This window comes from Salmo salar, chromosome 02, assembly GCF_965601325.2.
Source record: "Salmo salar chromosome 02, fSalSal1, whole genome shotgun sequence".
Lineage (NCBI taxonomy): Eukaryota > Metazoa > Chordata > Actinopteri > Salmoniformes > Salmonidae > Salmo > Salmo salar.
Window position 1 is genome coordinate 28596751 of NC_138292.1, and position 72089 is coordinate 28668839.

The window sequence follows — 72089 nt, forward strand, 5'->3', positions numbered from 1 at the left end:
AATAAACCTACCATTAAAATTATAGATTGATCATTTCTTTGTCAGTGGGCAAACGTACAAAATCAGCAGGGGATCAAATACTTTTTCCCTCACTGTACCTACAAGATCCATATCCCTGGTGCATTGTACAGTTATATGGTACTGTTGTCCTGTGGTCCAATTAGCTGTAGCAGAGTGTGTGTGTGTGTGTGTGTGTGTGTGTGTGTGTGTGTGTGTGTGTGTGTGTGTGTGTGTGTGTGTGTGTGTGTGTGTGTGTGTGTGTGTGTGTGTGTGTGTGTGTGTGTGTGTGTGTGTTGTGTCGTGTCGTGTCGTGTCCCCTGAGCTCTGGTTAATAAGAGCTAAACACTGGCCTGCAGGTCTGGAAGGATGACTCAATAGAATAGCACACCTGACCTGCCATTCACACAGCAGATCACACAGGGTTACACACATACATAATAGCCAGTATAGCCATGTTAGGCAGATATAGTCAATAATCTGCCGGCATATTTTAACTGTAAAAGGGGACCAGAGCATTTACTAATTGTATCTTTCATATTGCCTACAGTAACTGTGTTTTTTTATATGTAGCTGCTTTGATAAATGTCTCCTTATTATCTTTGAGAAGTTGCTTATGTAGGCTGTTGATAATTTCAGACATAGGGATTTCTCTTTAGTCTTGACCTGCTAGGTGAGGGGAGGCATGGACAAGTTGACCCAGGGTTAAGAATGTGTACTATAATGATTCACCCAAGGCCATTATAGTTCAGCATTCAAAATGAAAATTGCTATCTTACTGTAACTGCAATGTGAGTTCATCCAGTGTAAACATATTTTCTTCTAGATTGATCTTTTTCAAATTGTCATTTTTTGATAGGCCTACACCAATGTTAAAGTGATTGTTTCATTTTCAGCTCAAAACATTCAGCTTAATATCTCCAAAAGCCCTTGCTTGTATTGTGCATTTGTGCAATTTAGTTCGTCTTCACTGCCTGGGGAATATTTAATCCCTAAATAAGACAATGATGAACAAATAGTGATGAATTAAATGTCTCTTCTGAAATCATCCCTTTTCAAACATCCACTGATTAATTAACTGCTGAACCTTTGATGGATAATAGCCTGGATTTTGCTGCTTTAATTTCACTCTGTGGCTTCGTGAAAATAAAATAGCGTATGGTTGACCTTTGAACATGATGGATTATTGACAGTATTCCAAAACATAGATCCAGAACATCTTTAAAGCCACATTTGCCTTTGCATAAATATTTTCTTTGATGGATAGTGATAAGATCTCTCCTCATCGCAGTCCCTTTCTTCTAAAAAAAAGTGTAGGCTACATATCCTACCTACCGCTCTCCATTTCCCCGTCCTCCAACTCATTATTGCTCTGCGCATCCAAGCCAAGCGCACGAGTCCGAAAGCAATTCAAGATGATGTCAATGGAGAGGCGCACCCTCGTTCCGAATCCAGAGAGAGAGAGAGAGAGAGAGAGCGCTCGCCGTGTAAGCACATAGCTGCGTGTGGTGAAGTTTAGTATACCTCATATAATAACAGTGTTATTGAACGGAGAGTCAATTCCAGAAATCCTCGCCTACTTCGCTAGATTTATTTTATTTTCTTGGTGTTGGGGAATAAAACTGTCTCTCAACGTTCGCCTTTTTTGTTTTTCTTTAGTCCGCCTGCGCTCTTGGATCTATTTGTCTGAGAGATGTCTGAGTTTAACCACTCAAATCTATCAGGCGGAAACGCTGCGGATCCGGACTACAAGTGGACATATGAGTATTACGACGATGATGAGCCTGTTTCGTTCGAGGGACTCAAAGCGCACCGATGTAAGTACGGGATCTCAATTTACAGTCCTGAACCCCCCCCCCGCCCCCCCTTCACCCATCTTCTCAGCGTTACGCATGCATTACTTTATTGTAGAAGTAAACTGTGATTAAATCATGTGTGCATGTATTTATGCATGATAATTGCCATGGCTCATTGCATTACATTCATATTTGTGGCTAGAAGTTAAAGTTAAGTACAGCAGATATTCTTCATGATGACAAATAGGTAGAGGGTGTGTGTGGTTTATGAGAGCTATTGAGAGAGGGGGGGGGGACCGCCTTAGAGTGTAAACCCTGCAGAGAAATATAAGCATGTCAATGCTGAGTGTCTTAGTAAGGGAGTTCCTTGTTTAGGCCTGTATGTGTCAGCCTCTTAACATTAGACACATACACAATCATTACATTTATTTTTCCTCTAGAATAACATGCACCAATCAATGTCACCCCAGTCTAGACATAATACATTTTCATAGCCCTCCTCTCTCTCTCCCCCTCCTCTCCATCTCATTGTGCTTAAAATACTGTTGTTTTTGTCATGCTGTAGATATGAGATATAATGACCTACTATACATTGGAACTAAAACATGTATTTGAGCTGTCAATCAAGTGTTGTTGTGTTGCAGACTCCATCGTGATAGGCTTCTGGGTGGGCCTGGCTGTCTTTGTCATCTTCATGTTCTTTGTCCTGACGCTTCTCACCAAGACAGGAGCTCCACATCCCGAGTGAGTCTCCTTATCAACCAGCCATCACATGTCAATCAAGTGAATTACTTAGCAATCCACCAACTTCCAGTGCCTCTTAACATGTGCACAATTATTTTCCACGGTAGGTAAATGGCAGACAGTGTGACTGGTCCATGTTCCAAGTTTCATGGTGCTTTTAGGACCATGGATAGCACCATGCTTATTAGTGGTGGTTCAGCAGCTCGGACAGTTTCTTAGCATGCACAATTAGTTATCACACCAGGTAAATAACATTTTCAGTGTGGCTGTTCATATTCAAAGTTTTATGGTACTTTCTTTCCAGCACCATGGACAGCACCAGGCGTGTTAGTGGCAGAGCCTTACACAGGCTGTGGTTAGTTCTGCTTCAGCACCACAGAGAGCGCCTGGTTCAGAGTGTCTCTTGGTTTTCCTCTCTGTAAATGAGACAATTCTCCCTCCCAGTCTCAGTGCACTTTGATGTCTGATGCCATCTTAGTAAAGGATTGTAATTATCAGCAGCCCTCTTCCCTTGTATCCATGGTTGTAGCATATGTCTCATTTGCACACTGTGCTTGCTCTCTCTCACGTGGGCGCGCTCTCTGTCAGCTCCCTCTTTTTTTCTTACTATACGCTCTGCTTTGATCCTTCTTTCTTTCTCCTTTTCAGAGATCTCTCCCTTGGTGGTCCCTCCCTCTCTTCCCCCTCCCTCAATGCCCTGTTTCTCTCCCACTCCGCTCATCTCTCTCTCTAGCCTCGTGCAAACAAACTGCGTTAAACTGTATGCGTTCCGGTGGAAGTCCATTCATTTCAATGGTAGAAGAGCCGCATCGCTGCAGCTCATCTGCCGAACTAGAGCTTTCAACTATGTGTTTATGGGACAGCATCAAGACATTTTTTGACAGGTCAATACATTTATTTGAAAAACTACAAGATCAAAGTTTATACATTTATGCAATTATGTGGTAACGCTTCACTTAACACCCAGTGTTATTACACGGTCATAATCATGTCATGATGTCATAAGAGCTGACATAACTTGTCATAACCTGTAATAATATGGTCATAACACTGTCATGACCCATATATTTACACCTGTTGTGAAATATATTGTGTTTTTTTTATGGCTGGTTATGACACCTACATAAGAGTGTGAAAACCTACATTTATTCAAATTAGTTTTTTTTCCTGCCAAAAAGTTTCCTTTCATTTGAAAGTTTGTCTCTTATATCCTTTGTTTTTATTGTAATGAATTCTTTACAGTCATGTTTTTTTCATCATATTTTAAATACCTTGTAGAAAATACACTTTATGACACTGTCATGAAGCATTATGACCATCCTGTGTCACTTTACATGGACTAAGACAATACACTTTATGACAAAGTCAAGAAGCATTATGACCATCATAATCATATAAGCCAGATAAGACTATCACTTACATGCCCTCATATCAGTCATCAGTCAAAAAGAGAGTATCTGCTCCTGCATTCATCCCTGTCAACAACAGAGCATTGGGGTAGGTGCATGTATGACATCAAGGTGTGTGCAATTACAATAATAATTTAACAACTTTAATAAATAAATATATATACAGTACCAGTCAAACGTTTGGACACACCTACTCATTCAAGAGTTTTCCTTGATTTTTACAATTTTCTTCATTGTAGAATAATAGTGAAGATATCAAAACTATGAAATAACACATATGGAATCATGTAGTAACCAAAAAAGTGTTAACTTCTCTAGGGCCGGCGGGACAAAATCGTCCCACCTACGTAACAGCCAGTGGAATTCTGTGGCGCGTTATTCAAATACCTTAGAAATGCTATTACTTCAATTTCTCAAACATATGACTATTTTACACCATTTTAAAGACAAGACTCTCCTTTATCTAACCACACTGTCCGATTTCAAAAAGGCTTTACAACGAAAGCAAAACATTAGATTATGTCAGCAGAGTACCCAGCCAGAAATAATCAGACACCCATTTTTCAAGCTAGCATATAATGTCACAAAAACCCAGAAGACAGCTAAATGCAGCACTAACCTTTGATGATCTTCATCAGATGACAATCCTAGGACATTATGTTATACAATACATGCATGTTTTGTTCAATCAAGTTCATATTTATATCAAAAACCAGCTTTTTACATTAGCATGTGACGTTCAGAACTAGCATACCCCCCGCAAACTTCCGGTGAATTTACAAAAAATGTACTAAATTACTCACGATAAACGTTCACAAAAAGCATAACAATTATTTTAAGAATTATAGATACAGAACTCCTCTATGCACTCGATATGTCCGATTTTAAAATAGCTTTTCGGTGAAAGCACATTTTGCAATATTCTCAGTAGATAGCCCGGCATCACAGGGCTAGCTATTTAGACACCCAGCAAGTTTAGCACTCACCAAAGTCAGATTTACTATAAGAAAAATGTTATTACCTTTGGTGTTCTTCGTCAGAATGCACTCCCAGGACTTCTACTTCAATAACAAATGTTGGTTTGGTCCCAAATAATCCATAGTTATATCCAAACAGCGGCGTTTTGTTCGTGCGTTCAAGACACTTTCCGAAAGGGTAATTAAGGGTGACGAGCATGGCGCATTTCGTGACAAAAAAATTCTAAATATTCCATTACCGTACTTCGAAGCATGTCAACCGCTGTTTAAAATCAATTTTTATGCCATTTTTCTCGTAAAAAAGCGATAATATTCCGACCGGGAAAGCGTGTATACGTACAAAGAGAGAGAAAATAAAAACATCTCGTGCCCTCGTGCACGAGCCTGAGTCTCAGAGTACTCTGACCAGCCACTATCCAAACGCGATAATGTGTTTCAGCCTGGGGCTGCCTCGATATCATTCAGCTTTTTCCCAGGCTCTGAGAGCCTATGGGAGCCGTAGGAAGTGTCACGTTACAGCAAAGATCCTCAGTCTTCAATAAAAAGAGCCAAGATGAACAACAACTTGTCAGACAGGCCACTTCCTGTTCAGAATCTTCTCAGGTTTTTGCCTGCCATATGAGTTCTGTTATACTCACAGACACCATTCAAACAGTTTTAGAAACTTTAGGGTGTTTTCTATCCAAAGCCAATAATTATATGCATATTCTAGTTACTGGGCAGGAGTAGTAACCAGATTAAATCGGGTACGTTTTTTATCCGGCCGTGTCAATACTGCCCCCTAGCCCTAACAGGTTAAACAAATCCAAATATATTTTATATTTGAGATTCTTCAAAGTAGCCACCCTATGCCTTGATGACAGCTTTGCACACTCTTGGCATTCTCTCAACCAGCTTAATGAGGTAGTCACTTGGAATGCATTTCAATTAACAGGTGTGCCTTGTTAAAAGTTAATTTGTGGAATTTCTTTCCTTCTTAATGCGTTTGAGCCAGTTGTGTTGTGACAAGGTAGGGGTGGTATACAGAAGATAGTCCTATTTGGTAAAAGACCAAGTCCATAATATTATGGCAAGAACAGCTCAAATAAGCAAAGACAAACGACAATCCGGAATATTTCAAGAACTTTGAAAGTTTCTTCAAGTGCAGTCGCAAAAACCATCAAGCGCTATGATGAAACTGGCTATAATGAGCATCGCCAGAGGAAAGGAAGACCCAGAGTTACATCTGCTGCAGAGGATAAGTTCATTAGAGTTAACTGCACCCCAGATTGCAGCCCAAATAAATGCGTCACAGAGTTCAAGTAACAGACACATCTCAATGTCAACTGTTCAGAGGAGACTGCGTGAATAAGGCCTTCATGGTCGAATTGCTGCAAAGAAACCACTACTAAAGGACACCAATAAGAAGAAGAGAAATTGCTTGGGCCAAGAAATACGAGCAATGGACATTAGACCGGTGGAAATCTGTCCTTTGGTCTGATGAGTCCAAATGTGCGATTTTTGGTCTTTGTGAGATGCAGAGTTGGTGGACTGATGATCTTCGCATGTGTGGTTCCCATCGTGAAGCATGGATGAGGAGGTGTGATGGTGTGGGGGTGCTTTGCTGGTGACACTGTCAGTGATTTCTTTAGAATTCAAGGCTAACTTAACCAGCATGGCTACCACAGCATTCTGCAGCAATACGCCATCCCATCTGGTTTGCACTTAGTGGGTCTAGAATTTTGTTTTTCAGCAGGACAATGACCCAACACACCTCCAGGTGTAAGGGCTATTTGATGAAGAAGGAGAGTCATGGAGGGCTGCATCAGATGACCTGGCCTCCACAATCACCCAACCTCAACCCAATTGAGATGGTTTGGGATGAGTTGGACCACAGAGTGAAGGAAAGGCAGCCAACAAGTGCTCAGCATATGTGGGAACTCATTCAAGACTCTTTGAAAAGCATTCCAGGTGAAGCTGGTTGAGAGAATGCCAAGAGTGTGCAAAGCTGTCATCAAGGCAAAGGGTGGCTACTTTGAAGAATCTCAAATATAAATATGTTTAGATTTGTTTAACACTTTTTTTGGTTACTACATGATTCCATATGTGTTATTTCATAGTTTTGACGTCTTCACTATTATTCTACAATGTAAAAATAAAGAAAAACCCTTGAATGAGTGCGTGTGTCCAAACTTTTGACTGGTACTGTACTGTATATATAACATAAAAACACTGTTGACAAGTAGCATATGGTATAATAGAATGTTTTGCCTTGTGTGGTAGGTTTTGTGGGTTTTGACACTCTTGTGTAGGTGTCATAACCAGCCATAAAATAACTACTGTGGTATGTCTTGTGGGTTTTCACACTCTTATGTAGGTGTCATAACCAGCCATAAAATAACACAATATACGTCACAACAGGTTTATATATATTTTATCATGACAGTGTTATGATCATATTATACCAGGTTATGTCAGCTGTTATTACATATTATGACATGGTTATGACCGTGTCTTAACCTGTTATGACGCTGGGTGTCAAATAAAGTGTTACCTATCATGTTTTATGTATTATATTGCTATTGGTGATTTTTATTTATAATAAAGTTGTGGGATGTAGCCTGTTACACACACCTGGCATGTGGCTGGAAGATAATTCATAAAACGTCCATGTGTGATTCTGATTGTGGTGATGCCGTGCATAGATTGCAACAATTGCATAGAAATGATCGTACGGCAATGTGATGATGCAGTCTGTTTGCATGCAGTCTGAGTTCTCTTTCTCTTGGAGCTTCATCCCCTCACACTCTCCCTTTCTCAACTGTCTGTAAACTGACTCTTTCTTTAAGCTCAGTTGTCCCCTGTGAACGTTTTATGCTGCTCTCTGAACCACCCTTATCCCTGTGACTGTGTGTGTGGCAGCTGTCACGGCTCTCTCATTAGCTGTCAGAGAGCTGTGCCCCTGAGTCTGTGTGTATCTGTTCTTCTGGAGTGGATCTCTGCCAGGCTCGGCTGAGGCTCAGCTCTGGGATCCCTTACAGACAGACCTCACTGCCTTCCAGACAGACCTCACTGCCTTCCAGACAGACCTCACTGCCTTCCAGACAGACCTCACTGCCTTCCAGACAGACCTCACTGGCTTGCTGATGAAAACAAACAGCATGCAGGGATCAGTGACTGATCAGCATGCTGCTCTACCTTGATACTTCCTAGGCTCTATCTATTGCAGGACTACAGCACAGCAAGCAGGATGGCAGTTAATGCATTTAATGTGACCAACTAGTTAAGGCTGGAAGTCTGTCTCTGTGTGTGTGACTATAACAACAAATGAAAAAGTAAATGATACCCATCAGTCTCCCTGAATCTTGCATTTCCAATTGTAGCCCAGTGTGTGTGTGTGCGTGCGCATGCATGGGTGTGTTGACACATCAGGCTTCTCTTCTTTATGGCTACGTTTAGACAGGCATCCCAATTCTGATCTTATTTTCACTAATTGGTAGTTGTATCATATAGATCAGCTCTGAATAAGATCTGATGTGGAAAGATCTGAAATGATTGGTCAAAAGGCCAACCTGGGCAAAAAAATTGAATTGGGCTGCCTGTCTAAACACAGCCTATTAGGCCCTAAGTGAATGTGAGAGCTGATGAGTGTTGGCTGCTGAGTAGAGGAGCTAATTGTCTTGCTGTATTCAGTAATGGAGGTCAGGGGGCCTCAAGGGGCCCCACCAGGGCCAAGCCTGTTAACCTCCCAGGTCTGCTGATCACAGCGCTCCACTGCTCTAGTCCAACGCCATGACATCCATTTACTCAGCTTTCTCTCTTCCTTCCTCCCTCTCTCTCTTTCTGCCTGCTTCAATGCAGCTATATACTGAGCTGAGCTGAGCTAAAGCCAAAAAACAAAGACACCCGCTAAGAGGATAGAAATATGGTGTTGAGCCAATATACACAGGAGTGCCAACATACACAGAATTAGCCAACGGACACGCAACACACAGCTCTTTCCAAACATGCATTGATTATTCAATCTAGACTTGTTTGAGCATGAAGGAAGAGTCATACGCCCCAAAAGGGAATACATGATACCCTCTCTTACCTACCATCCATGTCTCTTTCTTCCCTCTCCCTGTTCTCTCTTACCTAACATCCATGTTTCTTCCCTCTCCCTGTCCTCTCTTACCTACCATCCATGTCTCTTTCTTCCCTCTCCCTGTCCTCTCTTACCTAACATCCATGTCTTTCTTCCCTCTCCCTGTCCTCTCTCTTACCTACCATCCATGTCTCTTTCTTCCCTCTCCCTGTTCTCTCTTACCTAACATCCATATCTTTCTTCCTTCTTCCTGTCCTCTCTTACCTACCATCCATGTCTCTTTCTTCCCTCTCCCTGTCCTCTCTTACCTAACATCCATGTCTCTTTCTTCCCTCTCCCTGTCCTCTCTTACCTAACATCCATGTCTCTTTCTTCCCTCTCCCTATCCTCCTTGATTCTGATTAAGGCAACTTATGTTTTTCACTTTTAATTGTGAGGTAGTCACACCTATTTCTCTTCTAATACACTCCTGGTCCTCAATTGTCCCCCATCTAGAGGAGCTGAGCCCTGTAAGAAGCGTGTTCATCTGACCAGCTGTGTGGAGGACCTCCGCCCCCCTGCAGACCCTGACAACCGGCCCTGCCTCCAACTGGACTCCTCTCTCAGCCGCTCTCTCTTCCACATCAATGAGGAACAGGCCCAGGGGGGGTCCAGACCTAGAGCTGGGGCAGGAGTTGTGGGAGCATCCAGAGGAGGGCTGGTCCAGGGGCCGGGGCGAGGCAGGTCAGGCAGCCCAGAGGAGAGGGTGGTGGTGGGGATGGAAGTAGGTGTCAGCCGTGCCCTGCAAGGGGCTGCCATGTTGGGGGGGGACCGGACTGACCACAGAGAGGCAATGTCCCTGTCCCTCTTCAACATCCCTAACGTTGTGAACTCCGAGCACAGCTCCGCTCTGGAGGCGGACGATCTGCTTCTGGGGGAGCCACCAATCATCATGGAGGGGGAGTATCATTCCCATGGGGTCCATCACACAATTGACTGGGGGAACCACCAATCATCTTAGAGGGGGAGTGTCATCGACCACGTAGCGCCCTTCAGAAGATGGACTGTCCTGCCCATCACACAATAGACTATGGTCCTGCTTACTTCTCACACCCACCTCCGTTAGGACATTATAGATAATTATGAGGACATCACAGGACTCACCAGCCTTATATAGAGTTGTGTGAACCGAATTCATGGAGGTTCAAATAAGTCCTAATCTAACATTCTGTGTTGTGCCAGTCATGTACAGTGCAAGGTCTCCTAATTAGGCTGTGGTTCCAGCTTCTCACACCACCTCCATTGTGAGGACATTCTGGATTATTCTGGATCCTCCTACAGTAACTGTACCTCCTGACATTTTCATTCTGTTCAGATTTGGTTCAGGCTGAAATACTGTACAGTCAAAATATATAAACATTTAATGTTAATTAACAATACAGAGTTAAATATAGATATGTGATATGCGCTACTTTTCTAATCTTTATGTCAACAAGGTTGCCCACGCAGAGCCAGAACTTGTGACGTCACATCTCAACACTAAACTGGAAGTTCAGCTTCATCAAGTTGCTTTAGAATGTTTTTGTGTTTTTTTTTATTTAACTAGGAAGTGAGTTAAGATTTTTTTTAAATTTACAATGACAGCCTACCCCGGCCAAATCCTCCCCTATCCCAATTGTGCGCCGCACTATGGGACCCCCAATGACGGCCTGTTCTGAAACATCTGGTATTGAACCCGGAACTGTAGTGACGCCTCTAGCACTGCAATGCTGCGCCACTCGGCCCCCCCGTATATTGGCGGAAGCCTTGCAGGAATCAAATAAAGGGATGACGACAACAGAAGAGGTAAGGAGAATTTGATGCAACAACCAAAATGCACCAGAAAGGCAAGACTCTTCTCTTGGGTTTCCAATTCAACAGCAGTCTGAATGTTGTTCTTGTTCAGTACTAATCGTAGCACACCTGTTCCTCACTATAAACTGTTATAGACAACTTTTTATATACCATGTGTTGCTCCTGTCAATGCTTTACCTACATGTCATATCAGTCTCGTCTGCCAAGTCTATAGAAGGTTGTGACTAAATAAAACTAAACTTAGCAAAGATAATTTGTAAAAATCCAAATAACTTCACAGATATTCATTGTAAACACTGTTTCCCATGCTTGTTCAATGAACCATAAACAATTAATGAACATGCACCTGTGGAACGGTCATGAAGACAATAACAGCTTACAGACGGTAGGCAATTAAGGTCACAGTTATGAAAACTTAGGACACTAAAGAGGCCTTTCTACTGACTCTGAAAACACCAAAAGAAAGATGCCCAGGGTCCCTGCTCATCTGCGTGAACATGCCTTAGGCATGATGATTGCAGATGTGGCCAGGTCAATAAATTGCAATGTCCGTACTGTGAGACGCCTAAAACAGCGCTACAGGGAGACAGGATGGACAGCTGATCGTCCTCACAGTGGCAGACCACGTGTAACACCACCTGTGCAGGATCGGTACAGTCGTGGCCAAAAGTTTTGAGAATGACACAAATATTAATTTCCACAAAGTTTGCTGCTTCAGTGTCTTTAGATATTTTTGTCAGATGGAATACTGAAGTATAAATACAAGCATTTCATAAGTGTCAGAGGATTTTATTGACAATTACATGAAGTTGATGCAAAGAGTCAATATTTGCAGTGTTCACCATTCTTTTTCAAGACCTCTGAAATCCACCCTGGCATGCTGTCAATTAACTTCTGGGCCACATCCTGACTGATGGCAGCCCATTCTTGTATAATCAATGCTTGGAGTTTTGTTTGTCCACCCTCCTCCCCAGACCTTAATGGGATTAAGGTCTGGGGAGTTTCCTGGCCATGGACCCAAAATATTGATGTTTTGTTCCCCGAGCCACTTAGTTATCACTTTTGCCTTATGGCAAGGTGCTCCATCATGCTGGAAAAGGCATTGTTCGTCACCAAACTGGGAGAAGTTGCTCTCGGAGGATGTGTTTGTACCATTCTTTATTCATGGCTGTGTTCTTAAGCAAAATTGTGAGTGAGCTCACTCCCTTGGCTGAGAAGCAACCCCACACATGAATGGTCTCAGGATGCTTTACTGTTGGCACGACACAGGACTGATGGTAGCGCTCACCTTGTCTTCTCCGGACAAGCTTTTTTCCGGATGCCCCAATCGGAAAGGGGATTCATCAGAGAAAAGGCCTTTACCCCAGTCCTCAGCAGTCCAATCCCTGTACCTTTTGCAGAATATCAGTCTGTCCCTGATGTTTTTCCTGGAGAGAAGTGGCTTCTTTGCTGCCCTTCTTGACACCAGGCCATCCTCCAAAAAGTCTTCGTCTCACTGTGTGTGCAGATGCACTCACACCTGCCTGATGCCATTCCTGAGCAAGCTCTGTACTGGTGGTGCCCCGATCCCGCAGCTGAATCAACTTTAGGAGATGGTCCTGGCGCTTGCTGGACTTTCTTGGGCACCACCAAAGTGTGATTTTGAATAATTTGTTAGTCACCTTTGAGATGTTTCATCTTGTTACAAATTCAAACACACACAGGAAAAAAATATATACAAAAGGTCCTTTATTTTTCTAACACACATTGAATAACTTAAAATAAATTCCAAATGATCAAGTATAAAAATACAAATCTACAAAAATAAATAACCTGATTGTTCAGCACAATGATGGGTTCCTCCTAAAGGGTGTGTGAGTTGGCTCTCAATTGCTTACAAATCCACCCTCTCCTCCCCTTTATCAGCACTGAACAAAAAAAAAAAATGCTTAAATAGTGGAAGCTCATCATTAGGCTGGCTTTCGCCTGGTCAATTCTTTCAGATCAGACAAGGTGAGGACAGATTTGTAAGTAATTAGAATGAGCCCATGTCCCATGTTTCAGGTCCTCCAGCTGAAGCCCGGTCCGGAGCAGGGATAACCACTCCCTGTCTCTGAAGTTCTCTCAAGACGTCCAGGATAGAGTCCAGTTCCAGACGGAAGACCTCCAGCTCCCGGGTCTTCTCCTGAGCCAGCCTCCTCCAACGCTCCACCTCAGACTGCTGCTCAGCCTCCACCACCAGCCGAGTTTGACCTATCACCTGCAGGATGGCACCGTGGGCATGTGTTAATGTTCAGTGTTTGGTCATTGTGTGTTATTCAGTGTTCTTTCTGTGGGTGGATTTACCTGCAGCTGCTCTTTCTTCGTGTGTGTGTGTGTGTGTGTGTTCACCTGCTGGAGCTCTTTCTCCCTCTGAGTGTGTCGTAGCTCCATGCTGTGGATCTTTCTCTCCAGGCTAGTGAAGTGTCGGAGCTCTGGGCTGTGGCACTCCTTGGCCTGCTTCAGCTCCTCCAACAGCCTTGTCAGCTAAAGAGATGAAACAAGCATTAATGTTGTGCTTTTCCCGGGAAACAGTCACCTTGTGTTGTTTCCTTGCTATGACACTTCAAGTACTGTGATAATGAGTATTGTGACAACACTAGTGTGTTGATGACGTTGAGGACGATAAATGTGATCTGAATCCCAAGTACCTGGTTCTGTAGGGTGTCCTCCCTCAGCTTGGACACAGCCAGAGCATCTTTGGTCCCCTGCAGTTCCTTCACCTGGTCTCGCAAATGCTGCACCATGATCTGAAGGTTCATAAAAACAAACCCATTTATCCAGTTGATACGTTATACCTGGAACACTAATAACTCAATACCAATAACTTTCAGTTGACATGTGATTGGTCCATTGTGAGCCTTTACCTCCTGCGCAGTCACCTGATTGGTCAGTTCGGCCACTTTAGAGGAGGAGTGGGCAAGGGCGTGGCCGGTAAGCAGGCGCTCCAGCTCCCTCTGATGGTCAGCCCTGAGAGAGGACACCTGCTCTGCTGAATGCTGCTGTACCCTGCAGGACAGGTAGATACACCACCATAAATCATATAGCATCCTCTAACCCAGCGCTCCAGAGGGGTAGCTACGATGTTAGCTAGATTTACTCAATGTTTTCTAAAGCTAGCCAATCTTCAGTTAGTTTCACATTCCAGCTCAGGCTTCATCCGTATGACGGATATTGCTCGTCCGCCTGCCACCAACTCTAGCAGGCTTGTAACTGTGTGCATGTTGCACGTGGCTAGCCAAACGCTGAACTCTTCATTGAGACAATGCTGAAATATCAATCCATGGGCGAGTCAGTGCCACATTTTTCATTTACGCCGAGATCAAAATGAAACAAAATTAATCAGGATATGGTGTAAAACAGGCTTTTAGAATGGTGCTACTAATTACCACAAACATGCAGTCAGACCAAACCACAAACAGGTACCCAAAACAACCACAAACAGGTACCCAAAACAACCACAAACAGGTACCCAAAACAACCACAAACAGGTACCCAAAACAACCACAAACAGGTACCCAAAACAACCACAAACAGGTACCCAAAACAACAAAAACCACCCAAATGATCAGTTCAGGTTCACGTTTCGATGTCAATAATGGCTTGGTCGACTGTGTATTTTAGTGACGCTGATTATCATTCATATGGTGAGGTCATGAAACAGTCAGGCCAAGCTGCTACTAAACCTCTGCTGCCTTCCCCATTTAACACAACGGGTTTTGTATTTTCACTACGACCTACAAACACGCACACACTTTCCCGTTGAACTCATCTTTTTTTTATCAAATCCACAGGACATCAAACAATAGAGGTAAGACCGGTATAGATTGAGACATGACATGTAGTATTTTCATGTCTTAGTAAAGGCTTTTCATATTCAAATTCGAAAATCCTGTTCAGATTTCTCACAAAATCAAGCTTCTCTCTAAAATGTCAACAGAGCACAGTGTATACCAAGCTTTTCATTTTAAAATCATTTTACATTTAATTCAGCTTGTGTAATGCTAATTTTGCGGCCCGCGGAAGCAATTATCCTCCTTTATTGAGATTACCTGTGATTAGTATGTAAATCGGTTTGTCCTGTCTGTTGACGCATACAGATGTTGGTACAAGGTGCTGCCAACACCAGATGGCCAGGGACGCTGTCTGCGTTCCGAATGGCAACCTATTCCCTTTAATGTGCGCTGCTTTTGACCAGAGCGGTTTTAGGTACTTTTGGGGTGATTAGAAGTGCCGTCTTTATTTGATTACTTATCATTAATGCTGTCTTTGGTGTGCTTATCAATGCATGAGCACCTTTCCCCCCCACTCCTATTGATAAAATCATTGTATTTACCAACATTTTACTGTGCATGAAGTTTCAAATGCATTCTGTCATTACTAAATGTGTAATGTGAAGCATTTTAAAACACAAAAAAACATTGATTAAATATTTTATTAATCAGTCGTCTTCCTCAAACGTAGGGGATGACGTAATGTTTGCGAGAGGTTGGGAATCTGAATGAATTGATCCTCAACTCATGGCTCAGACATTTAATTCAGGATAAATGGAGTCAGCCATGAGTTAGCATGCGTTGGAGCAGGTTAGTTAGAAATGTACCTGGCTAAAAGGGGAGCCACTTTCATAGTACAGGTTATCCTGAGTCACCTCACTAACTCCTCAAACCAAGTATGTAGTATAGGGCTCTGGACCCTGCAGGATCGGTAGAAACATGTTACACCATCACATATCATCTAACCCTAATCCTCTGGTGGTCAGCACACCAGTGGCCTTATTTACAACATTACCTACGTACAAAATAAACCACAAAACATGCATTCCGACAAAAGTTGTCATTTACAAAATAAAAGTTGACGTGAGAACGTGCTTACCTACTCGTAAACTTCAGACCATGCGTACACACAATTTCTAGTGGTTGAAGTAATGCATTGCAAGGAGGCAAGTAGTATTTTATGCAAATAAGGGATGACACTCTTATTCATGAAAAAAAAAAACAGCAAAGTATAATAAGATGCAAAAACATTTGATCACATTTGCCATTTCTATTAGAAACCGCTTTGGGCTAATTCCAACAGTTCCAAATGAACTGGAACAATAAGGGTGTTATTGTCACCATAATAGGTGAATGATTGGCAGTTTCCAGGCGGAGTTTTAATGCTTGTTCACGACGCGTTCAGTTTTAGGATTGGTCTGATTTCTATTGGGAAGCATGTGTGTATGTATGGTGTATGCCAAGATCATGAATCTCAATATTTGTATATGTACGCATTCTTTTCAGAAATGGCTTACGCAAATATTTAGTGCGAAATTAACGCAATGTTTATACATGAGGCCCCTGGACCCCGGTGGTCGTAAACATGTCGCATATTACAACCAGTGGAGGCTGGTGTGACTTTAAAAATCGGAGGACTATTTCAATGTAATGGCTGGATGAATGGGATGGCATCAAAAGCATGTATCAAATGCGTGCCTAGGATGTAGGGATTTTGGGTCTATTTGGGATTGAGAATAATGTTGACATCTCTCTGAGTGCATGAGTGTGTTGCAATTATATATTTAGGGTTCAGTTATAAATTACCACGAGCCTCGGATCAGAGAGCCATTTTTGGGAGTTTATTTTTGGTGGTCTCGGACAATTGCATTAGTGTGGGCTGCAGTTTGCAGCAGGGCTGCCAGAGAAAAACAGCTAATTAGGTGCAGGGCTTGACATGAACTTTTTTAGCCATTTGTCCTTTGGACAAGTGGGACAGATTTTTTTACTTGTCTCCCCAATTTTCTTCCTTAACACCCTTTGACTTAACATAAAATGCATTACTATCTTTTTTTACCATAGAGTATCAGACAGAAATGTAAGCTACACTTATTCTTTGCATCTTAAAGCCTGTCTCAAAATACAACACTGCCCCTTTAAATGCTCTCCTGGAGGATGATTGGCCACTCTTGGTAGTTTATAAAATATCACAACATTACAATTACAACCAAATTCTTTCTATGCCTTTATAAAATAATTCCCTCCAGGGCTTGAAATTAAGGGCATCCCATCCTCCCTAAAAAAATGTCTTCAAAACAGACTCTGGGTCAATAAAAAAATGTTTTCAAAACAGACTCTGGGACGATAGATACAAAATAAATACAACCGCTGCACATACAATTTAAAAAGCAATAAGGCTGATGAAACAGATCAGACCGTTTAGCTTAAAATGTTTTATTTCTTCATATTACAAGCTCAACGAGCACAGGAATATTCCAGTATGCGCAGGAATATTCCAGTATGTCTGTATGGAGGAAACTGTTTGTACACAAAGCCTTATAGAAGCTCCATCAATGAACAACATTCTACCAATGAGTCAGGCACCTGTACAACCACTGAACTACTGGAGTCCTTTGTACTGAAAGTTTTTATTGTGGGTCTAAATAAAGCATTCAAAATGAGTATGTGTGTGTGTGCGTGTCTACATACCTGCGAAGCTCGGCCTGGGCCTGGGCGGCTGCAGCCTGCAGTACCACCCTCTCCTTGTCCCTCTGCAGCTCCAGCTGCTCCAAACGCAGCCTTAACCCCTCGCTCACCTGCAGCACCTCTGAGATGTGGCTCCCAGAGAACGCTGTGGGCTGGTAGTCCTTCTCATCCTGAGTGGGAGGGAACGTTGCGATCTCTCCCACCGTGCCTCCGCTCTCCCCTGGGGTAGCCACCACCATGGGTCCTTTGGATCCAGCCGCCTGCCGCCTGGCCTCCCCAGGCCCAACACGGCCCTCTGATCTGGAGCCAGGGCCACACAGCATGGTCTTCCTCTCCCTCTGGAGTCTCTCTACGGTGCGGCTCAGCTCCTGGACGCTGCGGGTCTTGGCTGACAGCTCCTGGTTGAGTCTCTCTATCCGGACCCCCAGGGCCGTCTCTGCTTGGCGCTGGTGACGAGACGGGCTGCGTTGGGGGGCTCTCTCTGGCTCGGTGGTAGACTGATGGATTGAATTTATTTAAATAAAATACACCTGCTCCAGGTAACATTACATACAGTCGTGGTCAAAAGTTTTGAGAATGACACAAATATAAATTTTCACAAAGTCTGCTGCCTCAGTTTGTATGATGGCAATTTGCATATACTCCAGAATGTTATGAAGAGTGATCAGATGAATTGCAATTAATTGCAAAGTCCCTCTTTGCCATACAAATTAACTGAATCTTCAAAAAACATTTCCACTGCATTTCAGCCCTGCCACAAAAGGACCAGCTGCCATCATGTCAGTGATTCTCTCGTTAACACAGGTGTGAGTGTTGATGAGGACAAGGTTGGAGATAATTCTGTCATGCTGATTTAGTTCGAATAACAGACTGGAAGCTTCAAAAGGAGGGTGGTGCTTGGAATCATTGTTCTTCCTCTGTCAACCATGGTTACCTGCTAGGAAACACGTGCCGTCATCATTGCTTTGCACAAAAAGGGCTTCACAGGCAAGGATATTGCTGCCAGTAACATTGCACCTAAATCAACCATTTATCGGATCATCAAGAAATTCAAGGAGAGCGGTTCAATTGTTGTGAAGAAGGCTTCAGAGCGCCCAAGAAAGTCCAGCAAGCGCCAGGACCATCTCCTAAAGTTGATTCAGCTGCGGGATCGGGGCACCACCAGTACAGAGCTTGCTCAGGAATGGCAGCAGGCAGGTGTGAGTGCATCTGCACACACAATGAGGCGAAGACTTTTGGAGGATGGCCTGGTGTCAAGAAGGGCAGCAAAGAAGCCACTTCTCTCCAGGAAAAACATCAAGGACAGACTGATATTCTGCAAAAGGTACAGGGATTTGACTGCTGAGGACTGGGGTAAGGTCATTTTCTCTGATGAATCTCCTTTCCGATTGTTTGGGGCATCCGGAAAAAAGCTTGTCCTGAGAAGACAAGGTGAGCGCTACCATCAGTCCTGTGTCATGCCAACAGTAAAGCATCCTGAGACCATTCATGTGTGGGGTTGCTTCTCAGCCAAGGGAGTGGGGCTCACTCACAATTTTGCCTAAGAACACAGCCATGAGTAAAGAATGGTAACAACACATCCTCCGAGAGCAACTTCTCCCAACCATCCAGGAACAGTTTGGTGACGAACAATGCCTTTTCCAGCATGATGGAGCACCTTGCCATAAGGTAAAAGTGATAACTAAGTGGCTCGGGGAACAAAACATCGATATTTTGGGTCCATGGCCAGGAAACTCCCCAGACCTTAATCCCATTGAGAACTTGTGGTCAATCCTCAAGAGGCGGGTGGACAAACAAAACCCCACAAATTCTCCAAGCATTGACTATGCAAGAATGGGCTGCCATCAGTCAGGATGTGGCCCAGAAGTTAATTGACAGCATGCCAGGGCGGATTGCCAGGGCAGATTGCAGAGGTCTTGAAAAAGAATGGTCAACACTGCAAATATTGACACTTTGCATCAACTTCATGTAATTGTCAATAAAAGCCTTTGACACTTATGAAATGCTTATAATTATACTTCAGTATTCCATAGTAACATCTGACAAAAATATCTAAAGACACTGAAGCAGCAAACTTTGTGGAAATTAATATTTGTGTCATTCAAAACTTTTGGCCATGACTGTACATGTAAAACATTTATCCAGGATTAATTATTAAGACTTACTTCCTCTTAGGTGGGCTAAGTAGACAAGAGAGAGGCAGGCCTACCTGTGCCTGTTGTGTGAGCTGCTCCTGTAGGGAGTGGACCTCAGCCTGTAGGCTTCTCTCTCGACTCTGATGGTTCTCCTTCAGGAGCTCCAGTTCCTGCTGCAGGGAGCAGACCTGGGCCTGCCAGACCCCAGGAGACCCGGTCTGGACCGGGTGTTTCTGGCTTAACCGCTGCTCCAGATCACTGATCTGCTGCTCATACTGGAGCTACAGACACACAGTAAAATTAGTCTACTTTTATATTTAGGGGATTTATTTCCATTGATACAATTTATTGGTCTTAACACATTTCCTGAGAAAAAGCCTTTTCCCCCCCAGGGCAGTGTTGGTCTAATGAAACATTACATTAAGACTAATGACATACATTTGGAAAGGATAACAAATATTGTACAGAGGAGGAATCACTGACATCCTCAACGTCTCCACCGTGAGCTTCAAACAGAACTGTCTATTCAAGTGTTGTGTTGTACAAGGCTGTTGGAACTTGCCCTCTGACCCCTCTCTAAAAAGACATGAAGAGAACAGGGTGAACAGCGAGGACCCCTCACCCTGTTCTTATCTTTCCTTTGTGTGAGAGAGGACATTGAGTGTTTTGTGTTGAGGATGAACATTTCAGGTAGTTCTAAGACCCAGTTTGAAGCTGTTGTGTTTACAGCAAGGCCATGTATGTCAGAGTAAGTCGCTGTAAGTATGTGTAGTGCTAATTGGTACAGGACTGTGAGGCCTAGTGACAGGGAATGGTAACATGAGTACAGCACTCAGTGCCACTCAGCTGAGAGTATGAACAGACCTTAATCCGCTGGTACTGCTGTTCCATGGCTCGGAGGCTGCGTTTGGCCTCGTCGTCACGGCTCTCTAGCTCCGCCTCCAGCCTCTGGATGCGCCGCTCCAATAGGGCCCTGGTCTGAGTGGGCGGGGAGCTCTTGCCCCCTCCATCCTCATCCACTGCAGGTGCGTTGGCTGCAGCGTAGATGAGCGCTGGGAGGGAGTTAGGGTTCCTCTGTCTGAGAATCTTCTCCATCTCCTTCACCTGGGAGAGAGGGGGAACAGAAATATGGCATGAGTCATGAGAGGTATGCCACTATCAGGGATACATGCACACACACAGTAAATATTTCTCAACTGACTCACCTGTCGTTCTAGGTCCTGTATCCTCTTAGCGTCTCCAGCTCTCTCTTTAGTCTTACTCTGATTGGCTCTCTTCCCCACCTCCATCTTCAGCTTTTCCACCTGATTGGAGGAACAAACGTTTCCTTCAAAATACTGACCTACAGGAAATGACAGTAATACAATACACACTCTCAAATAAGGTCGAGTTGGGTCCTACCTGCTCTGTGAGTTTGTGTGTGTCTGCGGTGGCAGCCCTCAGTCTGGCAGAGTCTCTGTCCAGCAGTTCCTGGTTCTCAGCATACCACTGGAGCCTCTTCTTCAGAACACACACCTCCTCCTTATGCCTGTCCTCTGCCACCTGCAGCTCAAAGCTCTTATCCCCTGGCAGAGACAAGGACAATAGACCACAGCATGTCACAGAGCTCCACTTGACTGTCAACCACAACAATGGGATGTTTTAACGGAGGTTTAAACCACACATCTGTAAAAGTCACTGGATTTGAAACAGGGAACATTGTCCTTTGGGAGTAGAAACAAGAGGTTTGATTCCACAGTCAAGCCTCCAGGTCTCTCACACACTAACCTGAGGTGTAGACGACCTGCGCTTTGGCCAGGTCTCTCACACACCAACCTGAGGTGTTGACGACCTGCGCTTTGGCCAGGTCTCTCACACACTAACCTGAGGTGTAGACGACCTGCGCTTTGGCCAGGTCTCTCACACACTAACCTGAGGTGTAGACGACCTGCGCTTTGGCCAGGTCTCTCACACACTAACCTGAGGTGTAGACGACCTGCACTTTGGCCAGGTCTCTCTCACACTAACCTGAGGTGTTGACGACCTGCGCTTTGGCCAGGTGTCTCTCACACTAACCTGAGGTGTTGACGACCTGCGCTTTGGCCAGGTCTCTCACACACTAACCTGAGGTGTAGACGACCTGCGCTTTGGCCAGGTCTCTCTCACACTAACCTGAGGTGTTGACGACCTGCGCTTTGGCCAGGTCTCTCTCACACTAACCTGAGGTGTAGACGACCTGCGCTTTGGCCAGGTCTCTCACACACTAACCTGAGGTGTAGACGACCTGCGCTTTGGCCAGGTCTCTCACACACTAACCTGAGGTGTAGACGACCTGCGCTTTGGCCAGGTCTCTCACACACTAACCTGAGGTGTAGACGACCTGCGCTTTGGCCAGGTCTCTCACACACTAACCTGAGGTGTAGACGACCTGCGCTTTGGCCAGGTCTCTCACACACTAACCTGAGGTGTTGACGACCTGCGCTTTGGCCAGGTCTCTCTCACACTAACCTGAGGTGTTGACGACCTGCGCTTTGGCCAGGTCTCTCACACACTAACCTGAGGTGTAGACGACCTGCGCTTTGGCCAGGTCTCTCACACACTAACCTGAGGTGTTGACGACCTGCGCTTTGGCCAGGTCTCTCACACACTAACCTGAGGTGTAGACGACCTGCGCTTTGGCCAGGTCTCTCACACACTAACCTGAGGTGTAGACGACCTGCGCTTTGGCCAGGTCTCTCTCTTTCCTCATCATTTGAAGGTCCACCTCCAGGGCCTGTTTCTCCTGCTTCAGCCTGTGGGTCTCCTCCACCAGTCTCTCTTCAGTCCTCTGCACACACACACGGTCAAAGGTGAGACTGGTCCTTCCCCTTTAAGATGAGTTGATTGTTTCATCTCCAAAGTAACATCTAGGCCTTCCTTTTAGAGGTGATTGTGTGACGTGACTGAACACTCACCTGTGCTGCCTGCATCTGGTCCTGCAGCTGTGTGATGCGCTGAATATGGGCCACACAGACTACATTACCCACAGTCCTCGGCGAGTTGCTCATCCGCTCCCTGGGCATAAATAAGCGTCAGTGTTAACATTCAATGACGTGGATAGGTACGTGTCTGTGCATATGTATGTGTCAACTCACTTGGTAAGGGCCAGTTCGTTTAGCAGCCTCTGGTTCTCTGTGAACATGGCCTCTTCATTGAGTTTACCCTGAGCCTGAAGAGCCTTCATCTGCAGGTACAACTTCTCATTCTCCTGTTACACCCCCCCACACACACACACACACACAGCAAGCGACAGAGAGAATCACATTAAGTGTCTCAACTATAGACCCATCTGGGTAAATTAGTTTGATCAGAAATACCTGTTCTATGCATTTAACCTACATCAAATCAAACGACTAGAAGCTGTGAGATGAGGGAATACATTCAGCATGCCTAATGAAGAACTGCTACAGTTCCATCATGGTGGTGTGTGTGTGTGTACTGTAGCCACTGAGTTTAGGAGCTCGGCTGTAGGCACTGTGATTATGAGAGGTTATCAGACAGTGTTATTGTCACATCTCTAAGCTGGTCACAATCTGGAGGAAAAAAGGCTAACTGTGCTGCCTGCTACAAACCCACACCCCCTCCTGGAATTAAGTCCGTGAACTGAGGAATTCCATTACCCTGATCAGTGGCCTGTATATATAACCTCTGCAGTCACAGAGACTCTGGGTAATTGGGATGGATTCAAAGCCAATGAGTCACCGCCAGCCTGGCGCTGAACAAATGCAGTACAATTAAGTCTTGTTTCCTTAAAACGCAGACTGGAAGAGAAAAGACCAAGAGAGATGGCCAAACAATCACAGAGTAGACAGAGACAAACAGACGTGTGTACGGACCTGCTGGTATCCCTGGATGATGGTCTCCTGTTCCTTCACCTCTTTCTCTATCAGTCTGAGTTTGCCCTCAGTGAGGGGGTCCAAGGGCCCGTCCAGACCACGACCCAACCGGCCCTTCTTCCTGCTGTTGGCCTCCTCCGTACTGTGCAGCTGAAACACAGGGGACAAGACTCACAAGTACACATCACAAATAACACACGAGTGATGTCTGCATCTACTACAGTTTGAGCTAATTTAACTGGTCTTCAGTGAATGGCAGAGATATCTTAGATAACATGCTATTGTTTAATGGAATATTTTATTTTGCTCCTGTATCAGCTGGGTCCTTCACAACTGCTTTATTCAATAGCTTGAATAACAGTATTACAAAACTGAGACACACAAAGCAGCTAAATAAAATGAGCAGTGCTGGTGCCATAGCAACAGGAGTGCTGACGTAGGGGTTTTAAACTGTTCCGACAGTCAACGAGAACATGTTATTTCCTGTTACAATAGAAGGATGCAGGAAGTCGGTGGTCAAACAGATGGAACTATGCTCTTTAGAGACATGACGGTCCATGTGAATGTAAGTGTGTGTGTCTCCCTCTACCTTGCTCTGCAGGAGGTAGTTCTCCTGTCTCAGTGAGCTGAGCTCTGTGTCGTGCTGCAGCAGTAGCTCTTCCTCTCTGGTGTGGAGCTCTCTCTCCCTCTGGGCTAGCTGCAGTCTCAGCCTGGACACTAGGGGGCTCTCCTCCACCTCCACAGACCTGCCCTCCTCCCTGGGCTCACTCTGACAGAGGGGTAACCGCATGGTTAGAGTCTTTTATAATGGATAGTTGCTAGCACTTGAATGTATATTGAAGGCCATAATGTTGCGAAATTCAGCACCAAGAAGGCAACAATAATTGACTGCTATATTCATCCAGGTATGAACACACACTACATAAGATCCAAACTGAAATCAGTCAATCAGACTTATGATAGAGCAAGGAGCAATCAGCTGGGTTGGACAACTCAACAAAGTAGAAGTCACGCCCCTATCATATGACCAGGTGAACGGAGAAAAACATCATACTCACCTGAAAAGAAATTGCAGCACACTGATGAACGAACTTGATGCGCCACAGACTGAAAAACAACTCCAGTATGTTGACTTACTTTCCTCTCTGATGGACGCTCATTCTCCTGAGTCTGGTTGGCTTCCTGTTGACCTTTGGTTTCCCAGGAGACCGTGTGACTGGTATCCTGGCGACCTCTCGTCTCCATCTGATGTTGTTGCTGGAGGAAGGCAGCGAAGGACTGGACCCCTGCCACCAGCTCACTGCTCACCCTCAGACCACCACAGTCTGGATCAGGAGTACAACCACACAGCAACATTAGTCTGGATCAGGAGTACAACCACACAGCAACATTAGTCTGGATCAGGAGTACAACCACACAGCAACATTAGTCTGGATCAGGAGTACAACCACACAGCAACATTAGTCTGGATCAGGAGTACAACCACACAGCAACATTAGTCTGGATCAGGAGTACAACCACACAGCAACATTAGTCTGGATCAGGAGTACAACCACACAGCAACATTAGTCTGGATCAGGAGTACAACCACACAGCAACATTAGTCTGGATCAGGAGTACAACCACACAGCAACATTAGTCTGGATCAGGAGTACAACCACACAGCAACATTAGTCTGGATCAGGAGTACAACCACACAGCAACATTAGTCTGGATCAGGAGTACAACCACACAGCAACATTAGTCTGGATCAGGAGTACAACCACACAGCAACATTAGTCTGGATCAGGAGTACAACCACACAGCAACATTAGTCTGGATCAGGAGTACAACCACACAGCAACATTAGTCTGGATCAGGAGTACAACCACACAGCAACATGTGGGAAATGTTAGTGTTATGTATTATACTGTAGTAGTGTTGTGCTATACTACTTAGATATAGTTCTAACTCTGATACAACATATTTTTTAAGCACATTTACACTACACCTACTAGCTTTGGTTGTCAATGTGTGAGGAGTTCCTTTTCTCCTACCTTTATCTCTCTCTGAGAGGAGGGGGCTGAGGCTCTGGTATGTTGCCTGGCTGAGAGGCTTCCTCTGGGTTAGAGGAGAGGGGGGCTTGGCTGTAGCCTGAGGTCTGGTAGGACCGGATTTCCTAGTTCCAGAGGTCCTGGTGGCCCCGGCTGATGGTTTACTCTCCACTCTACCACTGCCAGGGGCAACATAAGGCTTCCTCAACGAGGATGTGAAGGGACCAGCTACCGTAGAACGTCCAGGAACCTATGAGAAATATGATATTGTCAATATACAAATCATGTCACCATCTACATTGTAAATTGTACATTGTAAATGATAATCACCTTTGATGCAAATCAAATGTTATTGGTCACATACACATATTCAGCAGATGTTATTGCGGGTGTAGAGAAATTATTGTGTTCCTAACAGTGCAGTAGTCACTAACAATTCACAAATCTAAAAGTAAAAGAATGGAATTAAGAAATATATAAGTATTAGGATGAGCAATGTCGGAGCAATGGCTATGTAATGTGGAAACAGTTCAGGTAGGTGTGAACACCTGAATCAGTGTGGTTATGTATGGTAGGGTTAAGTGCTTATTAACAAGGGCTCCGTTCCCGTCCCTTACCTGCTGGCTTCTCTTGTTTCTGGGTTTAATGGAGGTCAGGTCAGGGGAGGAGCTGTCCTGATCCTGCCTCATCAGCCTCTGTACCTCCTCTCTGATGCTTCTGGGACGGGGGCCTGGGGAGGCCGGAGGAGTGTCTGGCTCTGCTGAGCGTCTTGGGCTTGACTCACGGGATCTACGGCATAAGGACTGGCCAGTCTTCTCTGGGCTGAGCTGGGTCTCACTGTGAACACACAGCTCATGTTAACGTCTATCCACTCCATTCTGTACCTTCCAGAGAGTGTCGGTTGTCCTTCCCTACTACAGCCCTGTGACAGACAGCTGTAGACTCACCTAGCAGGCTGCAGAGTGAAGCCTCTGGTGTCGTCCATGCTGTCTGGTCGGATGGGACGCATCAGCTCCTCTGCAGTGGGCAGCTCTGAGAAAACACATCGAAGTTAATCAATCAATCATGAATCAATCAGACATTCAAGTCCATTTGTAACACCTCAACACAATCTTACAACTTCAAATGTACCATCTTGTCAGAATAAGGATGGACATGTGTGGATCTGCAGTTAGTTACGATTGGAAACACTATTCTATTTACTTGACAGGTTCACCACAGACATATCAGTGGTGGAGACTGACCAACCTGACTCTGTGGTGGAGACTGGTGCTAGTAGTGTTCCTCTGGAGAGCTCAGGTACAGAGGGAGAGACAGGAACAGGACTGCTCCTCCTCCTCTCCCTCCTGACTGGTGATGAAGGGTGGTGATGATGGTCTGAGTCCTCCAGAGAGCCACTGATCTGTCTGTAGGCATCCTGTAGAGCCTCCATCTCACTGGCCCCACTCTGGCCATACGACTGGGCTACACAGACCACACAGGAACACCACCAAGTTCACCATCATCCGTCACCACCAAACTGACACAGATGAAGCCTAATCCACATAAGTGTCTAGGGGTACATAGCTACATCCAGTAGGACCTGACTGAAAGTCTGTCTAGTCTCACCTGGTAGTGCCGTCTCTATGAACTCCTCTGCTCCCTGGTTCCTCCCTGGTTCCTCCCTGGTGTCACTGTCCTCTCCAGGGGACAGGAGTTCACCGGTCGAGTCCAGAGAATCATGGAGGGACACTTACACCAGGAAATGATGTGATCAGGACAAATAGAATATTGATTTTAGGGGTAGGTCAGTTACAATACTTTATGAATAGAGGACGGTGTCATAAAGGCAGGAAACGATTCATCAGGAATAAATCACATGCCTGTGAAACAGGGGTACTGTTAGAGGAACCAGAGACACTGTATACTGTGTACACAACACACACTAGTGTTGTCACGATACAAGGTTTAGTATCACAACGCTCGATACCATCACGATAGTCGATACCACAGCAAAAAAAGAAGTCGTATTAGCCAGTCACAGAAAACTAAACTGGGTAAGCAATAAGACGAAGCAATAAGAGTGTGTGCATGTATTGAGTTATTGAACTTGTTTTGGCTGATTTCATGGGACTACAGATGAAAAACAGTTTCCCTTCCATTTGGGATTTATTTTATTGTACTGATCAACAACATTTGCATTTCTTTTACAAAAGTGTGGGCTGTCTCTTTTAAGACCCATGACGTCATTCACACACACACACACTCAGTGCGAGGCTCTATGGAACGGCATTTGGGTCTTTGCGTGTCAAAATTTGACGTGTATCTTTTCTGACACGCAAAGACCCAGAAGGCTTTCCATAAGGCTCGAGAAAAAATGATCTTGACTGGGAGAGACGTGAGGTGGGGAAGACGACGTGAATGAATAAAGTTTTTGGGGAGAATCAGCTTTGAAGCAAGCAATATTTTCATATCACAAACAAGGTACCAGGGTAGTGAATTGATGTTAGCGTCAGCTGTAAGCTAGCAAGGAAAATTAGCCTACAAAGCTGAAAGCTACCGGTATCTTCTTGCATTGCAAAGTGTTCTAGCCTGTAATGGACATTGTTTTGTGAACAGTAATTAACAGTTTCAACATTGAAATTACTTAAGTGTTAACTTCTGTGCAGCATAAGTGCAGTGATTCCTCAGGACAGGCTAGCAATGAGTAAGAGGAGCAGGCACAGTGCTCTCGCGCTACAAGGGAACATCGGCTGTGCTGATAGAAACAGACTTTCCTCTTTCAATCAGTAGACGTCGTGAGACACATTTGACAGAAGTACCGAAAGTAACAAGAATTCTAGTATCGAAAAAGTACCGAAGTTTCGTATATCGTGCAGCACTAACACACACACTAAAGACTTGCTTCCCAATCGCCCTTGCCCCAAAACACATGTAAATACTGGACTATATTGTGCCTTCCTGTATTATACTTATGCTATAATGTTAATTCTGTTCTACAGAGCCATTTACTTTAGGTTAGTATTTTTCTATTTTATTATTGTTGCTGCATTGTTGAGAAGATAACTGCAAGTAAACATTTTGTTGGACGGTGTAAACCATGTGTATGCAGTACATAGGGCTAATAAAACATGAGAAACATACTCGTGCTGAATTAAAAACCCACTCTGACCCAGAAAAGAAAAATGGATGTTGGTTTATAATACCTTTGGTGAGCATGGCAGGCCTTTTAGGCTTCTGAAAGAAAGAGAGAGAACAAAACGAGATGAGCAAAACAAAAGAGCCATGCAGTCAGTCGCCCACCACATACTCAGCCAATCACAAACAAGAGACTTGGCACACCCACCATTAAAGACCCCTTCTTCTCACTCTACCTCTTGAGAGAGAGCTGGGATAACTGCTGAATGCCTTATTACCTTTATAAATGGTGGCTTTTTTTAACCCAAAGTGATTAGCATGAGAGCAGCACAAACGACTCCTGCTTACAACTCATCATGGGGCAATTCTACATGATGCAATTACAACCAACGTTCGGGTTTAAACCTCTGGTTCAAATCACTCCCTTACAAAGTGTTATTAGAACTAAATGACAACATTTTCAAATCAGACTCGCATAAAACCTAGTCTCACCCAATTTCTCACCTCCTCAATGACCTCATCTTCGAAGTCCTCATCCTCGCTGTAGTGGGGGGAGGCTGCAGCAGGCAGACAGAATGACAGATTCACTCATGAGCTACAATCACGCAGATGAGGTATGTGCAAATACTTGTCTGACAGAGTGCCACTGTAAATGACAACAGACCTGGGTTCAAATAGGATTTGTTTCCTTTCAAATACCTTAACGGCAATTGATTGAGCTTGCCTGTTGCAATTGAACCAACGGAATCGTCCCAAAAGCGCAAACCCCCCTCAACTTCAAAGTATTTGAAAGAAAACAAAACCTATTGAACCACGCAGGGTCTGGAGTAGTGTGAGCATAGAGATCCTATTAAATGATTATTATAATTCCTAATTCTATGAGTGCATCATCTGTCCTACCTGGGGAGAGTCGGTCAGACTCCATAGCTCTCTCCTCCTCTCTCTGATCGACCGCCGCCACAGCCGCCTCTGCCTTCCTGGAGAAACAGCAGAACAAGTGTCATTCACAGATCACACGCTGGGAGTGACAGTAATGACCTTACCCAGCCACTGCCTGCAACACTGAGGGTCTCCTTGGGACAACCCCAGCAGTGGCTTCAAAAGGCAGCAACAGCTAGGCCTGGGGCGACTTGGAGTGTCATGCTCCGGAGTGAAGATGCCTCTAGTTACAGATCTAGGATCAGCTTGTATTCACAAAGTCCTAACCTTAACCACTCGAAAGTGGAAACGCAAAACCGACCTGAGACCATTGTGTAGAGACAACACCCCCCTTAGCTCCGTGGAGTGTGGTAGATACCTGAGGGTGGTAGCGGTGGTGGAGGCGCTGGTGGAATCCAGATCTTTGTTGAGTCTGGAGTAGTCTATTGTGGAGGACGCACCTCCCTCCAGGTGGGCAAAGAAGCGGGCCTTCTCCTCTTCCTCCTCCAGGCTGTCCATGCCCAGACCAAGACCCACTGCAGCATTCTGACCTGGTCCGGATGCCATCACAGAGTCTGGGTAGACACAATCACAGACAGACATGTTTCAACCATTGCTACTTTCAAAGAGTTTAAAGTAAAATAGTTTAAAGCTGGCACGTACAGCTGCTTTCATGTCACTACCCTGATGTCAGGTTAGCAATGGATTGAGCTAGATCTGGTGACATCATAGAGAGAGTATCTATCCATCCCTCCTGAGCAGACTCACCCTCAGGCTCCAGACTGTCTCTGCTGAAGATGACAGGCTCTGCCCCCTCCTCCTCCAAACCCCTCTCTACTCCCTGATGCTGCAGCTCCTCTTCCTCCTCCTGGATGGGCTGGGATCTTCTCAGAGACTTACAGAACGTCTTCTCAGATCTCAGCAATCCTGGAAAACAACAAAAATAATGGACTGTTCAATTCAGGTAATTACAGGAAACAGAAATTGCTCTTGCTTTAGGCTACTTCCTGAACTGAAAGAGGACCTGTGGTTGTTGTATTGGCCTTACTGTGGTCAGACAGCTCAGCACAGGACTTGAAGAGCTAAAAAAAAGGAGTCTGTCCATACAGACACCAAGCTGACAATATTCCAGACCGTGTTTGAAATTCCACTATGGTAATGTAGCTCATTAGCTGTGTTTTATCATTTGCAGGAGATTGACATCCTGGGGTATACAGGCCTGCAGAGCCCCTCAAAGGCCATGCGGTCCATTTAAGAGGGGAACAGCACACACAGAAGAGAGAAGACAGAGCAGTAGAGCTAACTTTGATCTCAGCTCCACTACCACTTGCTGCCAGTCTACTGGAGGGAGGGTACTGTAGAAAAGCTCCATATCCTCATAAATATTCAAATGGTTTTGCAATACAAATAGCTGTCAAGATAAAAAGATTTTCCTAAGTTATTCTCACCATGTCAAAACATGTCTTAACTTTTCCATTTCAGCACTGAGTGAACATCGTGACATTTACAGAATGAAAAACAAGCACTGGTTATAGTAAAAAAAAAAAACAAGCCCTAATCTCAGGCTCTCCAGAGTTAGACTAGTAAAAGCAGTTGGGAGTAATTTTACTCGTGAAAAAAATTTGCCCAAATGAAGCGCTGAAACTAACGGTAAAATAGTTTGCTTGAAGCATAGCGCTCCTCGACACACTGAATTGTCTGGCGTTGATAGAACATGACCGGATTTAGCACCAGTAACCATAACACCTACCCTTGAGGTTCAGAAAGTTCTTTATTTTTTCCAAAGCTATGCTTTTAATTTGTTAATTTACAGCGCTCCATTAGCAGAGGAAAACAAAATAAATATCAAAAGTTACAAGGAGACAGAGAGTAAACAGTATGTTTTACAAAAATTATGGTTTCAGTCATAAAAACCTTGAATTCCACCTTTGTAATGTGGATACAGGTCTGGGAAGTATGGCAACACGAGACTAGTCACACTGATGTTGAATATTCACCTCCACTTTCTAGTCTACCAGGGCAGCAGGTTTGGATCTGTCTCTAGCTACTATCATTATACCGTACTAGTCTAAATACTAGTCTAACTACTAGTCTACCAGGTTTGGATCTGTCTCTAGCTACTATCATTATACTATACTAGTCTAACTACTAGTCTACCAGGGTTTTGGGGGATTTGTCTCTTATCTAGCTACTACGACTTTACCATCTTCAAGACCCTGTGAGTCACTATCACTGCTGTGACTGTCCACTGGTGTGTCGCGGAGAGAGGTACTCCCCTCAGGACTAATCCCTCCTGATGCATTATGGGAGCTCTCATTCATGGGAGGGCTCCCCTGCCTGGCAGAGTGGGAGGAGTCGTGTTCTGGGCTGTTATTTTCCAGTCCTGCAGCAATGTGAGAAGCAGCATCCTGATTGGCTCCATGGACCTTGTCCAGCTGACTGAGCTTATCCAGAGCTTTGCTGCGAGGTTTGGGGGTGGGCCTTGTGGGGGCTTCCACTGTGACAGCTAACCAATGGAAGATAAGAGGGTAGATAAAGATGAGAAAGGAATCATGTTCTGTACACACAAATAAAAGGATCTCAGGGAAAGGGACACCTTCAAAGAGTAGGTGGGCAAAAGGAGAGAACTACTAAATGTGAGCTAGAAATATTTAAGGGTTAGCTTGGAGGAAGGGAAGATCTAAGGCAAAAAAACAACAAATATAGCAAAGGAGAGGGCAGAGGGCAGGACTAAAGCTAATGAGAGAAAGTGAAGGTTGGCAGCATGTCACTGCACTAACACCAATGATGGGGAGACAATGTGCCATTGGGTGGCCCTAAGAAACTAGGGGGTTACAGGAGTGATTCCTATACCCTGAGGGGGGCTTTTCATTGGGCTGCTCTCACTCTCATCCTCCTGAGTTTTCACCACAGCCTGCTGCTGGGGCCTTTTGGGTTTAGTGAACCTGCGTTTGGCAGCCTCTGCTGGGGACAGGTGAAAAGAAAGACGAGATGGAAGAGAAAGGAGAGAAGAAGGTGGGGGGCAGACAGCTATAGAAGAAGACTGATATACAAATGCGTCATGAAAAGTCGACTGACGTAAACCAACCAAAGATGAACTCATGAAAGGAGTCAAACCATAATTATCAGGAGAGTAGCAGCAGGGAACAGGTTATGATGCTGAAATTAAATGCAACAGATGTTCCAGGAATTACAGAGCAGATGAAAAATCAGCACATAGTCACAGTGTCCCTCGAAAGATATTATAACCTTTCAGCATGTCATGAAACACGCAAGCACAAAGAAACATACACAGAATGAACCAATGACAAGCACACACACGGGGGGGAGAGAGAGAGAGAGAGAGAGAGAGAGAGAGAGAGGAGAGAGAGAGAGAGAGAGAGAATCCTAACTGAACTGAAGCACATCAACCTACACATCCCTGGCTTTGCTTACCTCTGCCAGGTGTCTCTTCGCTGTCCTCCTCCTGCCACCACGGCACAGGGGCAGCTGATGTCTTCTTTGGGGGTGGTTTCTGAGAGGCTCTGCCCAGGCTGTCCAGAACACTGGAGCGCATAGCACTGCCACCCAAATCCACTGAGTCATCTGAGACAGACTGAATACAAGTCAATGGGGACTAGGTTAAAGTAGCCATCTAGCTAGTTGGTTGAGTGAATACATAGTAGTATGGACACATATGAAAAGGCTGGTTATCAGTATCTTTGGTGTGGATATAAAGAAGGGCCGTCATTAGTGAGTAACTTTAGCTATGAACACCCAGAATTGCAGACATAGTGCTGCTATCGTGTCTGCAGTAACGTTAAACTCACCTCTTTCAAAAACTGCTCGAACTGTTCATCAAGCTCATCTTTCGTCAGTCGATGTGCCATGATTCCAGTCAAAGATGATAGATAACTAGCTAGCTACCTGTATCTTGCCGGGGAAAAAAATGGGAGGATAACAGTGGCAGGATAACAATAGTGAGACGTTTGCGATCCAACAAGACTCAAACGCCTCTTTAACTTTCTAACAGGCTAGTTACCTAGGCAACCAACGTGGATGTAGCTTTTCACAATATTGTCGATCTTGCTTATTTAGTTAGTGTATTTCGCTAGGTAGCTAGCCTTGACGGTTGTAGCAGTTATACAAAATATTTGGTTGTAGCTAGCTAGCATGGTAACTCGCTAGCTAAGCTGATTAGCTAACTGGCTTTAGTTAGCGTTAGCCACCTAGCTAGCTAGCTGGCTTTAGTTAAGTAAGCGTCAGCCACCTAGCTATAGCTGGCAAAAGTGTCTTCTAGCTAGCTATCTTATTTGCACTCCACCAAAACATTCAATCAGTGGGATGCATGCATAACTAGCGACAAATGCATGGCTGTTGGTTTGCAAACTGTTATATTTGCAAACGTTAGCTACAGTAGCAGCTAACAAGTGTTTTGTGTTCATTGCTCCATAAAGTTCCCGCGACAACAACCGGGTGAGACCTCTAAGCCCATTGGTTGGCTATTCAGAGACGCATTTACGGAATGACCAATCACCATTATCCTTCTGCTTCTGATTGTTCGTATATATATTTTCCTTTTAAAATCCGTCCATTCATAATTAATTCACGCATCAGAAAAGTTATTATTATTTAGCCCGGGAATGGTGTCTCATATTTCCTGTCTGTGTCAATCTGAGTGTTTTCCTTCTGAAGGATAGATGAGCAACACATTCACACGCAGACATTGAAGTTTCAACCAATAGAAATTTTGCACAACGTAGCAACGCCCACTTCCGCTCAACATTCTACCCGATACATAGGTTCCTGTCAGCCTGATTCTTGCCGTACAGTACTAGCCTCGTTTTTATCGTTACCTCAGTATATAAATATAATAATATTTCTGTAGCGTTAATCATACTTGTTGAAAATTCTGTTTAATCTTTCAGTTAGTGATTTTTGAAATTCGATTGTGTTTTGTCTTTGTCTCTTTAGCCTGCAAACGTTAGCTATCAGTACCTAGCTAACGTTAGTGCTAACGACGTTAACGTTATTAGTTGATGCGGCATCTTTATTGAAAGTTAGGAAATTAAGATTTCATTGAACCTTCTAGTGGGCTTTGACGTCTGAAGAAGGGAGCAGTACCTTTGCTATTCCAGTGGAATATTACCATGTCCAAGAGATCCTCATGTCACTGATGGGAAGCATCAACTGCATCTGGGCTGTATCTTGCCTTACAAAACTACCAATTTGGGCCTCTTTGTGAAGGCATGGGCCAAGGAGCAATGAGCTACTACTGCAATGCATCTGCCCTTTTTTTTGTTGCTTTGACCGTCCACATTGTCTAACACCCTGTAGTCAATTTATTGATAAAACACCTCTGCTTATCCTCCAAAAAAATAGTTTTTATTTACAGTCACAATAGAACAGAAAAATGTAACTGAATATTTTAAATTATGAATTAATTGCAAAGACAGATATTGGTTTGTTTCTCTTAAATTAATTGAAAGATAAAGGAGCCTGTCCCTTGTTATTCAGTCTTTCCTGCCTAAGAACTTTCTTTTGCATGTACACATAAGTAGTACCAGTCACCCTAATCATTTTTAACATTTTATTTCACCTTTATTTAACCAGGTAGGCTAGTTGAGAACAAGTTCTCATTTGCAACTGCGACCTGGCCAAGATAAAGCATAGCAATTTGACACATACAACAACACAGAGTTACACATGGAATAAACAAAACATACAGTCAATAATACAGTAGAACAGAAGAAAACAAAAAGTGTATATACAGTGAGTGCAGATCAGGTAAGTTAAGGCAATAAATAGGCATGGTGGCGAAGTAATTACAATATAGCAATTAAACACTGGAATGGTAGATGTGCAGAAGATGAATGTGCAAGTAGAGATAAATAAATAAATACAGTATGGGGAGGAGGTAGGTAGATAGATGGGCTGTTTACGGATGGGCTATGTACAGGTGCAGTGATCTGTGAGCTGCTCTGACAGCTGGTGCTTAATGCTAGTGAGGGAGATATGAGTCTCCAGCTTCAGAGATCTTTGCAGTTCGTTCCAGTCATTGGCAGCAGAGAACTGGAAGGAAAGACAACCAAAGGAGGAATTGGCTTTGGGGGTGACCAGTGAGATATACCTGTGGAGCGCGTGCTATGAGTGGGTGCTGCTATGGTGACCAGTGAGCTGAGATAAGGCGGGGCTTTACCTAGCAGAGACTTGTAGATAACCTGTAGCCAGTGGGTTTGGCGACGAGTATGAAGCGAGGGCCAACCAACGAGAGCGTACAGGTCGCAATGGTGGGTAGTGTATGGGGCTTTGGTGACAAAACGGATGGCACTGTCATAGACTGCATCAAGTTTGTTGAGTAGAGTGTTGGAGGCTATTTTATAGATGACATCACCGAAGTCGAGGATCGGTAGGATGGTCAGTTTTACGAGGGTATGTTTAGCAGCATGAGTGAAGGATGCTTTGTTGCGATATAGGAAGCCGATTCTAGATTTAATTTTGGATTGGAGATGCTTAATGTGAGTCTGGAAGGAGAGTTTACAGTCTAACCAGACACCCAGGTATTTGTAGTTGTCCACGTATTCTAAGTCAGAGCCGTCCAGAGTAGTGATGCTGGACCGGCGAGCAGGTGCGGGCAGTGATTGATTGAATAGCATGCATTTAGTTTTACTTGCGTTTAAGAGCAGTTGGAGGCCACGGAAGGAGAGTTGTATGGCATTGAAGCTCGTCTGGAGGTTAGTTAACACAATGTCCAAAGAACGGCCAGAAGTATACAGAATGGTGTCGTCTACGTAGAGGGGGATCAGAGCATCACCAGCAGCAAGAGCAACATCATTGATGTATACAGAGAAGAGAGTCGGCCCGAGAATTGAACCCTGTGGCACACCCATAGAGACTGCCAGAGGTCCGAACAACAGGCCCTTCGATTTGACACACTGAACTCTATCAGAGAAGTAGTTGGTAAACGAGGCGAGGCAATCATTTGAGAAACCAAGGCTGTCGAGTCTGCCAATAAGAATGTGGTGATTGACAGAGTCGAAAGCCTTGGCCAGGTCGATGAAAACGGCTGCACAGTAATGTCTCTTGGCGTTCAAAGACCTTAGAAAGACAGGGTAGGATAGATATAGGTCTGTAGCAGTATGGGTCTAGAGTGTCACCCCCTTTGAAGAGGGGGATGACCGCGGCAGCTTTCCAATCTTTGGGAATCTCAGACGATACGAAAGAGAGGTTGAACAGGCTAGTAATATTTCGGTAGATAACTTTAGAAAGAGAGGGTCCAGATTGTCTAGCCCCGCTGATTTGTAGGGGTCCAGATTTTGCAGCTCTTTCAGAACATCAGCTATCTGGATTTGGGTGAAGCAGAAATGGTGGAGGCATTGGCGGGTTGCTGTGGAGGGTGCCAGGCAGTTGACCGGGGTAGGGGTAGCCAGGTGGAAAGCATGGCCAGCCGTAGAGAAATGCTTATTGAAATTCTCAATTATCGTGGATTTATCGGTGGTAACAGTGTTTCCTAGCCTCAGAGCACTGGGCAGCTGGGAGGAGGTGCTCTTATTCTCCATGGACATTACAGTGTCCCAGAACTTTTTTGAGTTTGTACTACAGGATGCAAATTTCTGTTTGAAAAAGCTAGCCTTTGTATATTTGTTCCTAACTTCCCTGAAAAGTTGCATTTCACGGGGGCTATTCGATGCTACTGCAGAACACCACAGGATGTTTTTGTGCTGGTCAAGGGCAGACAGGTCTGGAGTGAACCAAGGACTATATCTATTCCTAGTTCTACATTTTTTGAGTGGGGCATGCTTATTTAAGATGGTGAGGAAGGCACTTCTAAAGAATAGCCAGGCATCATCTACTGTCGGAATGAGGTCAATGTCATTCCAAGATACCCCGGCCAGGTCTATTAGAAAGGCCTGCTCGCAGAAGTGTTTTAGGGAGCGTTTGACAGTGATGAGGGGTGGTCGTTTGGTCGCAGACTCATTACAGATGCAGGCAATGAGGCAGTGATCGCTGAGATCTTGATTGAAAACAGCAGAGGTGTATTTGGAGGGCGAGTTAGTTAGGATGATATCTATGAGGGTGCCCGTGTTTACGGATTTGGGGTATCGAGGGCACAGCTGGGGGCAGAGGGAGGTCTATAGCAGGCGGCAACAGTGAGAGACTTGTTTCTGGAAAAGTGAATTTTTAGAAGTAGAAGATCGAATTGTTTGGGTACAGACTTGGATAGTAATACAGAACTCTGCAGGCTTTCTTTGCAGTAGATTGCAACATCGCCCCCTTTAGCAGTTCTATCTTGGCGGAAAATGTTATAGTTAGCGATGGAGATTTCAGGGTTTTTGCTGGTTTTCCTAAGCCAGGATTCAGACACGGCTAAGACATCCGGGTTGGCTGAGTGTGCTAAAGCAGTGAGTAAAACAAACTTAGGGAGTAGGCTTCTATTGTTAACATGCATGAAACCAAGGCTTTTACGGTTACAGAAGTCAACAAATGAGAGCACCTGGGGAGTGGGAGTGGAGCTAGGCATTGCAGGACCTGGATTAACCTCTACATCACCAGAGGAGAAGTAAGATAAGGGTACGGCTAAAGGCTATACGAACTGGCCGTCTAGTACGTTTGGAACAGAGAGTAAAAGGAGCAGGTTTCTGGGCACGATAGCATAGATTCAAGACATAGTGTACAGAGAAAGGTAAGGTAGGATGTGAGTACATTGGAGGTAAACCTAGGCATTGAGTAATGATGAGAGAGATAGTCTCTAGAGACGTTTAAACCAGGTGATGTCATCGCATATGTAGGAGGTGGAACAACATGGTTGTTTAAGGCATATTGAGCAGGGCTAGAGGCTCTACAGTGAAATAAGACATGAATCACTAACCAGGACAGTAATGGACGAGGCATATTGATATTAGAAAGAGGCATGCGTAGCCAAGTGAACATATGGGTCCAGTGAGTGGTTGGGCTGACTGGGGACACGGCGATTCAGACAATTAGCAGGCTGATGCTAACAAGCTAACAGTTAGTAGGCCGGGGCCAAACAAGCTAGCAGTTAGCAGACCGGGGCTAAACAAGCTTGCAGTTAGCAGACCGGGGCTGGCAAGCTAGCAGTTAGCAGACTGGGTTAGCAAGCAAGCAGTTGGCAGACCGGGGCTAGCAGTTAGCAGACCAGGGCAGGCAAGCTAGCAGTTAGCAGACCTGGGCAAGCAAGCTAGCAATTAACAGACTGGTGCTAGCAAGTTAGCCTTTGGGGGATGTCGCGATGGGGGTAAGTCTGTTTTTGCCTCTTCGTGCGGTGACGTCGATAGACCAGTCGTGGAATTAGTAGGGTTCCAAGTAGCTCTAGGTAGCTAGTAGGCCGCGGTTAGCAGAATGGGCCTTCAGCGGACGTCGCGCCTGAGGGACCTGTTGGAATCTTCGGGCAGATTATGTCGGTGTTCCAGTCGTAGAGGATCGGCGGGGTTCCGTGCCCCGTACCGGCAGTAGAAGGGGTCCGGATATTGTAGCCCAGGAGTGGTCTTCGGTGGCAGCACAGGAGCCCTGTCCGGGCTAGCTTCAGGCTAATTGGTGCTTGCTCCGGGATGGAAACGCTAGCCAGGAGTAGTCACCCGGGATTGCGGTTAGCTAGTTGCGAAGATCCAGATGAAAATGTGGTGTTCTCACCAGTGGTGTTTTCACTAATTAGGGAGAACACCACTGGGTCTCTATGTATTCTCTCACCTGCTTCACTGAGCACAATTGTGCAGCCTTGAAAGTTGCTCTCCAGTCTGTAGCCATCCAGGGGCAGTGAAGGGAATGGTGGTGTCTCCTTATGGTGAACTATGGTCACGTAGTGATTGGAAGCTGCTGGTAAGACAGGAGGATCCCCACCTGTACCTTTCCAAAGTGGGAGTCGACTAAAAGCTTTTCAGCAGACATCCCCATGCTGCAGATCAATAGCTTGGATAGTGGGTCAAAGTTCTTGTATGCCTCTTCTATCTGGAGAACTGAGAGGTCAGGGAATGTTCCAAGAAGGGTGCTGTAGAGTGTACTTTAGCCAATCTAAACAATGTACTTGAAACCACCTGAAATTAAATAATTGTATATAGTCAAAGTGTAATAGGACATAACCACCTACTATACTGGCTATTAGGGAATACTCACCTCATCCCTCTTTCTGCCATATACTTTTTGGTGGGCTTGGTGATGGTCATTTTGCCTATGGGCCCAGGTTGCAGACCCTGTGAAAAGACAGTACAAGGGCACTATTCTAAATCTAATGAGACGATTTAAGTTTTCATTAAATCATTTATTAGCATTATGTTGTGATTATAACCATATGTTGTTGATATGTGGTATAGCTATATAAACATACCCTAGTCCTTGGCTGTATGCCACTGCTGCTTGGTCTCTGTCCAGCTGTGCACAGGTGGGACGATTGGTGTTCCCACCTTGGAATAGTGTGCAGACTGGAATAGTAATGCAACTGTGGTTGCATAATGCACTGCCAGCAACACATGAACAGTGATATTGTGTCATTGTTACTGGCTCAGAGGGCTTCAGTACAACCTACGTGGGGATATAAAAAGAAAATGATTAGACTATAAAATCACTCAACATGTGTCACGACCAGCAAGCAGAAGTGACTGGCGCAACATGCAACATGCAACATTTCATTACAGCAATACGGGTTTAAACTTTTCTATTAAGGGTATATGCCCTTGTTTAAATGTAATTTAATGCGTCCAACACTGTCACCACCAATAAATCTACGATAATAGAGAATTTCAATTAAGCATTTTTCTACGGCTGGTCATGCTTTCCACCTGGCTACCCCTACCCCGGCCAACAGCTCTGCTCCCCCTGCAGCAAATTGCCCTAGCCCCCCCCCCCCCCCCCCCGGTTCTCCTTCACCCAAATCCAGTTAGTGGATGTTCTGAAAGAGGTGCAAAATCTGGACCCCTACAAATCACAATCTGGACCCTCTCTTTCTAAAATTATCCACCGAAATTGTTGCAACCCCTATTACTAACCTGTTCAAGAGTGTCTCCCCTTTTTGAATCGTCTGAGATCCCCAAAGATTAGAAAGCTGCCGCGATCATCCCCCTCTTCAAAGGGGGAGACACTCTATACCAAAACTATTATAGACCTAATCTGAAAACAAGGCTCCCTAAATTTTATAAGCATATCAAATGCGCGACCCGGGCTGGCAAAACCCTGGATCATTGTTAATCTAACTTCCGCAACGCATATAAATCCCCCGCCCTCCTTTCGGAAAATCTGACCACGACTCCATTTTGTTGCTCCCAGCCTATAGACAGAAACTAAAACAAGAAGCGCCAGTGCTCAGGTCTGTTCAATGCTGGTCCAAACAATCGGATTCCACGCTTCAAGATTGCTTCGATCACGTGGACTGGGATGTGTTCCGCATAGCGTCAGGCAATAACATTGATGAATACGCTGATTCGGTGAGCGAGTTTATTAGCAAGTGCATCGGTGAGGTTGTACCCACAGCGTCTATTAAAACATTCCCCAACCAGCAACCGTGGACTGATGGCAGCATTCGCGCAAAACTGAAAGCGCAAACCACTGCTTTTAATCAGGGCAAGGTGACCGGAAACATGACCGAATACAAACAGTGTAGCTATTCCGTCTGCAAGGCAATCAATCAAACAAGCTAAGCATCAGTATAGAGACAAAGTAGAGTCACAATTCAACGGCTCAGACACGAGAGGTATGTGGCAGGGTCTACAGTCAGTCACGGACTACAAAAGGAAAACCAGCCCCGTTGCGGACCAGGATGTCTTGCTCCCAGACAAACTAAACAACTTATTTGCTCACTTTGAGGACAACACAGTGCCACTGACACGGCTCGCTACCAAAACCTGCGGGCTCTCCTTCACTGCAGCCAACGTGAGTAAAACATTTAAACGTGTTAACCTTCACAAGGCTGCCGGCCCAGATGGCATCCCCAGCCGCATCCTCAGAGCATGCGCAGACCAGCTGGCTGGTGTGTTTATGGACATACTCAATCAATCCTTATCCCAGTCTGCTGTTCCCACATGCTTCATTAGGGCCACCATTGTTCCTGTTCCCAAGAAAGTGAAGGTAACTGAGCTAAATGACTATCGCCCCGTAGCACTCACTTCCGTCATCATGAAGTGCTTTGAGAGACTAGTTAACCTCCCTGGGCAAGGTGGGATGTTTGCGTCCCACCTAGTCAACAGCCAGTGGAATCGTGTGGCGCGAAATACAAATACCTCATAAATGCTATAACTTCAATTTCTCAAACATATGACTATTTTACACCATTTTAAAGACTCTCGTTAATGTAACCACACTGTCCGATTTCAAAAAGGCTTTACAGCGAAAGCAAAACATTAGATTATGTCAAGAGAGTACTCTGCCAAAAATAATCACACAGCCATTTTCAAAGCATGCATATATGTCACAAAAACCAAAACCACAGCTAAATGCAGCACTAACCTTTGATGATCTTCATCAGATGACACTCCTAGGACATTATGTTATACAATACATGCATGTTTTGTTCAATCAAGTTCATATTTATATCAAAAAACAGCTTTTTACATTAGCATGTGATGTTCAGAACCAGCATACCCACCGCAAACTTACGGTGAATTTACTTAATTACTCACGATTAACGTTCACAAAATACATAACAATTATTTTAAGAATTATAGATACAGAACTCCTTTATGCAATCGCGGTGTCAGATTTTAAAATAGCTTTTCGGCGAAAGCACATTTTGCAATACTCTGAGTAGATAGCCCGGCCATCACGGCTAGCTAATTTGACACCCACCAAGTTTGGCCTTCACCAAACTCAGATTTACTATAAGAAAAATTAGATTACCTTTGGTGTTCTTCGTCAGAATGCACTCCCAGGACTGCTACTTCAATAACAAATGTTGGTTTGGTTCAAAATAATCCATAGTTATATCCAAATAGCGGCGTTTTGTTCGTGCGTTCAAGACACTATCCGAAGTGTAAATAAGGGTCACGCGCACGACGCATTTCGTGACAAAAAAAATCTAAATATTCCATTACCGTACTTCGAAGCATGTCAACCGCTGTTTAAAATCAGTTTTTATGCCATTTTTCTCGTAAAAAAGCGATAATATTCCGACCGGGAAAGCGTGTTTACGTACAAAAGAGAGAGAAAATAAAAGCATGGGATCCCCTCGTGCACGAGCCTGAGTCTCATAGTACTGTGACTGGCCACTATCCAAACGCGCTAATGTTTTTCAGCCAGGGGCTGCCTCGATATCATTCAGCTTTTTGCCGCCTTCTGAGAGCCCATGGGAGCCGTAGGAAGTGTCACGTAACAGCAGAGTTCCCCTGTATTGGATAGAGATAATCAAGAAGGCCAAGAAATGGTCAGACAGGGTACTTCCTGTACAGAATCTTCTCAGGTTTTGGCCTGCCAAATGAGTTCTGTTATACTCACAGACACCATTCAAACAGTTTTAGAAACTTTGGAGTGTTTTCTATCCAAAGCTAATAATTATATGCATATTCTAGTTTCTGGGCAGGAGTAATAATCAGATTAAATTGGGTACGTTTTTTATCCGGCCGTGAAAATACTGCCCCCTAGCCATAACAGGTTAAGGACCATATCACCTCCACCCTACCTGACACCCTAGGCCCACTCCAATTTGCTTACCGCCCCAATAGGTCCCAGACGTCGCAATCGCAATCACACTGCACACTGCCCTAACCCATCTGGACAAGAGGAATACCTATGTGAGAATGCTGTTCATCGACTACAGCTCAGCATTTAACACTATAGTACCCTCCAAACTCGTCATTAAGCTCGAGATATATATATATATATCTCGAGCTTAATATATATATATCTATATATATATATATATATATATAGAGAGAGAGAGAGAGAGAGTGAGGGATAGTGTGCATATATATTTTATTTATGTATGTATATTTTGTGTATGTATATACACTGCTCAAAAAAATAAAGGGAACACTAAAATAACACATCCTAGATCTGAATGAATGAAATAATCTTATTAAATATTTTTTTCTTTACATAGTTGAATGTGCTGACAACAAAATCACACAAAAATAATCAATGGAAATCCAATTTATCAAGCCATGGAGGTCTGGATTTGGAGTCACACTCAAAATTAAAGTGGAAAACCACACCTACAGGCTGATCCAACTTTGATGTAATGTCCTTAAAACAAGTCAAAATGAGGCTCAGTAGTGTGTGTGGCCTCCACGTGCCTGTATGACCTCCCTACAACGCCTGGGCATGCTCCTGATGAGGTGGCGGATGGTCCCCTGAGGGATCTCCTCCCAGACCTGGACTAAAGGATCCGCCAACTCCTGGACAGTCTGTGGTGCAACGTGGCGTTGGTGGATGGAGCGAGACATGATGTCCCAGATGTGCTCAATTGGATTCAGGTCTGGGGAACGGGCGGGCCAGTCCATAGCATCAATGCCTTCCTCTTGCAGGAACTGCTGACACACTCCAGCCACATGAGGTCTAGCATTATCTTGCATTAGGAGGAACCCAGGGCCAACCGCACCAGCATATGGTCTCACAAGGTGTCTGAGGATCACATCTCGGTACCTAATGGCAGTCAGGCTACCTCTGGCGAGCACATGGAGGGCTGTGCGGCCCCCCAATGAAATGCCACCCCATACCATGACTGACCCACCGCCAAACCGGTCATGCTGGAGGATGTTGCAGGCAGCAGAACGTTCTCCACGGCGTCTCCAGACTCTGTCACGTCTGTCACATGCGCTCACTGTGAACCTGCTTTCATCTGTGAAGAGCACAGTGGCGAATTTGCCAATCTTGGTGTTCTCTGGCAAATGCCAAACGTCCTGCACGGTGTTGGGCTGTAAGCACAATCCCCACCTGTGGATGTCGGGCCCTCATACCACCCTCCTGGAGTCTGTTTCTGACCGTTTGAGCAGACACATGCACATTTGTGGCCTGCTGGAGGTCATTTTGCAGGGCTCTGGCAGTGCACCTCCTGCTCCTCCTTGCACAAAGGCGGAGGTAGCGGTCCTGCTGCTGGGTTGTTGCCCTCCTACGGCCTCCTCCACGTCTCCTGATGTACTGGCCTGTCTCCTGGTAGCGCCTCCATGCTCTGGACACTACGCTGACAGACACAGTAAACCTTCTTGCCACAGCTCACATTGATTTGCCATCCTGGATGAGCTGCACTACCTGAGCCACTTGTGTGGGTTGTAGACTCCGTCTCATGCTACCACTAGAGTGAAAGCACCGCCAGCATTCAAAAGTGACCAAAACATCAGCCAGGAAGCATAGGAACTGAGAAGTGGTCTGTGGTCACCACCTGCAGAACCACTCCTTTATTGGGGGTGTCTTGCTAATTGCCTATAATTTCCACCTGTTGTCTATTCCATTTGCACAACAGCATGTGAAATTTATTGTCAATCAGTGTTGCTTCCTAAGTGGACAGTTTGATTTCACAGAAGTGTGATTGACTTGGAGTTACATTGTGTTGTTTAAGTGTTCCCTTTATTTTTTTGAGCAGTGTATATATATTTTTACTATTTTCTACATTGTAGAATAATAGTGAAGACATCGAAACTATGAAATAACACATATGGAATCATGTAGTAACCCAAAAAGGGTTTCTTCAAAGTAGCCACTCTTTGCCTTGATGACAGCTTTGCACACTCTTGGCATTCTCTTAACTAGCTTCACCAGGAATGCTTTTCCAACAGTCTTGAAGGAGTTCCCACATACCCTGAGCACTTGTTGGCTGCTTTTCCTTCACTCTGCGGTCCAACTCATCCCAAACCATCTCAATTGGGTTGAGGTTGGGTGATTGTGGAGGCCAGGTCCTCTGATGCAGCACTCCATCACTCTCCTTCTTGGTAAAATAGCCCTTACACAGCCTGGAGGTGTGTTGGGTCATTGTCCTGTTGAAAGGTCTACATTTCTTGATGAGGTTGCTAGGTGTTGGGTTAAGGTCACTACAATATGAATGGCAAACAGCATTCATTTCAACAGTGACATCTAAGAACATGTCTGAATCTTTAAGAACCACAGGCGAAACAGACACTGGCCAAACAATTAACCAAAGCAACGAAACGCAACTCACCGATACAGGTATGTTGGAGCAACAAACATTAGATTTGATGACTATTCTGAATTAAATTTGTCCTGGAAACAAGGCACTAACGGATAGAGTTTAACTTTTTTAATCAAATCCCCGTAGGCCTATTGTAACAGTAAATACATAGGCCTCCCTTGGCATCATAAATGAAAAGTGATGACTAAATTGCAATCCAGCCTAATTGTCAGTGGGGAAAAAAGGCCTACTATGTTTCCAAGAATTTGATCTTAGTTCACTCCATTGGAGGGCAGTGTTGAGCTATGAATACTTCTCTGCATGTCCTCCGAAGTTGTGAATGGGCTGGGCTGTCACCATGAGAGATCAGTGGTAATCTAATAGACTCTCTCAGAGGTCAGAACAGATCCATTTAAACTCTGTTCTCACCTTTCTCCTCTCCTAACTGTCCTTTCTCTCTCAGAGGTCAGGACAGATCCATTTAATCTCTGTTCTCATGTTCCTCCTCTCCTCACTGTCCTTTCTTTCAGAGGTCAGGACAGATCCATTTAATCTCTGTTCTCACCTTCCTCCTATCCTCACTGTCCTTTCTCTCTCACACACTCTCTCTCTCAGTCACACACGCTCATACACCCTCATACACGCACACACACACGCACACACACTTCCTCTCTCTCTCTCTCTCTCTGTCTCTCTCTCAATTCAATTCAATTCAATTTGCTTTATTGGCATGACGTAACAATGTACACATTGCCAAAGCTTATTTAGGATATTTACAGTATAAATATAAATCTCTCTCTCTCTCTCCCGTGATCGTATTCATCAGCTTTTGTCAAGGATACCAGGTGTTGTGCTTCAGGACGACATATGTCAGTCCAGAGTGTAACCGATGTGAAATGGCTAGTTAGTTAGCGGTGGTGCGCGCTAATAGCGTTTCAATCAGTGACGTCACTCGCTCTGAGACTTGAAGTAGGGTTTCCCCTTGCGTTGCAAGGGCCGCGGCTTTTGTGGCGCGATGGGTAACGATGCTTCGTGGGGTGTCAGTTGTTGATATGTGCAAGGGTCCCTGGTTCGAGCCCGGGTTGGGGCGAAGAGAGGGACGGAACCTACACTGTTACAAGAGCAAATGCTAACCTTCACGTTCCCTGTTCTAGCTTCAGTGACATTTCCATACTTAACACACACGTCTTCTGAGAGCAATGCAGGAACACCTCCCCTCCCACCACGGTTCACTGACACATACCTCTACTGAGGCAAAGTATTCTCACTGCTCAACCCAACAGAGACAAAGACAATTTCAGACAAAGAAAAGCAGAGCTTAATTTGAGGTGATTACGTCCCGATTGGATTAAATAACTTTTAATGAAAATTGCTAAGTGCAGTTGGGGCCTTTGAAATGCAAGGTTTTGGGAATGGGGAGACTGTCTCTGCATGTAAATGAGATTACTCAGTGCTCGATATGAGGACTCTGAGGAGGAGAGAACTAAAGAGTCTTAGGGGTGTTTTATTTAGTATAATAGAGGTATATAGCGTGTGATCTATGTTATTTTTTTGTCCCTATTAAAGGGACATATTAATTAATGCTTAAGTGACATGGTTGATTTACAGGACGGTACTCAAGCTTCAGCACTTGAATCAGGTCATAATATTGCTCTTTGGCTATAGACGTGAGTGGAAATATCAAGTGGCCCTGAAAGATGAGTCTAACTATAGAGGCTGGGCCCGGGAGTCACATTAGAGATGATATTATGGTAACAATGTAATAACACATGACCTTAGCAACCCCGGAGGCAATCAGAGACGCATGGCATGTCCCTCCCTCGCAGCCCGCGCGTCAGCCATGCCTTCTCTGCTGCGTTACAGCCCTGATAAATACTGAGAGGGAGGGGTAAGAAGAGAACAGACCAGAAATGAGGGGAAAGCAAACATGCAAGCGAGTGTGTGACGCTCATCACTCTCCCCATGGTCAGTTAAATGAATGCTTAATGCACAGACATAGACATCCCAAGTGCCTTCAGTACAATCGCCGGACCTGTCTGACTATGATAACTGAGTGAGTGATTAGGAGGGGAATGCTGGTTAGCATGCTATTGAGGCTGCTCTCCTCTCTTCTTGTCTGCCCTGGTTCTGATGTAAATGCGAGGCCAGCTCACCACCCTAATGAAGGCGCTGTCCTCTCCTGTCACTGGGTGACATTGGGATCTCTCTCTCTATCTCTGACTCACACTACTAACTGCACAACCGTTTCTACTGCCCTCCCATGCCACCCTTTGCCCCCCACCCATATTCATTCTGATTCATATTCATACATAGTCTGTTGATTCTTTAGATCAGGGGATGTGAAGGGTGTGAGGCGTTGTAAGGGACTAGTTCCATCACAGATAATTGGAATGACCTTCACTTACATTTTAAGAGTGTCTTTTTTCTCTACCCCCACTTCCGTTTTTTGACTTATGGAATTAAAATTCACAGAGAATCTATTAGCTTCCCCAGAACTTTGCAGTTTGAGAGATTACAATGCCTCAATCCTGCATGATTGTCCCTGGTCAGAGCACATTAGATTATGGGATGGCTTTTGGTTACTTCCCCAGGTTGGCCAGACAGTGATAGTGTGAGAATCGCCTATGAGCAAAGAACGAGAGGGAGAGGGAGAGACTTTGCAGTAGTCATCCCAGAAAGAGGGAAGCAGATTGGATTTCCTTTCTTCCGCTCCCACGAAGGTATGCAAGCACACCTTGTTGTGTTGTTTGTTAAGTGTTTTCTAACAAATCAAATCCCTCATAAATTGATAGCAGCCATCATATCATCGTTGGAATGATAAATGATCTAATGACTGTGCAATCATGATTACAACGTCTGTATGTGAGGTCTGTATCTGCTCTCCTATCATAGTATGAGAGAGACCATATCAGCAAAATACCAGAACCAAACTCTCCAGGATGGGTTTATACAGAATTTCATGGAATCTAGTTAAATGTAAATGAAGGCAGACATTAAGCCAGCATGTTAGTATTCACATTGTAATGTACATAGAGATTTGAAATAAAGGAAAGAGTAAAGAGGAACATGTGACACCTGCCACGTGCTGTGGAGTAATGAGCCTCGTCTGAGTGAGATGGCTAATGGTCCCTCCAGACGTCACCTCCTTTATCCTCGTTCTAACTGAACGAGCCATGATTGATTAGCTCTCTCTGCCCATCCACTTTGGCAGAGAACACTCAAGCCTGGCGGATTCTCTTCATCATTTTCCCTCTGGGCACACTGCATAATGTCTGCCTACTGTTATCACTGTGAAGAAGATGGGTATAGGAAAACACAAAGGACTGACTGATGATCCAGTGTGATAAATAGATGGAGATCTCCCTCCAGCCTTGTAATGATAGAGGGTCAAAACGTAGGAGAGGCCCGCCCGGCCCCACACACCTACCTACTGTATATCTACAGGGCAGGCGTCCCCTGCCCCTGCACTGTACTGCAGGAGTTCTCAAACATCTACCACCAGCTGTTCCATATATTTGACTTATTCTATAGCTAGCACACCTGAAACAAATAGTCAACTAATCATCAAGCCCTTGACTAGGTGAATCAGGTGAGTTAGTTCCGGGGTCCTCGGGTCTCTGAGGAGAGGTTTGAGCCACTGCTACTGTACTCTACAACCCACATAGTAATGATGAGAGATCCTCACATTACTCACTCCTTCACATCTCCCCATCGTCACACACACAAATCCAGGACAATCTCTGAATTCCTGACTTTTTTCTTCAGATAAAACTGTACTAATCTCTACAGTCTATACTGTACAGTCGTGGCCAAAAGTTTTGAGAATGACACAAATATAAATTTTCACAAAGTCTGCTGCCTCAGTGTCTTTAGATATTTTTGTCAGATGTTACTACGGAATACTGAAGTATAATTACAAGCATTTCATAAGTGTCAAAGGCATTTATTGAAAATTACATGAGGTTGATGCAAAGAGTCAATATTTGCAGTGTTGACCCTTCTTTTTCAAGACCTCTGCAATCCGCCCTGGCATGCTGTCAATTAACTTTTGGGCCACATCCTGACTGATGGCAGCCCATTCTTCCATAATAAATGCTTGCGGTTTGTCAGAATTTGTGGGTTTTTGTTTGTCCACCCGCCTCTTGAGGATTGACCACAAGTTCTCAATGGGATTAAGGTCTGGGGAGTTTCCTGGCCATGGCCCCAAAATATCAATGTTTTGTTCCCCGAGCCACTTAGTTATCACTTTTGCCTTATGGCAAGGTGCTCCATAATGCTGGAAAAGGCATTGTTCGTCACCAAACTGTTCCTGGATGGTTGGGAGAAGTTGCTCTCGGAGGATGTGTTGGTACCATTCTTTATTCATGGCTGTGCTCTTAGGCAAAATTGTAAGTGAGCCCACTCCCTTGGCTGGGAAGCAACCCCACACATGAATGGTCTCAGGATGCTTTACTGTTGGCATGACAAAGGACTGATGGTAGCGCTCACCTTGTCTTCTCTGGACAAGTTTTTTTCCGGATGCCCTAATCAATCGGAAAGGGGATTCATCAGAGAAAATGACTTTACCCCAGTCCTCAGCAGTCCAATCCCTGTACCTTTTTCAGAATATCAGTCTGTCCTTGATATTGTTCCTGGAGAGAAGTGGCTTCTTTGCTGCCCTTCTTGACACCAGGCCATCCTCCAAAAGTCTTCGTCTCACTGTGTGTGCAGATGCACTCACACCTGCCTGCTGCCATTCCTGAGCAAGCTCTGTACTGGTGGTGCCCCGATCCCGCAGCTGAATCAACTTTAGGAGACGGTCCTGGCGCTTGCTGGACTTTCTTGGGCGCCCTGAAGCCTTCTTCACAACAATTGAACCGCTCTCCTTGAAGTTCTTGATGATCCGATAAATGGTTGATTTAGGTGCAATCTTACTGGCAGCAATATCCTTGCCTGTGAAGCCCTTTTTGTGCAAAGCAATGATGACGGCACGTGCTTCCTTGCAGGTAACCATGGTTGACAGAGGAAGAATGATTCCAAGCACCACCCTCCTTTTGAAGCTTCCAGTCTGTTATTCGAACTAAATCAGCATGACAGAGTGATCTCCAGCCTTGTCCTCGTCAACACTCACACCTGTGTTAACGAGAGAATCACTGACATGATGTCAGCTGGTCCTTTTGTGGTAGGGCTGAAATGCAGTGGAAATGTTTTTTGGGGGATTCAGTTCATTTGCATGGCAAAGAGGGACTTTGCAATTAATTGCAATTCAGCTGATCACTCTTCGTAACATTCTGGAGTATATCCTCCCTTTCCCGGAAGGAGAGTTGTATGGCATTGAAGCCCATCTGGAGGTTAGTTAACCTCCCTGGGCGAGGTGGGACGTTTGCGTCCCACCTAGTCAACAGCCAGTGGAATCGCGTGGCGCGAAATACAAATACCTCAAAACTTCAATTTCTCAAACATGTGACTATTTTACACCATTTTAAAGACAAGACTCTCGTTAACCTGTTAGGGCTAGGGGGCAGTATTGACACGGCTGGATAAAAAACATACCCGATTTAATCTGGTTACCACTCCTACCCAGTAACTAGAATATGCATATACTTATTACATATGGATAGAAAACACCCTAAATTTTCTAAAACTGTTTGAATGGTGTCTGTGAGTATAACAGAACTCAAATGGCAGGTCAAAACCTGAGAGATTCCTTTACAGGAAGTGGCCTGTCTGACCATTTCTTGAACTTGTTTTCCATCTCTATCATTTACTAAGGATCTCTGCTCTAACGTGACACTTCCCACGTCTTCCATAGGCTCTCAGAGCCCGGGAAAAATCAGAATGTCGTCATTCCAGCCCCAGGCTGAAACACATTATCGCCTTTCTCAAGTGGCCGATCAAGGGACACTGGCTTATGCGCGTGACCCCGACCGCCCCCGCCTTTGGGATTTTTTCCTCTGTTTGCCGAAAAGGAGATTCCCTGTCGGAATATTATCGCTTTTCTACGAGAAAAATGTCGTAAAAATTGATTTTAAACAGCGGTTGACATGCTTCGAAGTACGGTAATGGAATACTTAGAATTTTATTGTCACGAATTGCGCCATGCGCGTGACACTTCTTTACTATTTCGGATAGTGTCTGGAACGCACGAACAAAACGCCGCTATTCGGATATAAAGATGGATTATTTTGGACCAAACCAACATTTGTTATTGAAGTAGCAGTCCTGGGTGTGTATTCTGACGAAGACAACAAAAGGTAATCAAAGTTTTATAATAGTAAATATGATTATGGTGAGTGCTAAACTTGCCGGGTGTCTAAATAGCGAGCCCGTGATGCCTGGGCTATGTACTTAGAATATTGCAAAATGTGCTTTCACCAAAAAGCTATTTTAAAATCGGACATATCGAGTGCATAGAGGAGGTCTGTATCTATAATTCTTAAAATAATTGTTATGCTTTTTGTGAACGTTTATCGTGAGTAATTTAGTAAAATGTTAGCGAATGTTAGCGAATTTATTTTTGGCAGGGTACTCTCCTGACATAATCTAATGTTTTGCTTTCGCTGTAAAGCCTTTTTGAAATCGGACAGTGTGGTTAGATTAACGAGAGTCTTGTCTTTAAATGGCTGTAAAATAGTCATATGTTTGAGAAATTGAAGTAATAGGATTTTTAAGGTTTTGAAAATCGCGCCACAGGATAGCAGTGGCTGTTACGTAGGTGGGACGAATTCGTCCCGCCTAGCCTAGAGAGGTTAATCTAACCACATTGTCCGATTTCAAAAAGTCTTTACAGCGAAAGCAAAACATTAGATTATGTCAGGAGAGTACCCTGCCAAAAATAATCACACAGACATTTTCAAAGCAAGCATATATGTCACAAAAACCAAAACCATAGCTAAATGCAGCACTAACCTTTGATGATCTTCATCAGATGACACTCCTAGGACATTATGTTATACAATACATGCATGTTTTGTTCAATCAAGTTCATATTTATATCAAAAAACAGCTTTTTACATTAGCATGTGATGTTCAGAACTAGCATACCCACCGCAAACTTCCAGTGAATTTACTAAATTACTCACGATTAACGTTCACAAAATACATAACAATTATTTTAAGAATTATAGATACAGAACACTTTTATGCAATCGCGGTGTCAGATTTTAAAATAGCTTTTCGGCGAAAGCACATTTTGCAATATTCTGAGTACATAGCCCGGCCATCACGGCTAGCTAATTTGACACCCACCAAGTTTGTCCCTCACCAAACTCAGATTTACTATAAGAAAAATTGGATTACCTTTGCTGTTCTTCATCAGAATGCACTCCCAGGACTTCTACTTCAACAACAAATGTTGTTTTGGTTCCAAATAATCCATAATTCTATTCAATTACCTCAGTTTCTTTTGTGTGTTCAGGTCAGTATCCGAAGGGTGACGCGCGTGTGCATTTCGTGACAAAAAAAATCAAAATATTCCATTACCGTGCTTCGAAGCATGTCAAACGCTGTTTAAAATCAATTTTTATGCTATTTTTCTCGTAAAATAGCGATAATATTCCAACCGGGCGACGTTGTATTCATTCAAAGGCTGAAAGAAAAAAATTGAGAATTCGCATGAACGCGCATCTCCAGTGTCACTGTTCTCAGCCTGACCACTCACAAAATCTCCTGCTGTTTTTCGCCCAGAGACAGGAGAGATGTCATTCCACTTTCTGGCGCCTTCTGAGAGCCAATGGAAGCCTTAGAAAATGTCACGTTACAGCAGAGATGCTGTATTTTCGATAGAGATGCCACAGAAGGAGAACAAATTGTCAGACAGGGCACTTCCTGTATGGAATCTTCTCAGGTTTTGGCCTGCCATATGAGTTCTGTTATACTCACAGACACCATTCAAACAGTTTTAGAAACTTTAGAGTGTTTTCTATCCAAATCTACTAATTATACGGATATTCTCGTTTCTGGGCAAGAGTAGTAATCAGTTTAAATCGGGTATGTTTTTTATCCGGCCGTGCAAATACTGCCCCCTAGCCCCAACAGGTTTTAAGCAAATTGCCATCATACAAACTTAGGCAGCAGACTTTGTGAAAATTAATGTTTCAGCCCGTGTGGCTCAGTTGGTAGAGCATGGTGTTTGCAACACCAGGGTTGTGGTTTTGTTTCCCACGGGGGACCAGTACGGAGACATTTTTTTTAATGAAATGTATGCATTCACTACTGTAAGTCGCTCTGGATAAGCGCATCTGCTAAATGACTAAAATGTAATGTAAATGTAATATTTGTGTCATTCTTAAAACTTTTGGCCACGACTGTATATCTAGAATCACCCTCATTTGTACATTTTCAAGAATACTGTCTTTGGAATCTCATCAAAGGATTTAGCAATTGTCTCTCGCTGTTTGCTATAGGGCCAGAAGAAAGCTCTGAGCGGAAACCCGGTCTTAGTATTTAATATTTGAGGAACCGCTGAGCTTTGTTTTATGGTGCTATGTATCTGTCAGTGTCGATAGGCACATTTCATTCAAAGGGAGTGGACTGTGAAACTAAACATTCACTCACCTGCACAGTGTGTATGTCCGTGTGAGTGTGTTTGTGACTGTCTGTGTGTGTGTTCCACCCCTGTGCAGTATGCCCGTCATACCTCTATTTACTCCTGCAACCATATGTAGGATGTCTGGACTGATGTTTAGAAAATAGTCATCCTCACTTAGCACTGTATTCATATTAAATATTAAATCCAATTTAAATACAAAATTGCCATATAAAATATTAACCGCAGTGTAAATATTTAATGTGAGCCCTTTACCATAGGCTGGTATTAATTACCAAGCAGTATGGGTTTTAATGGTCTTTACCCCAGGAGACGTTCTCATAATCAGACTGACCTGCAGGGGGAGACAAAGGTCTGCTGCGAGAGGCCTGCCTCAAAAGAGATGGATCGAGAGATTGAGACTGAGGGGAGAAAGAGAGTGTAGACGTAAAGTGTAGAATAGGCTACAATGTGTGCATCTCTCTGTGTGTGTCTCTCCATGTGTGTTTTGCTCTCATAAATTATAATAATATTTGAATAGGTCTGAAACCCTTTAAAAAAAGGAACATGTTTGAGTAATGCTCCATTTCTAATTTTTAATTTTACCTTTATTTAACCAGGTAGGCCAGTTGAGAACAAGTTCTCATTTACAACTGCGACCTGGCCAAGATAGAGCAAAGCAGTGCGACACAAACAACAACACAGAGTTACACATGGGATAAACAAATGCACAGTCAATAACACAATAGAAAAGTCTATATACAGTGTGTGCAAATGTAGTAAGATTAGGGAGGTAAGGCAATAAATAGGCCATAGTGGTGAAATAATTACACTTTAGTAATTAAACACTGGAGTGATAGATGTGCATAAGATGAATGTGCAAGTAGAGATACCGGGGTGCAAAGGAGCAAAAAAGTAAATAACAATATGGGGATGAGGTAGTTGGGTGGGCTATTTACAGATGGGCTATGTACAGGTGCAATGATCGGTAAGCTGCTCTGACAGCTGATGCTTAAAGTTAGTGAGGGAGATATAAGTCTCCAGCTTCAGTGATTTTTGCAATTCATTCCAGTCATTAGCAGCAGAGAACTGAAAGGAAAGGTGGCCAAAGAAGGATTTGGCTTTGGGGGTAACCAGTGAAATATACCTTCTGGAGCGCGTGCTACGGGTGGGTGCTGCTACGGTGACCAGTGAGCTGAGATAAGGCAGGGCTTTACCTAGCAAAGACTTATAGATGACCTGGAGCCAGTGGGTTTGGCGACGAATATGAAGCGAGAGCCAGCCAACGAGAGCATACAGGTCGCAGTGGTGGGTAGTATATGGGGCTTTGGTGACAAAACGGATGGCACTGTGATAGACTACATCCAATTTGCTGAGTAGAGTGTTGGAGGCTATTTTGTAAATGACATCGCCGAAGTCAAGGATCGGTAGGATAGTCAGTTTTACGAGGGTATGTTTGGCAGCATGAGTGAAGGATGCTTTGTTGCAAAATAGGAAGCTGATTCTAGATTTAATTTTGGATTGGAGATGCTTAATGTGAGTCTGGAAGGAGAGTTTACAGTCTAACCAGACACCCAGATATTTGTAGTTGTCCACATATTCTAAGTCAGAACCGTCCAGAATAGTGATGCTGGACGGGCGGGTGGGTGCGGGCAGCGATCGGTTGAAGAGCATGCATTTAGTTTTACTTGCATTTAAGAGCAGTTGGGGGCCATGGAAGGAGTGTTGTATGGCATTGAAGCTTGTCTGGAGGTTTGTTAACACAGTGTCCAAAGAAGGGCCAGAGGTATGCAGAATGGTGTCGTCTGCGTAGAGGGGGATCAGAGAATCACCAGCAGCAAGAGCGACATCATTGATGTATACAGATAAAAGAGTCGGCCCGAGAATTGAACCCTGTGGCACCCCCATAGAGACTGCCAGAGGTCCAGACAACAGGCCCTCCGATTTGACACACTGAACTCTATCTGAGAAGTAGTTGGTGAACCAGGCGAGGCAGTCATTTGAGAAACCAAGGCTGTTGAGTCTGCCGATAAGAATGCGGTGATTGACAGTCGAAAGCCTTGGCCAGGTTGATGAATACGGCTGCACAGTATTGACTTTTATCGATGGCGGTTATGATATCATTTAGGACCTTGAGCGTGGCTGAGGTGCACCCATGACCAGCTCGGAAACCAGATTGCATAGTGGAGAAGGTCCGGTGGGATTCGAAATGGTCGGTGATCTGTTTGTTAACTTGGCTTTCGAAGACTTTAGAACGCCAGGGTAGGATAGATATAGGTCTGTAACAGTTTGGGTCTAGAGTGTCACCCCAGCTTTCCAATCTTTAGGGATCTCAGACAATATGAAAAAGACGTTGAACAGGCTAGTAATAGGGGTTGCAAGAATTCCGGTGGATAATTTTAGAAAGAGAGTGTCCAGATTGTCTAGCCCAGCTGATTTGTAGGGGTCCAGATTTTGCAACTCTTTCAGAACATCAGCTATCTAGATTTGGGTGAAGGAGAAATGGGGGAGGCCTGGGCAAGTTGCTGTGGGGGGTGCAGAGCTGTTGACCGGGGTAGGGTTGAGCCTGGTGGAAAGCATGGCTAGCTGTAGAAAAATGCTTATTGAAATTCTCAATTATCGTGGATTTATCAGTGGTGACAGTGTTTCCCAGCCTCAGTACAGTGGGCAGCTGGGAGGAGGTGCTCTTATTCTCCATGGACATTACAGTGTCCCAGAACTTTTTGGAGTTTGTGCTACAGGATGCACATTTCTGTTTGAAAAAGCTAGCCTTTGCTTTCCTAACTGCCTGTGTGTATTGGTTCCTAACTTCCCTGAAAAGTTACATATCGCGGGGGCTATTCGATGCTAATTCAGTATGCCACAGGATGTTTTTGTGCTGGTCAAGGGCAGTCAGGTCTGGAGTGAACCAAGGGCTATATCTGTTCTTAGTTTGTCAGGGATTTCTTCGTCTTGTGACGATAATGCGAAATCGTCATCGGAAAAGGTAGACCAATACGCAGCAGGTATGTGATTGTTCATTTTGAACATTTATTCACTTCAAAACGAATACAAAAACAACAAACAAGAAAACGAACGATTCACTGACAGTCCGGCAAAGCATAGGCTCACACAGAACAATCACCCACAAATCACACACACAAACACACCCTAATATATGGGACTCTCAATCAAAGGCAGATAGACAACACCTGCCTTCAACTGAGAGTCCCAACCCCAATTAACCAAACATAGAAACACACACACCAGACTAACCATAGAATACAAACACATAGACCATCAACCAAAAACCCGGAAATACTAAATCAAACACCCTTTACACAAACACACCACCCCGAACCACATAAAACAAATACCCTCTGCCACGTCCTGACCAAACTACAAAAACAATTAACCTTATACTGGCCAGGACGTGACATAGTTCTACATTTTTTGAATGGGGCATGCTTATTTAAGATGGTGAGAAAATAACTTTTAAAGAATAACCAGGCATCCTCTACTGACGGAATGAGGTAAATATCCTTCCAGGATACCCGGGCCAGGTCAATTAGAAAGGCCTGCTCGCTGAAGTGTTTTAGGGAGCATTTGACAGTGAGGAGGGGTGGTTGTTTGACCGCGGACCTATTATGTACCCAGGCAATGAGACAGTGATCGCTGAGATCCTGGTTGAAGACAGCAGAGGTCTATTTAGAGGGCAGGTTGGTCAGGATGAAATCTGTGAGGGTGCCCGTGTTTACGGATTTAGGGTTGTACCTGGCAGGTTCCATAATTATTTGTGTGTGATTGAGGGCTTCTAGCTTAGATTGTAGGACGGCCGGGGTGTTAAAGATATCCCAGTTTAGGTCACCTAACAGTACAAACTCTGAAGATATATGGGGGGCAATTCATTCACATATGGTGCCCAGGGCACAGCTGGGGTCTGAGGGGGGTCTATAACAAGTGGCAACAGTGAGAGACTTATTTCTGGAAAGGTGTTTTTTTTTAAGTAGAAGCTTGAACAGTTTGGGCACAGACCTGGATAGCATGACAGAACTCTACAGGCTATCTCTGCTGTAGATTGCAACCACCCCCTTTGGCAGTTCTATCTTTGCGGAAAATGTTGTAGCTGGGAATGGAAATTTCCGAATTTTTGGTGGCCTTCCTAAGCCAGGATTTAGACATGGCTAGGACATCAGGGTTGGCGGAGTGTGCTAAAGCAGTGAATAAAGCAAACTTAGGGAGGAGGCTTCTGATGTTAACATCCATGAAACCAAGGCTTTTACGGTTACAGAAGTCAACAAATGATAGCGCCTGGGGAATAGGAGTTGAACTGGGGGCTACAGGGCCTGGGTTAATGTCTACATCACCAGAGGAACAAAGGAGGAGTCGGCTAAAGGTATGGCTAAAGGCTATAAGAATTGGTCGTCTAGTGAGTTGGGGACAGAGAATAAAAGGAGCAGATTTCTGGGTGTTGTGGAATAGATTCAAGGTATAATGTACAGACAAGGGTATGGTAGGATGTGAGTACAGTGGAGGTAAACCTAGGCGTTGAGTGACGATGAGAGAGGTTTCGTCTCTGGAGGGACAAGTTAAGCCAGGTGAGGTCTCTGCATGTGTGTGGGGTGGGACAAAAGAGCTATCTAAGGCATTTTGAGCGGGACTGAAGGCTCTACAGTGAAATAAAACAGTAAAAACTAGCCAAGACAGCAGTAGACAAGGCATATTGAGATTAGAGAGAGGCATAAAGCAATCATGGATGTTGATCAGGAGAGCTAAGACAACAACAGGTAAATGGCGATGAATGGGCAGAGCGGGTCAGTTAGGTACATATACAGGACCTGAGTTCGAGGCTGGGGCCGACAGGTAAACAAAATGAGGTACCGTGTTATTGAAACAGTCCAGGGGGCATCAGCTGTGTAGCCGAGTGATCATAGGGTCAAAAGAGCAGCAATAGGTGAGTCAGGGTGCTGTTCGGTAGTCACTACTACGCACGGCGAGCAGGGGACACAGCATTCAGAAAAGCTAGCGGGCCGGGGCTAGTAGATGGTTCTTCGGCGACATCGTAACAGAATAGCCTGTTGAGACCACATCCGGTGATCACGTCAGCAGTCCAGTCGTGATGGATCGGCGGGGCTCCATGTCGACAATAAAGGGTCCCGGCCAATTGGCAAAGGAGGTATTGTAGCCCTAGAATTAGCAGGTATATTGGCCTAGCTCGAGGCTAGCTTAAGGCTAGCTGGTGCTTGCTTCGGGACAGAGGCATTAGCTAACAGTAGCCACTTGTTTGCAGCTAGTTAGCTGTGATGATCCGGAGTAATGATCCGGTGTAATGATCCAGAGCGGCAGGAATCCGGTGATATGGTAGAGAGAAGCAGTCTGATATGCTCTGGGTTGATATTGCGCCGTGCAGACTGGCAGGTGTTGTCCGAGCTCAGGCTGGCTGATGACGGGGAAAAAAGGCGAGGACCGCTAGCCGTGGCTAACAAAACTAGTAGCTATAACTGGAAGTTCCAGTTATAAGGAATAAAAATAGCAGATCCGTGCCACATTAGTGAGGCGGGTTGCAGGAAAGTAGATTTAGTTTGTAGATAGAAAGTGAGATTAAGATACATACGAAAAAGACCGGCTATTTACACGGGATAAGACACGGGATACAACAAAGACAGATACACACGTCCTACTGCAGCGCCATCTTGGAAAATGGAAAAAGTTGGAAAATGGAAAAAAATTCTCATGTGGTTTGTGAAGAAAAAGGGAACTGTCTTAGAGAAGACGATCCAATGACTAAGAGGTCTGCTCTAGAATCATTAGGGGTCAGGGTTACACTGTGAGTCTCTCATCAAACCTACCTGCACCGGTATTCTGCACTTTATTTTCTGAGGAGAGAAGTGCATGATTTACCTCTTTTGTTTCTGTTTCTTGGATTTCGTGTCTAATCGTCAGTACACACTCAACAGTATTATTCCAAGAGCACACACCCATCCTCTGTCCTTCACGGACTGTCTACCTCCATATCCCCAACACGCTACGTGCATATAACTACATCTATGAAATTAAGCAGTCCAGTGCTGTTCTCTCTGGAAGCGTTGTGATAGCTCTCTCACTATTATGTAATTCGCCCCTTCCTTTGGAAATGTATGCAGATCTGACATACCATCATCCCAGTGTATTTCTATTCAACCTACTTGACTATCCACAGCCATCTCAGCCCATATTATTCTCGCACCTCATATCATCCTACCACACATCTCCTAACTCTCCAAGACTCTAACCCATGATTTAACCTATTAAAAAAACATTTGTATCACTCCATGGCCCTATAACCCCACCTCTGATAGGCCTCATATCTGTGAGACAAGATTAAGAGAAAGAGAGGCATAAGAGTTCTATGAAGAATGAACTTGGGGAAAGACAGAGAGCAAGAGGGGGGCAGAGAAAGAGAGAGAGAGAAGTAAGTGAACAAACTAGCTTTACAGAGTGACTATAAGAAGGAGGAGAGAGAGATAGAGAAGAGAGAGGAGGGTAAGAGATGCACGGGCACGCAGCTCTTCAGAGGAGAAGAAGAGAGGCACATTAATCATTGGGAGACATCTGTTCATTCTGCCGCTTTAGAATTCTGTCAAAGAGCTGCTCGGAGTCAGACGGACACCCCCATCCGCCCAGGCAGCTAGTGCAGAAAGAGAAAAACCTGTCTCCTGTTAAGCATGGACAGACACATCAGAGCTCCTCCAAGCGCTGCCTTTAATCTGATTTGATTTAATTCTCATTTAGAGAGAACAAAAAGGGAGACAGAGGCACAGGGACGATGAGGGAAGAGTATAATATGTAGTACATCACTGAGTGTGTGTGTGTGTGTGTGTGTGTGTGTGTGTGTGTGTGTGTGTGTGTGTGTGTGTGTGTGTGTGTGTGTGTGTGTGTGTGTGTGTGTGTGTGTGTGTGTGAGTGTGTGTGTGTGTGTGTATTTAATTATGTCGGGTTTGTTTATGGTGTGTACTCTTACATCTCACCAATCAATATAATTCACAATGCATTTATAGGAGCACACAGGCATGCACATACACATGAATACACACGCACACATTCGCCTGAGCACACGCATGCACGCATGCACGCATGCACGCACGCACGCACACAGACACACACACACACACACACACACACACACACACACACACACACACACACACACACACACACACACACAGAGACATCATTATCACCAATTACATAGCTATTTATTGCCAGCACAGCTCAATCTAGTTGGTTACACTTTCTATGAATACCCTGTCAAAATTGCATGAACATACAGCCCCATCAACACCTCAACATTTTGTATAGACTGAAGCCCCTATAAATCTATCTTATCTGGCCGCACTGGACTTATTTACCCATGGCCCTTTTCAGGAGCGCCATAACATTCTCAGTGGGAGTATCAAATCAAATCTGAATTTGGCCTGGAGGAAAAGCACACCTGCAAAATTGGTGTCCTCCCTGTGGCAACAGAGCAGAGCTCAAGATGAATGAGTAGAAGCAGAGGCTTGGCTTAGCTTGGCTTTCTCAGGTCGTGAGACTGTAGGAGTGTAGGGGACTTTGGAGGAGAGAGAGAGAGGGTTACAAGAGAGAGAAGGCTGTTTCTCCCTCTTTCTACAATTTATCAAATTACAGTCATTCTTGTATTGTGTAATAGCAGTCTATAAAACTAGGATAGCATTTTTTTTCTTTACTGGGAAACAACTCAAATGTTGTCTATTAGTATAATACAGAAATACGCTAAATGTAGAGTTGTGCCAATGTTTTAACTATTATACCCTCTATTGCATTACGTTCACATTCTATAGTCATGTAAGTCATCAGTTGTATCAACATCAATAGGAATGATTGAACAAGGACATTGGTCAATGTGCTGAACTGACCTGCATTATAGCAGACAAAATTTAACTTTATTTCAGTGCACTCAGAATCGCAATGTTCTGTCTGTAAAAATGTATTTCTCTAGCGTGTCTGTAAAGGAAACAGAAAATTACAGTAATCACATCACCAATAAAATCAGGTTGACATATTACAGGTTTAGTAATGCCATCAGGTTTGTGTCAAGAAAAACAACAGTGAATAGCATAATGTACAGATTTTATATTCATATTATTATATCAATGCAAGCCAGCTGGGCTGTCTGAGAGAGGAGAGAAGATTGGGCCCGATCATGCACGTCTTGCGTTGCTTGTAGTGCTCTGAGATGTAGATCTTGTCGATGTGATTGTTGTTCTGGTTGTACTTCACCATCACCCTGTCCTGGCTGCTGAGGAGGTTGTCCTTATTGTAGTACCGCTGTCACGACTGCTGCCGAAGTCGATGCCTCTCCTTGTTCGGGCGGTGTTCGGCGTTCGACGTCGCCGGTCTTCTAGCCATTGCCGATCCATTTTTCATTTTCCATTTGTTTTGTCTTGTTTTCCCACACACCTGGTTTTCATTTCCCTCATTATGTGTTGTGTATTTAACCCTCTGTTCCCCCCATGTCTGGTATTGTGTGTGGTATTGTGGTATTGTTTGTTGTGCTTGTGCAGATTTGTTTTACTGGTGCGTGTCGGGTTATTGTGTCCATATTTTGTATTTCTTATGCCGTTGGTTTTACTATTAAACTGCTCCGGCTATTCCCAAGTTCTGCTCTCCTGCGTCTGACTTCCCTGCCACCAGTTACGCACCCCTTACAACCGCCTCACTTCATAGGGCAGGTTCTCTGCACCGTGGGAATGGAGGTTAAGGTAGAAACTGTTAAAACTGTAGAAATTTCCCCCAAAATCTCCATCTGTTTTTTATCCAGCACTAAAATGTATCAATTGCTCTAGTAAGTTCACTAGAATTTCCTTACCCTGCAATGTCGCTATAGGATGAGTCTGTAGGTTTAGCTTGCAGGTCTCTGCTCAAAGGCTGTGGTATAAGGTTGTGTTGGTTGCAGTGTTGCACCTGACCCTTACTTTAGCAGAGTAAGACCGGGTGTTTGAGGCAGGGCTCATGTTTACAGTGCATGCATCTGTTTACTGTATGAGAAGCAGACCTGGGTTAAAATACTATATAAAATCTTTCAGATATTATGAGAGTTTGCTTAAGCCTGCCTGGATTGCTGGGTGGGCAGGGTTTGCACTTTTGCGACTACTCTATTGGTTCCATTGCGCCAAGCAAGCTCAATCAAGCACATCTAAAGTATTTGAAATAATTTTTAATAGCATTTGAACCCAGATCTATTGAGAAGAGTTGAAAATGAAGAACTGAAAAAAGGAAGATGAGAAAACAGCTGTGTTTTATAGATCAAGGCCAGCTCTTGTGACAGCTGTTTACATCGGCATATACTGTTTCTCACAGGATGCAGCCGCAAACGTTACAGGACTGCCTTACAGGACTGCCTCTTTCACGTCTACTGATAAACATTCTCTATTTCAAATAATTCAAGGGGTTAACGCAGAGAGAGTGAGAAGAGTAGATACAGAGTAGCCTAGTGTGTCGATACAGAGTAGCCTAGTGTGTAGAAACAGAGTAGCCTAGTGTGCAGAAACAGAGTAGCCTAGTGTGCAGAAACAGAGTAGCCTAGTGTGCAGAAACAGAGTAGCCTAGTGTGTGGAAACAGAGTACTCTAGTGTGAAGAAACAGAGTGCTCTAGTGTGAAGAAACAGAGTAGCCTAGTGTGTAGAAACAGAGTAGCCTAGTGTGCAGAAACAGAGTAGCCTAGTGTGCAGAAACAGAGTAGCCTAGTGTGTAGAAACAGAGTAGCCTAGTGTGTAGAAACAGAGTAGCCTAGTGTGTAGAAACAGAGTAGCCTAGTGTGTAGAAACAGAGTAGCCTAGTGTGTGGAAACAGAGTAGCCTAGTGTGTAGAAACAGAGTAGCCTAGTGTGTATAGTACTGTAGGCCTATGACTGTGTCCATAACAGTTATAATAGATGAAAAGAGTAAAAAGCCATTCTGTGGATTACAGGTTTTCATGAGTGACATTTCATTCTGTTACTGTATAATCACTCCCATTCTCCAGGTGCCATACTCCAGTTTGTCTAACACCTTCAAAGGCCTGGAGGAATTATACACTACTGGCAAAGTACCATTCTACGGGATTAGAATTTACTTTGTGAATATCACGTTTTATACAGCCCCGTGTTTGTATTTGTGTTTGTTTGTTTGTTTGCCTCCTAATTTGCATTTGATGTATTAATTATTAAACAAATGTGTTAGTGTGGATAACAGTGAGACTGGATAACACATAACAACCTGGCTGAGAGTAGCATTCTACTTTCCCCTGGGGACTGAGAACATGACTGGGGTTGGTGAGTGAGCCCGTCTGTCTTTAAGCAGTCACTGCATGCTAACCTGCATTGCCTTGTGTACTGGAATCTACGTATGGTCTCTTTGCAGACATTTGTATTACTATCTTGTTTACTTTATTAATAAAATATCTTGTGTTTCTCTCTATTATTACGTTTTGACACAAAGCTGAATGAATATCCCAAAGGGACGAAGTGAGAGTGTGAAGAAGGGAGAGAGAGAGGGAGAGAGAGGGGAGAGAGAGAGAGAGATTTAGTATAGTAAACACTTGGAGCCCCTGAGAATGTAACACAGCATGCTCTCCTCTGTCTGCTTAATCCGCCTTGCTCTGCCATATCAAAGCTTTCCCCACTTCACTATCAATAAATTATACTTTTAAATGATCCCAGCGGTACAAACAAGTGCTTCTCTTAGAGAGAGGGCAGAGAGAGGGAGAGGGAGAAGGAGGAAGAAAGAGATAAAGATAAATAGAGAGAGAGCGAGAAAGAGATGGTAGAGAGGGAGGAATTAGTCATTTCATTTGCAAAGATTTAACAGAAAATTGTGTTTCTTTTTGCTGCGTTTATTTCTTTATTTCTTTAACCATGTTACCCTTCTGCGTTGATCCGCTAGTGAAGGGGCCCGCACAGCGAATCTCCACGGCAACAGGCTATGCTGCTGCTCAGTGCTCTGCAGTGCTTAGAGCTGTCTTTGATTCAAATGGAATGTGTTCACGTGACTCCAGGCAGTGCCTAGCTCTCTCCACTCTGCTAGGTTGCACATTACTACACTGGATCAGCTGCGGTTCTCTGAAGGAGACAGCCAGGCAGGCTGCAATAAGGAGAGGATGTTCTGCTGTATTGACATGGTGAAACAGAGCTCTAAATGTTAGCATAGAATAACATAGTTACATGGTGTACTTTGTGATGATGTTACGTAACACGTTCGGTGCAGCTGTGTGAATGAATGTCAGGGCTTAGGGGGTTATAGTAGGCTCTCTCTACCAGTGTTAATCTCCTTTGACGCAAACATGAAAGGGAACAACGACTGATGTCTTTACTGTGTGTATGGATGAGTGTTGATCTCTCTCTCTCTCTCTCTCCTCTCTCTCTCTCTCGCTCTACTGTATTTGCTTCCCTATACTATTTCTCATATAGCCTATAAGAATTATATTATCCCTACCATACTTGCAAAGTTGAGGACACAGCAGATTATAGATGAATGGATGGCTAAATGGATGGGTAGAGTGGATGGGTAAATGGATGGGTAAATGAATGGGTAGAGTGGATGGGTAAATGGATGGTAGGGTGGATGACTAAATGGATGGTAAAGTGGATGGTAGAGTGGATGGCTAAATAGATGGTAGAGAGGATGGCTAAATAGATGGTAGAGTGGATGGCTAAATGGATGGTAGAGTGGATGGAAGAGTGGATGGCTAAATAGATGGTAAAGTGGATGGCTAAATAGATGGGTAGAGTAGATGGCTAAATGGATGGTAAAGTGGATGGTAGAGTGGATGGCTAAATAGATGGTAGAGAGGATGGCTAAATGGATGGGTAGAGTCGATGGCTAAATAGATGGGTAGAGTGGATGGCTAAATAGATGGGTGGAGTGGATGGCTAAATGGATGGTAGAGTGGATGGTAGAGTGGATGGATAGAGTGGATGACTAAATAGATGGGTAGAGTGGATGGCTAAATGGATGGGTAGAGTGGATGGCTAAATCGATGGCTAAATAGATGGGTAGAGTGGATGGCTAAATGGATGGGTAGAGTGGATGGTAGAGTGGGTGGCTAAATAGATGGGTAAAGTGGATGGCTAAATAGATGATAGAGTGGATGGCTAAATGCATGGGTAGAATGGATGGCTAAATGGATGGGTAGAATGGATGGCTAAATAGATGGTAGAGTGGATGGCTAAATGGATGGTAGAGTGGATGGTAGAGTGGATGACTAAATAGATGGGTAGAGTGGATGGCTAAATGGATGGGTAGAGTGGAAGGCTACATTGACGGCAAAGGCGGAGGTGTTGCTAACATTTACGATAGCAAATTTCAATTTACAAAAAAAAAACAATGACGTTTTCGTCTTTTGAGCTTCTAGTCATGAAATCTATGCAGCCTACTCAATCACTTTTTATAGCTACTGTTTATAGGCCTCCTGGGCCATATGCAGTGTTCCTCACTGAGTTCCCTGAATTCCTATCGGATCTTGTAGTCATAGCAGATAATATTCAAATTTTTGGTGACTTTAACATTCACATGGAAAAGTCCACAGACCCACTCCAAAAGGCTTTCGGAGCCATCATCGACTCAGTGGGTTTTGTCCAACATGTCTCTGTACCTACTCACTGCCACAGTCATACTCTGGACCTAGTTTTGTCCCATGGAATAAATGTTGTGGATCTAAATGTTTTTCCTCATAATCCTGGACTATCGGACCACCATTTTATTACGTTTGCATTTGCAACAAATAATCTGCTCAGACCCCAACCAAGGAGCATTAAAAGTTGTGCTATAAATTCTCAGACAACCCAAAGATTCCTTGATGCCCTTCCAGACTGCCTCTGCCTACCCAAGGACGTCAGAGGACAAAAATCAGTTAACCACCTAACCGAGGAACTCAATTTAACCTTGCACAATACCCTAGATGCAGTTGCACCCCTAAAAACTAAAAACAGCTGTCATAAGAAACTAGCTCCCTGGTATACAGAAAATACACGAGCTCTGAAGCAAGCTTCCAGAAAATTGGAACGGAAATGGCGCCACACCAAACTGGAAGTCTTCCGACTAGCTTGGAAAGACAGTACCGTGCAGTATCGAAGAGCCCTTACTGCTGCTCGATCATCCTATTTTTCCAACTTAATTGAGGAAAATAAGAACAATCCGAAATTTATTTTTGATACTGTCGCAAAGCTAACTAAAAAGCAGCCTTCGCAAATGGAGGATGGCTTTCACTTCAGCAGTAATAAATTTATGAACTTCTTTGAGGAAAAGATCATGATCATTAGAAAGCAAATTACAGACTCCTCTTTAAATCTGGGTATTCCTCCAAAGCTCCATTGTCCTGAGTCTACACAACTCTGCCAGGACCTAGGATCAAGGGAGATACTAAAGTGTTTTAGTACTATATCTCTTGACGCAATGATGAAAATAATCATGGCCTCCAAACCCTCAAGCTGCATACTAGACCCTATTCCAACTAAACTACTGAAAGAGCTGCTTCCTGTGCTTGGCCCTCCTATGTTGAACATAATAAACGGCTCTCTATCCACCGGATGTGTACCAAGCTCACTAAAAGTGGCAGTAATAAAGCCTCTCTTGAAAAAGCCGAATCTTGATCCAGAAATTATAAAAAACTATCGGCCTATATCGAATCTTCCATTCCTCTCAAATTTTTTTTTAGAAAAAGCTGTTGCACAGCAACTCACTGCCTTCCTGAAGACAAACAATGTATACGAAACGCTTCAGTCTGGTTTTAGACCCCATCATAGCACTGAGACTGCACTTGTGAAGGTGGTAAATGACCTTTTAATGACGTCAGACCGAGGCTCTGCATCTGTCCTCGTGCTCCTAGATCTTAGTGCCGCTTTTGATACCATCGATCACCACATTCTTTTGGAGAGATTGGAAACCCAAATTGGTCTACATGGACAAGTTCTGGCCTGGTTTAGATCTTATCTGTCGGAAAGATATCAGTTTGTCTCTGTGAATGGTTTGTCCTCTGACAAATCAATTGTAAATTTCGGTGTTCCTCAAGGTTCCGTTTTAGGACCACTATTGTTTTCACTATATATTTTACCTCTTGGGGATGTCATTCGAAAACATAATGTTAAATTTCACTGCTATGCGGACGACACACAGCTGTACATTTCAATGAAACATGGTGAAGCCCCAAAATTGCCCTCGCTAGAAGTCTGTGTTTCAGACATAAAGAAGTGGATGGCTGCAAACTTTCTACTTTTAAACTCGGACAAAACAGAGATGCTTGTTCTAGGTCCCAAGAAACAAAGAGATCTTCTGTTGAATCTGACAATTAATCTGGATGGTTGTACAGTCGTCTCAGCCTCCAGGTTCCCTTGGAGAGTTCATCAATGAGCTTGACGCCTTGATAAGTTCCTTTCCTGAGGATGGCTCACCTCTCACAGTTCTGGGTGACTTTAACCTCCCCACGTCTACCTTCGACTCATTCCTCTCTGCCTCCTTCTTTCCACTCCTCTCCTCTTTCGACCTCACCCTCTCACCTTCCCCCCCTACTCACAAGGCAGGCAATACGCTTGACCTCATCTTTACTAGATGCTGTTCTTCCACTAATCTCATTGCAACTCCCCTCCAAGTCTCCGACCACTACCTTGTATCCTTTTCCCTCTCGCTCTCGTCCAACACTTCTCACTCTGCCCCTACTCGGATGGTATTGCGCCGTCCCAACCTTCGCTCTCTCTCTCCCGCTACTCTCTCCTCTTCCATCCTATCATCTCTTCCCTCTGCTCAAACCTTCTCCAACCTATCTCCTGATTCTGCCTCCTCAACCCTCCTCTCCTCCCTCTCTGCATCCTTTGATTTCCTCTGTCCCCTATCCTCCAGGCCGGCTCGGTCCTCCCCTCCTGCTCCGTGGCTCGACGACTCACTGCGAGCTCACAGAACAGGGCTCCGGGCAGCCGAGCGGAAATGGAGGAAAACTCGCCTCCCTGCGGACCTGGCATCCTTTCACTCCCTCCTCTCTACATTTTCCTCTTCTGTCTCTGCTGCTAAAGCCACTTTCTACCACTCTAAACTCCAAGCATCTGCCTCTAACCCTAGGAAGCTCTTTGCTACCTTCTCCTCCCTCCTGAATCCTCCTCCCCCTCCCCCCCCTCCTCCCTCTCTGCGGATGACTTCGTCAACCATTTTGAAAAGAAGGTTGACGACATCCGATCCTCGTTTGCTAAGTCAAACGACACTGCTGGTCCTGCTCACACTGCCCTACCCTATGCTTTGACCTCTTTCTCCCCTCTCTCTCCAGATGAAATCTCGCGTCTTGTGACGGCCGGCCGCCCAACAACCTGCCCACTTGACCCTATCCCCTCCTCTCTTCTCCAGACCATTTCCGGAGTGAAGGGATGAGGGACACCACTGGTGTCCCCCAGGGCTCTGTTCTTGGCCCACTCCTATTCTCGCTATACACCAAGTCACTTGGCTCTGTCATATCCTCACATGGTCTCTCATATCATTGCTATGCAGATGACACACAATTAATCTTCTCCTTTCCCCCTTCTGACAACCAGGTGGTGAATCGCATCTCTGCATGTCTGGCAGACATATCAGTGTGGATGACGGATCACCACCTCAAGCTGAACCTCGGCAAGACGGAGCTGCTCTTCCTCCCGGGGAAGGACTGCCCGTTCCATGATCTCGCCATCACGGTTGACAACTCCCTTGTGTCCTCCTCCCAGAGTGCTAAGAGCCTTGGCGTGACCCTGGACAACACCCTGTCGTTCTCCACCAACATCAAGGCGGTGACCCGATCCTGTAGGTTCATGCTCTACAACATTCGCAGAGTACGACCCTGCCTCACACAGGAAGCGGCGCAGGTCCTAATCCAGGCACTTGTCATCTCCCGTCTGGATTATTGCAACTCGCTGTTGGCTGGGCTCCCTGCCTGTGCCATTAAACCCCTACAACTCATCCAGAACGCCGCAGCCCGTCTGGTGTTCAACCTTCCCAAGTTCTCTCACGTCACCCCGCTCCTCCGCTCTCTCCACTGGCTTCCAGTCGAAGCTCGCATCCGCTACAAGACCATGGTGCTTGCCTACGGAGCTGTGAGGGGAACGGCACCTCCGTACCTTCAGGCTCTGATCAGGCCCTACACCCAAACAAGGGCACTCCGTTCATCCACCTCTGGCCTGCTCGCCTCCCTACCTCTGAGGAAGCACAGTTCCCGCTCAGCCCAGTCAAAACTGTTCGCTGCTCTGGCACCCCAATGGTGGAACAAGCTCCCTCACGACGCCAGGACAGCGGAGTCAATCACCACCTTCCGGAGACACCTGAAACCCCACCTCTTCAAGGAATACCTGGGATAGGATAAAGTAATCCTTCTAATCCCCCCCTTAAAAGATTTAGATGCACTATTGTAAAGTGGTTGTTCCACTGGATATTATAAGGTGAATGCACCAATTTGTAAGTCGCTCTGGATAAGAGCGTCTGCTAAATGACTTAAATGTAAATGTAAATGTCTCAAATAAAACTGTGAAGGACCTCGGCGGTACTCTGGACCCTGATCTCTCTTTTGAAGAACATATCAAGACTGTTTCAAGGACAGCTTTTTTCCATCTACGTAATATTGCAAAAATCAGAAATTCTCTGTCCAAAAATGACGCAGAAAAATTTATCCATGCTTTTGTTACTTCTAGGCTGGACTACTGCAATGCTCTACTTTCCGGCTACCCGGATAAAGCACTAAATAAACTTCAGTTAGTGCTAAATACGGCTGCTAGAATCCTGACTAGAACCAAAAAATTTGATCATATTACTCCAGTGCTAGCCTCCCTACACTGGCTTCCTGTTAAGGCATTGGCTGATTTCAAGGTTTTACTGCTAACCTACAAAGCATTACATGGGCTTGCTCCTACCTATCTTTCCGATTTGGTCTTGCCGTACATACCTACACGTACGCTACGGTCACAAGACGCAGGCCTCCTAATTGTCCCTAGAATTTCTAAGCAAACGGCTGGAGGTAGGGCTTTCTCCTATAGAGCTCCATTTTTATGGAATGGTCTGCCTACCAATGTGAGAGATGCAGACTCAGTCTCAACCTTTATGTCTTTACTGAAGACTTATCTCTTCAGTAGGTCCTATGATTAAGTATAGTCTGGCCCAGGAGTGTGAAGGTGAACGGAAAGGCTGGAGCAACGAACCGCCCTTGCTGTCTCTGCCTTGCCGGTTCCCCTCTTTCCACTGAGATTCTCTGCCTCTAACCCTTTTACAGGGGCTGAGTCACTGGCCTACTGGTGTTCTTCCATGCCGTCCATGGGAGGGGTGCGTCACTTGAGTGGGTTGAGTCACTGACGTGGTCTTCCTGTCTGGGTTGGCGCCCCCCCCTTGGGTTGTGCCATGGCGGAGATCGTTGTGGGCTATACTCGGCCTTGTCTTAGGACGGTAAGTTGGTGGTTGGAGACATCCCTCTAGTGGTGTGGGGGCTGTGCTTTGGCAAAGTGGTTGGGGTTATATCCTGCCTGTTTGGCCCTGTCCGGGGGTATCATCGGATGGGGCCACAGTGTCTTCTGATCCCTCCTGTCTCAGCCTCCAGTATTTATGCTGCAGTAGTTTATGTGTCGGGGGGGCTAGGGTCAGTCTGTTACATCTGGAGTATTTCTCTTGTCTTATCCGGTGTCCTGTGTGTATTTAAATATGCTCTCTCTAATTCTCTCTTTCTCTCTTTCTGTCTTTCTCTCGGAGGACCTGAGCCCTAGGACCATGCCTCAGGACTACCTGGTATGATGACTCCTTGCTGTCCCCAGTCCACCTGGCCGTGCTGCTGCTCCAGTTTCAACTGTTCTGCCTGCGGCTATGGAACCCTGACCTGTTCACCGGACGTGCTTGTTGCACCCTCGACAACTACTATGATTATTATTATTTGACCATGCTGGTCATTTATGAACATTTTAACATTTTAACATCTTGACCATGTTCTGTTATAATATCCACCCTGCACAGCCAGAAGAGGACTGGCCACCCCTCATAGCCTGGTTCCTCTCTAGGTTTCTTCCTAGGTTTTTGGCCTTTCTAGGGAGTTTTTCCTAGGGAGTTTTTCCTAGCCACCGTGCTTCTTTCACATGCTTTGCTTGCTGTTTGGGGTTTTAGGCTGGGTTTCTGTACAGCACTTTGAGAATATCAGCTGATGTACGAAGGGCTATATAAAAATAAATTTGATTTGATTTGATTTGAT

At 44.6% G+C, this 72089-nt stretch overlaps 2 protein-coding genes across 3 annotated transcripts; one reads left to right on the plus strand and one right to left on the minus strand.

Annotated features, from left to right (window-relative positions):
- Nucleotides 1-1352: 1352 nt before the first annotated feature.
- Nucleotides 1353-11081, plus strand: LOC106579439 (melanocortin-2 receptor accessory protein 2A-like). The gene is made up of 3 exons (XM_014159347.3): nucleotides 1353-1814; nucleotides 2438-2537; nucleotides 9485-11081. The coding sequence occupies exons 1-3, from the start codon at nucleotides 1691-1693 to the stop codon at nucleotides 9987-9989; spliced, it is 729 nt and encodes a 242-aa protein (XP_014014822.1). The 5' UTR covers nucleotides 1353-1690; the 3' UTR covers nucleotides 9990-11081.
- Nucleotides 11082-12528: 1447 nt separating this feature from the next.
- On the minus strand, nucleotides 12529-34012 carry LOC106579429 (centrosomal protein of 162 kDa). 2 transcript variants are annotated; one of them, XM_082961544.1, is made up of 27 exons: nucleotides 33165-34012; nucleotides 32791-32950; nucleotides 30124-30282; nucleotides 29735-29930; nucleotides 29338-29414; nucleotides 28942-28994; nucleotides 28506-28536; nucleotides 26929-27051; nucleotides 26569-26784; nucleotides 26268-26352; nucleotides 25938-26157; nucleotides 25324-25570; nucleotides 24425-24612; nucleotides 23877-24056; nucleotides 23288-23437; nucleotides 22547-22659; nucleotides 22367-22466; nucleotides 22113-22239; nucleotides 20835-20998; nucleotides 20639-20737; nucleotides 20298-20537; nucleotides 19508-19714; nucleotides 17302-17795; nucleotides 13708-13849; nucleotides 13492-13590; nucleotides 13193-13327; nucleotides 12529-13061 (listed from the first exon to the last, which is right to left on the minus strand). In XM_082961544.1, the coding sequence occupies exons 1-27, from the start codon at nucleotides 33222-33224 to the stop codon at nucleotides 12837-12839; spliced, it is 4290 nt and encodes a 1429-aa protein (XP_082817670.1). In that variant the 5' UTR covers nucleotides 33225-34012; the 3' UTR covers nucleotides 12529-12836. The 2 variants fall into 2 exon arrangements, with proteins under 2 accessions (XP_082817670.1, XP_082817668.1); XM_082961542.1 differs by having other exon boundaries at nucleotides 28930-28994.
- Nucleotides 34013-72089: the final 38077 nt, after the last annotated feature.

Coding starts and splice junctions, on each gene's coding strand:
- LOC106579439 (XM_014159347.3), top strand. CDS start 1,691: ATGTCTGAGTTTAACCACTCAAATCTATCAGGCGGAAACGCTGCGGAT. Junction 1,815..2,437: donor GGGACTCAAAGCGCACCGAT/GTAAGTACGGGA, acceptor GTTGTGTTGCAG/ACTCCATCGTGATAGGCTTC. Junction 2,538..9,484: donor ACAGGAGCTCCACATCCCGA/GTGAGTCTCCTT, acceptor TCCCCCATCTAG/AGGAGCTGAGCCCTGTAAGA.
- LOC106579429 (XM_082961542.1), bottom strand. CDS start 33,224: ATGGCACATCGACTGACGAAAGATGAGCTTGATGAACAGTTCGAGCAG. Junction 30,283..32,790: donor CGAAGAGACACCTGGCAGAG/GTAAGCAAAGCC, acceptor GTTGTTTTCCAG/GATTGCTGAGATCTGAGAAG. Junction 29,415..29,734: donor ACCACCGCTACCACCCTCAG/GTATCTACCACA, acceptor CTGTTTCTCCAG/GAAGGCAGAGGCGGCTGTGG.